This window comes from Notamacropus eugenii, chromosome 4 (assembly GCF_028372415.1).
Source record: "Notamacropus eugenii isolate mMacEug1 chromosome 4, mMacEug1.pri_v2, whole genome shotgun sequence".
NCBI lineage: Eukaryota > Metazoa > Chordata > Mammalia > Diprotodontia > Macropodidae > Notamacropus > Notamacropus eugenii.
In genome coordinates this window covers 2,232,890-2,293,837 of record NC_092875.1, presented here as the reverse complement: position 1 = coordinate 2,293,837, position 60,948 = coordinate 2,232,890, and the positions used below count along the sequence as shown (strand labels likewise).

At 40.1% G+C, this 60,948-nt stretch overlaps 1 protein-coding gene across 1 annotated transcript; it reads left to right on the top strand.

Moving 5' to 3' along the window:
* Window positions 1–1,265: 1,265 nt before the first annotated feature.
* On the top strand, window positions 1,266–46,446 carry LOC140502735 (uncharacterized). The gene is given in 6 exon segments (XM_072606681.1): window positions 1,266–1,589; window positions 2,813–2,951; window positions 25,712–25,838; window positions 27,190–27,285; window positions 43,306–45,177; window positions 45,180–46,446. Coding segments are annotated over 5 exon segments (2,250 nt in total). The 5' UTR covers window positions 1,266–1,589; window positions 2,813–2,918; the 3' UTR covers window positions 45,302–46,446.
* Window positions 46,447–60,948: the final 14,502 nt, after the last annotated feature.

Below are 60,948 nucleotides of genomic sequence, written 5' to 3'. Positions count from 1 at the left end.
GGCTAATAAATAGACAGAATCGTCTTTGCAGAAATTTTTGTACATTTTTTCTATGTTCTGACTGAAGGGTGGGATCCCTGCCTGCCATGGTAATCAGGACAGTGTCAGGTAAGCAGACAATTTTTAGGGGACCTTTTCTAACCCCTTCATCACACCAGGAAGGGAGGGGTGAGGTCCTCAAGGGTTACTCAAACACTCAGGGGCTGCCAAATCCCACTGCTGCTGCCAGTGAGAGATGACCTGATGTCCTGGGCCACCTGTGTGCAGGATTATGATTACAGCTCCCAGTGTATCCTGGCCTGCTGCTTGGTCACTTGATGGCACCACAGGACAGTGAGAAAAGCAAAAATGGTCAGATGGAATAGGTGACATCTTTTGGCTCCCTTCCAAATTGGATTTAGGTGAGACTGAGCTGCACGAAGTCCTCAGCCTCACTCTTCCATAGATGTCACAGCCTAGTGATAGGACAGAATCGAGGTGACTGGTGATGGATCAAGATGCAATGGATGACCTTGGCATGTTCTATGTCTCACTAAGCTCCAAGCCACCTTCTTGGCCTCTGGAACACAATGTTCTCACTTACCTATTCCACTGGTGAAGTCTTCACATGCTTGGGGCAGGCACACTGCCCTCCCCCACCCCACACTCAGTTTTCCTCCTCCTGGTTTCTCTGCTGTGAGGAAATGGTTTACAGGGATGTGGCCCCTGCACTTGCTACAGCTTCTGGGAACCACAGGTGAGGATTAGGTGGATCCAATATGGAGAGCAGCCCTGAAAGGGGTTCAGCAGTCCCCAAACAGTAGGGACTTCTCTTCTCTGAACACACCCTACACCCTGTTAAGATGGAGTCATTCTGATCCAGTAACCTTTTATTCTTGTACTTACAGTTCTAATGCCTTGATGGCCAATTAGGAGTCTCTGCTGCCTCAACATCTGGCCTCTTTGTAGAGGGTCAACGATCACAATTACAGTGGGAGAACTCAGTCCAATCTAATCTGGATTTGAGTTACAAATGGTATACAGGATCCCAACTTTCCCAAGAGCCATTTGCTGCCTGCTAGGTCTATCACTGAGTTAGGATGGTGCTGCAGTTTTACAAATGTCCTGTTTCTGCTCAGCAGAGGAGGGGGTGAGTGTGAAAGGAGGGAGGAGGGGAGGGGTTGGAGATACCACGAAGAGTAACTCTCAGGGGCGTGGATTGGTGGTGGCACAGATGCAGTTTGATCACAGTGGGGTGGGGGTGGCGCTTGGAGGCCTGGGAGGAGTTTAGAGCAGAGGAGGGATCATTGCCCTGGAGAAGGCACTGCATGGGATAGAAGGCAGGGCTTCGGGAGGGCAGGCAGCCAGGATCTCTGAGTCCTAGTGCTGGGTGTGATTGGAGGAAAGGGCCCAGCCATCCTGGCCTTGGGGACGGGAGCGGGTGGGGCTGTTGGGGTAGGAATACCCTCCCAGGGTGGGCTGGCCAGGAGCAGGAAGTGTTTCAGCCCAGAATGCTCTGCTCTCCCTGCACCTCAAATCTCTTTCCTTTCTTCCCTGGAGCCGAGGTCGCTGCGTCCTCTGGAGCCCAGCTCTGTGCTTGCGGGTCCCAGGTAGGACTGAGCCACAGCGCCCTTCACCCGCCCCCTCTTTCCTGGCTTCCCCTGCAATTCAATCCCCTCCTCCTCGTCCGACCTCATAGTGATTGCCCTCCAGGTCTGCCAAAGCACACCTTCCTCCCAATCCTGACTCCTGGATGAGCTCCCTGCCCCTACATCTTTCCCAGACTCCCCTTCACTTCCTAAATTCCTGCCTCACTTTCCCCAGATTTTCCACTGTATAACACTTTTCCATATTGCAGACTTTGCCCATAGGATTCTGGGAGTCCTGATTTCAGCCTTCTGTCAGGCCCCCCGTGTCCTGTCTCCCAGTCCCCTAATCTCTAACCTCTTGGTTAGGAATTCCCTTCTCTTGCCTTCAGATCCAGCCCCCTTTGGAGATCCAAGAATCCTTCCTTCCTATGTATCCAGACTTGAACACAGGTCCTAAATTTCCTTCCTAGCCCCCTTTCTCAGCACCCAAGACTCTGGTGTTGCTTCCCTGTCGGATCCCAGGCATGTGGCTCCCTCTCTCCAGTTTCCCTTCAGGGATTAAAAGCCTAAACTCTACCAGAGCATCCCGACATTCCTCCCCAGCTCCTAGTGAGACCTCAGGACACAGTCATCCTGGTTCCACAGCCTCACTGTCCAGCTGGATCCCTTCTGTCCTTCCAGTGTCCCTCACCTCCCTCTATTAGGTATGTTAGATGTTCTTGATTCCCAGACTGTACCCCTGCTCCCATTCCTCAGGGCTCCTGAGGCCCTATCTCAGGCCCCATGCCAGGGGGTGAATCCCAGACTGCATGTTGTCTCCCAGTCTTAGGCTTCCCCTGATCATTCAAGGCCCTTCCCCCACCTCAACCTTCCCTAGCTTCCCTCTCTCTTAGATCAGACAGTCAGCCTGTAGTCTAAATAATGTGTCTGTGAGTCAGGGAGGGGGGATGCAAGGACGGCAGAGGGCCATGTGAAGGGAGAACTCTGACTGAGGAGCCACTGAGGCTCTGCCTGGTCTCATCCCATCTGGGATCCCAAACCCCTCTGCTTCCTGGGTCTCTGTGGGAGAATGGAGGGGAGGGGTGGGCAGGAGGGGAGTAAGAGAGGGAGGGAAAGCATCTCCCTCTTCAGACTATCTCCATTTCCAAGCCTTACCCTTCCTCTGTAGGGTAGACTCTCTTCCTTGAGGGTGGTGCCAGGGTCTTTGTAACTGTTCTGGGCCTCACCCTTGTGAATCCCTGTAGGTCAGCCTGCTGTCCTGGAAGAGAACAGCAACACCCCTCCCCTTGCCCAGCTCAGTCTGCAGAGGAACCAGGCCTGGCCTGAGGTGGGAGCCTGGAGCCAGAGGGAATGGCCCCTGTGAGCTATAGCCACCCTCCCCAGGTGAGTGCAGTCTGTGTCTAGACATGAGCCATGAGGCCATTTCCATAGATGTAGAGCATTGTCTACGAAGCTGCCAACGTGGTCTTCATGGAGCATTTCTGCACAAAAATAGGCATGAAATTGAATGAGGTAGTAACAACACTGCCCTGCTCTGCTGCTCTGGCTTAAGCTGATTCCCTTTCTCTTTGGCATATGGAGCATGAACTCCCCCTCCTCACGTCTCTGCCCTCCCCTGTGTGTTTTCAAGCTCTCCCTCCTTACAGTAGCTCAGGCAGGTGTCCCCAGTCTCCCTTAGTCCCTCCCCTTAACCATTTATTGGGTCCATTCAGTAAATATTTGTTATTGTTATATAGCTGTTTTTTATTCCTGTCTGGCTCTTTGAGTCTTCTGGACCCATTGGGTTGTTCCTGGTAGGCAGCCTCAGTGGTTTGACATTTCCTTCTCCAACTTATTTGACAGAGGAGGAACCTGAAACAAGTAGGGTTAAGTCTGGCTTTCCTAGAATCCCGCAGCTAGTGTTTGAGGCAGGATTGGAGCTCAGGTCCTCCTGAGTCCAGAGCCAGCTCTCCATTCACAGGGCCATTTAGCACCTCACATGTCAGCAGATTTGTCCAAACTAGCTCTGCACAGTATCAGACGGAGTTAACTCTGAGAGGGAAGGTCTTAAGAGTTTTGGGGAAGAGGAAAATAATTGTTGTAGAAAGTGAAATTTTATCTGAGACATGAAGGAAACCCAGAGGCCAAGGTCAGAATGAGAACTTTCCTGTTATGGTAGATAGCTATTGGAAAGGCCAAAATCAGGAGGTGGGGAATTTGGTCAAGAGACAACCAGAAGACTTATGTCTGTGGGTCAGAGAAGAAGTGGAGGAGGTGAGTGAGGTGTAGAAAGACTGGAAAAGGGAGTTGGAGCTGGTCATATGGACCTACTATGTGCCACCTGATTCAGCTTACACATTTTCTCTCATTTGATCCTGTTGTAAGAAGTCTCAGGTTCCTTGCTAGTGACAGGCTGAATAAAGCAGCACAGGCTGCAGCCAGGTGGGTACGGTGCCCCTTTTGTGTCTTCTGAAAGGGCAACATGCCTGAGTAGTAGGGGATGGACACAGCTGTTCCAAGGATGTCATCTGTCTAGATCCTCATTGTGGTAGGATTTGGTTTGACATTTTTGAGGCCATGTTCACTAATGATATTGGCAATTCATTATAGGTTATACATGTTCAGTCTTCTGAAACATATTTCCAGGTCAGTCATTCAGTCATGCTGTGAATGAAATCAGACAGAAAACCCCAAGAGAAATTAAGCAAAAGTATCCATCCATCTGCATTCAGAGCCCACCAGTTCTTTCTCAGAGTATGAGTAGCATTTTCTTTCCTAAGCCCTTTGCAGTTGTCTTAGGGTGTTGTATTGCTGAGGAGAGCTAAGTCATTCACAGATCATTATTGTTACAATGTTGCTGTTCCTGTGTCCAGTGTTCTCCTGGTTCTGCTCATCTCACTTTCCATCAGCTCCTGTAAGTCTTCACAGGCTTTTCTGAGAGCATCCTGTGCATCATTTCATGTAATATGATGGTATTCAATTACAATCCTATACAACAACTTGTTCAGCCATTCCCCAGTGGATGAGCATCCCCTCAGTCTCTCATTCTTTGCCTCCTCTAACAGAGTTGGTATAAATATTTTTTTTACATATAGGTCATTTTTGTTTTTTCTCTCTTTGGGATACAGACCTAGTAATGGTATTGCTGGGTCAAAGAGGATGGATGGTTTTATAAGTCCTCTGGACAGAATTCACTTTACAATATCACCAACATCAATTTTTCACACAACCCTTCTAACATTTGTCTTTCTCATTTTTTGTCCTATTACCATCTAACAAATTTGAGTTTGTATTGCAGAATTAATTCAATTTGTATTTCTCTCCTCAGTGATTTAGAGCTTTTTATCATATGGCTATAGATAGCTTTGATTACTACATGTGAAAACTGACTTCATTTTTTTTTTCATTTATCAATTAAGCAATAATTCTTATTTTCATAAGTATCTTTCATTTCTCTATTTATTTGAGAATTGATGCCTTTTTCAGAGAAACTTGCTTTGAAAGTTTTTAGTAAAAATTATGTTTGCTAAATCCATTTCCCTCCATCCTACTTCCACATGTTTATTCTGTTTTCTCTCTCCATTCACCCTGACCCTTCTCAAAACTGTTTTGCTTCTGACAATTATCTTCCCCTCCCATTATGCCCTCCCTTCTAGGAGCACCCCCTCCCATTCTCTTACCCTATTCCTTTCCTACTTTCCTATAGGGTAAGATAAATCTCTATACCTAAGTGAGTTGTATATTATTCCCTTTTCAAGCCAGTGCTGTTGAGAATGAGGTCTTCCCTGGCACCTGTCCCATCTTCCCCTCCACTCTAACATGTCTTTCATGCCTCTTTATATGAGATAATTTACCTCATTCTACTTTTCCATTTCCCTTTCTTCCAGTACATTCCTTTTACTCAGCCCTTAATTTCATATTTTTAAGTATTGTCCCATCATATTCCACGTAAACCTGTGCCCTCTCTCTATACCTATCCCTTCTCAGTGCCCCCATAATCTGAAAGTTCTTAGGCGTTCCAGGTATCATCTTCCCATGTAAGAGTTTCAGCTTCAAAGTCAGTAGGACAGAGCAGACAACTCAACACAGTTTACAAGGAAGCAAAGGAATGATCACCAGCTCTCAGCCCAGACAAAGTCAAGTGCCAGTCATGTCATCATTGCTCTGGTGGCAACGAAGGGTGAACACACTATTTACTGAAATGGACATTTATTACTGCATATTTTTAATCCTCTCTCTCATTCTGGTGTGCACATGGCAAGGCTTTTTTTCTTTTCTTATTTTGTATTATTTTCATTTTAACATATTTAGGTTTCTTCATTTGTTCTTTTCTTATTTGTACTAATGTTTCATATTTTAAAAATTTCAATTAAACAATAGATAAATCTTATTGAATCTCTTTAGTGTTGATCTGTTTATGCTTCTCTTGAGTCTTGTATTTGAAAGTCAGATGTTCTCTTCAGCTCTAGTCTTTTCTTCAAGAATGCTTAGAAGTCCTCTCTTTCATTGCACATTTTGCTTTTTTCCCTCAAGGATCATACTCAGTTTTGCTGGGAAGGTGATTGGTACTTGCCTTCCTAACTCCTTTGCCCTCCACAATATCACATTCCAAGCCCTTTCTCCTGTATTATCTAGAAGTTGCCTCAGTCTTGTGTGATCCTGGCTGTGGCTCCACGCCTACTGGAATTGTTTCTTTCTGTGCCCTTACAATATTTTCTCGTTGACCTTGGAGCTCTGGAATTGGATATAACATTCCTATGAGTTTTCATTTGAGTATCTCTTTCAGGAGGTGATTAGTGGATTCACTCACTTTCAACTTTATCCTCAGTTTCTAGATTGTCAGCACACTTTTCCTTGATAATTTCTTCAAAGCTGATGTCTAGGCTCGTTTTGTTTTGTTTAGATTTTTCATAATTAATTAATTTATTTTTAGTTTTCAAAATTCCCTTCCTTAAGATTTTGAGTTTTGAATATTTTCCCCCTCCTTAAGACAGCATGCAATGTGATATAGGCTGTACTTATATATTCATATGAAACATGTTTTCGCATTGGTTTTTGTCCTTCATCTTTGAAGGAGACCAAAATGGCCTCACTATGATAAAGTGAAATTTCAGTGTGTCCAGCTGTGGCTGATCAGACCAACAGAAACTTGGAAGGCTCTACCAGAGGTTGGGCACAGAGAGTCCATGTAAATATTTGTGGTGGATATCCCAAATTTGCACATCCGGTGTTTCCTTTGTGCTGTCTCATTTCTGCTTTGTTCAAAGAGCACAGCACCTTTTCTGATGTGGGCTATTAAATATATTTTCACTGTAGTCATGCTGTGTTGAAGAATTAAAATGAGTGGAAGCAATCATCTAACAAACCAAAACACAATACACACAGAAACACACACACACAAATGATCTGCTATGGTTTATGAATTTATTCCATAGTTCTTTCTCTGGATGTGGAAGGCGTTGTGCCTTAGAAGATCATTGGGAATTTTTTTTTTAAGTCCTTGCATTCCAATGAAGTTCCAAGTCTCCCCCAAAAAACTCTTGCACACTGTGGTCATTGCTGTGCACAAAATTCTCCTGGTTCTGCTCCTTTTGTTCAGCATCAGATCATATAAGTCCTGCCAGGCCTCTCTGAAGTCTTCCTGTTCATCATTTCTTATAGCACAATAGTATTCCATCACATTCATATACCATAATTCATTCAGCCATTTTCCAGTTGATGGACATCCCCTTGATTTCTAGTTTTTGCCCACCACAAAAAGTGCTGCTATAAATATTTTTGTACATGTGGAAGCATTTCCCATTTTTAGGATCTCTTGGGGATACAGTCCTAGAGGCGCTATTGCTGGGTCACACGGTATGCACATTTTTGTAACCCTTTGGGCATAGTTCCAGAATGGTTGGATCAGCTCACAGCTCCACTAAAAGTGTATTAGTGTTCCAACTCTCCCCCATCCTTTCCAACATTTATCATCTTCATGTTCTGTCATGTTTGCCAATCTGATGGATGTGATGTGGTATCTCAGAGTTGTTTTGATTTGCATCTCTAATCAAAAGTGATTGAGAGCATTTTTTTCAGATGACTATAGATATCTTTAATTTCTTCCTCTGAAAATTGCCCGTTCATATCCTCTGACCATTTATCAGTTGGGGAATGACATGTATTTTTGTACAATTGACTTAGTTCTCTATATATTCTAGAAATGAGGCCTTTATCCCTGAGGTTAGCTGTAAAAATTCTTTCCCAGTTTTCTACATACCCTGAATTTTGGTTGCATTGGGTTTGGTTGTGCAAAAACTTTTCTTTTTAATGTAATCAAAATTATTCATCTTGCACTTCATAATGCTTTCTATCTCTTCTTTAGTCAAACATTCTTTCTTTCTCCATAAATCTGATAAATCCACTGTTCCTTGCTTCACTAATTTGTCTATAGTATCAATCTTTATTCCTAGATCATGTACCCATTTGGATTTTATTCTTGTGCATGGTGTCAGGCATTAGTCTATGCCTAGTTTTTGCCACACTTTTATCCAGTTTTCCTAGCAATTTTGTTGAAAAGTGAATTCATTCCCAGAAGCTGGGGTCCTTGGGTTTATCAAACAGTAGATAGCTATATTCCTTGTTTATTATGTCTTGAGTACCTAGCATATTCCACTTGTCTACTCTTCTGTTTCTTACCCAGTACAAAGTGGTTTTGATAATTGCTGCTTTATAATACAATTTGAGATCTGGTAGAGCTAGGCCACCTTCCCTAACATTTCTTTTCATTAGTCCCCTTAATATTCTGGATATTTTGTTCATCCAGATGAATTTTGATACTCCTTTTTCCAGTTCTAGAAAATAGTTATCTGATAGTTTAATTGGTATGGCACTAAATAAGTAAATTAATTTAGGTAAAATTGTCATTTTCATTATATTGGCTCGGCCTACCCATAAGAAGCTGATGTTTTTCCACTTACTTAGATCTGACTTTATTTCTTTGAAAAGTGTCTTGTAGTTGTGTTCATATGGTCCTTGGGTTTGATTTGGCAGGTAAACCCCCAAATATTTTACGGTGTCAACCCTGGCTTTAGATGGGATTTTTCTTTCTATCTCTTGCTGTTGGGCTTTGTTACTAATATTTAGAAAGGCAGAAGATTTGTGTGGGTTTATTTTGTAACCTGCAACTTGGCCAAAGTTGTTTATTATTTCAAGTGGTTTTTTACTTGAATCTCTGGGATTTTCTAAGTATATCATCATATCATCTACAGAGAGTGATAACTTTGTTTCTTCTTTGCCTATTCTAATTCCTTCAATTTCTTTATCTTGTCTAATTGCTACAGCTAACATTTCTAGTACCATATTGAATGATAGTGGTGATAATGGACATCCTTGTTTCATCCCTGATCTTATTGGAAATGTATCTATCTGATCTCCATTGCATATAATGCTTGAAGGTTTTAGGTAGATAGTGCTTATTATTTTTTATAAAGTTCCCTTTATTCCTATGCTCTCCAATGTTTTTAATAGAAATGGGAGTTGTATTTTGCTGAAAGCTTTTTCTGCATCTATTGAGATAATGATGTGGTTTCTGTTAGCTTTGTTGTTGATATGGTCGATAATGCTGATAGTTTTCCTAATATTGATCCAGCCCTGCATTCCTCATATCCTTGAAATCCTACTTGATCATAATGTATTATTTTCATGATAAGTTGCTGTATTCATTTTGCTAAAATCTTGTTTAAAATTTTTGCATCTATATTCATCAGAGAAATTGGTCTATAATTTTCTTTCTCTGTTTTGTCTCTTCCTAGTTTAGCTAGCAAAACCGTATTTGTATTATAAAAAAGAAATTTGGGAGGACTCCTTCCCCAGTTTTCAAAAATAGTCTATATAGTTTTGGAATTTATTGTTCTTTAAATGTTTGATAAAATTCACTTGTAAATCCATCTGGCCCTGGGGACTTTTTCCTGGGGATTTCATTGATGGCTTGTTCAATTTCTTTTTCTGAGATGGGATTGTTTAAGTATTCAACTTCCTCTTCTGTTAATCTGGGCAACTTGTATTTTTTTAAATACACATCCATCTCATTTAGATTGTCAAATTTATGGGCATAAAGTTGGGCAAAGTAATTTCTAATTCTTGTTTTTATTTCTTCCTCATTGGATGTGAGTTCCCCCCTTTCATTTTTAATTTTAGTCATTTGGTTTTCTTCTTTTTTAAAATCAGATTGACCAAAGGTTTTTCAATTTTATTAGTTTTTTTAAAAAGCAACTCTTGGTTTTATTTATTAATTCAATAGTTTTCTTAATTTCAATTTTATTAATCTCTCCTTTGGTTTTCAGTATTTCTAGTTTAGTATTTACTTGGGGATTTTCCATTCGTTCTTTTTCTAACTTTTTCACCTGCATGCCCAAGCCATTGATCTCCTTTCTCTATTTTATTCATGTAGGCATTCAAAGATATAAAACTTCCCCTAAGAACTGCTTTTGCAGTATCCCTTAAGTTTTGATAGGTTGTCTCATTATTGTCATTCTCTTGAATGAAGTTGTTGATTGTTTTTATGATTTCTTGTTTAATCCACTCCTTCTTTAGGATTAGATTATTTAGTTTCCAATTGATTTTTGGTTTATCTTTCCTTGGCCTTTTATTATATATAATTTTTATTGCATTATGACCTGAGAAGGATGCATTGACTATCTCTGCCTTTCTGCCCTGGATTGTGAGGTTTTTATGCCCTAGAACATGGTCAATTTTTGTATATGTGCCATGTACCTCTGAGAAAAAAGTATATTTCTTTTTATACCCATTCAGTTTTCTCCAGAGATCTATCATATCTACCTTATCCAGAGTTTTATTTACCTCCTTAACCTTTTTCTTGTTTATTTTGAAGTTAGATTTATCAAGTTCAGAGAGGGGGAGGTTGAGGTCCCCTCCCAATATAGTTTTGCTGTCTATTTCTTCCTTCAACTCCTCCAGCCTCTCCTCTAAGAATTTGGATGCTATCACACTTGGAGCATACATGTTTTGTAATGACATTGCTTCATTATCTATGGTGCCTTTTAGCGGGATATAGTTTCCTTCCTTATCTCTTTTGATTAGATGTATTTGTGCTTTTGCTTTGTCTGAGATTAGGATTGGTACCCCTGCTTTTCTTAGATCAGCTGAGGCACAATATATTCCAACCTTTTACCTTTACCTTGTGTGTATCCCCCCATTTCAAATGTGTTTCTTATAAAGAACATATTATTGGATAATGGCTTTTAATCCATTCTGCTGTCCACCTCTGTTTTATGGGTGAGTTCATTCCATTCACATTCACAGTTATGATTACAATCTCTGTCTTCCCCTCCATCCTCTTTCCCACCGTTTGTGCTTTTAGTTCTCCTGTCTCCCTTTCCCTCAGTAGAGTTTTTACTTTTCTCCACCACCTCCAGCAGTCTTCCCTTCCTACTTTCAGCTCCCCTCCCTTTTACTTCCCTTTATCCTTACTACTTCGTCCCTCCCATTTAGTTTCCCCTCCCCTTTCTTCCCCCTTCCCCTCCTCCTGCCTATAGAGCTAGTTGGATTTATATACTTAATTAAGTTTATTGCTCCCTCCTTGAACCAAATCAGATGAGAGTACCTCTCAAACAATGCTCATCTCTCTCCCCTCTTTCCCTCTACTATAATTTTGTACTTCTTCCTGTGATGTGATTTACCATTTTCTACTTCCTCCTTTTTTCATCTCCTGTTACAATCCCTTTGCACACTTAAATCATATTTTTCTCATCACATCATTTACTTTATACCCATTCCCTCTGTGTATATCCCTCTTTTATTTCATAATAGATGTACAATTCTCAAGATTAGCAAGCATCATTTTCCCTTATAGGGATGGAAGTAGTTTGCCCAAACTGAGTAATAAGTTTTTCTTTTCCCCTGTTTACCTTTTTATGCCTCTCTTCAGACCTGCATTTGAAGATCAAATTTTCTATTGATTTCTGGCCTTTTCATCAGGAAGGTCTGGAAATCCATTGTTTCACTGAATGTCCATCTCCCTGCCTGAAATGTTATGCTGAACTTTGCTGGGTAATTGATCCTTGGTTGTAGTCCTAGCTCCTTTGCCTTATGGAATATCAGATTCCAATTCCTTCAATCTTTTAATGTAGAAGCTGCAAGGCCCTGTGTGATCCTGACTGTAGCTCTTCGATATTTGAATGGTTTCTTTCTGGCTGCTTGTAATATTTTCTCCTTCACTTGATAGTTCTGGAATTTGGCAACAATATTTCTTGGTGTTTTTCGTTTGGGATCCCTTACATGAGGTGATTGGTAGATTCTTTAGACGAGTATTTTTCTCTCTGGATCTGGCACTTCTAGGCAGTTTTCCTTGACGATTTATTGGAAGACATTGCCCAGACTCTCTTTTTCATCGGGGCTTTCTGGCAGGCCAATAATTCTTAAATTTTCTCTCCTGGATCTATTTTCCAGGTCTATTGTTATTCCAGTTAGATATTTTACACTTGTCTTCTATCTTTTCATTCTTTTGATTTTGTTTGCCTGATTCTTGATGTCTCATAGAGTCATTAGTTTCTACTTGCCCAATTCTAAATTTTATCAAATTGTTTTCTCAGTTAACTTTTGCATCTCCTTTTCCCTTTGTCCAATTGTTCCTTTTAAAGAGTTATTTTCTCCAGTTAGTTTTTGTACTTCCTTTTCCATTTGTTCAGTTTTCCTTTTTATGGAGATGTTCTCATCGGTGAATTCTTTTTTCATACTTTTAAAATCATTGCCAGTTTCTCTTCTATTTCCTTCTTCAGCTGTTCCAGGAGAGCTCTTTGTGCATGTGAGCAGTTCATGGTGCTTTCTGAAGTTTCAGATGGAAGTATAGTCTCAGTACTGACCTCTTTTGTATTCTTCTTTTGGTTCCTGTCCCCATAGAAAGTTTCTATGATTTTTTCACCCTTGTTTTGCTTTTTCTTGCTTGTGATGATTATTTGTGTTGTGGGTTCTGGTTGTTTCAGTTAGAAGCTGCAGAATTTGGTGTTGAGCTGACTGGTGTAAAAAAGCTATCCATCCAGATGAATTTTAATACTCCTTTTTCCAGCTCTAGAAAATAGTTATCTGATAGTTTAATTGATATGGCACTAAATAAGTAAATTAATTTAGGTAAAACTGTCATTTTCATTATATTGGCTCGGCCTACCCATAAACAGCTGATGTTTTTCCAGTTACTTAGATCTGACTTTATTTGTTTGAAAAGTGTCTTGTAGTTGTGTTCATATGGTCCTTGGGTTTGATACCTTTTTATGTTTTTGTTTTGTGTTTCTCCTATCAGCCCTGGGCTAGCTTGTTAAGTGTGGGGGAGAGGTGGTCTGCTCCCAGGAGATCTCCTCAGCTGAGCTGAGGCAAAGGCAAGCTCAGGGGTTGGTAATCTTGGCTGCTCTATTTTCTCCCCATTTCCCCTGGAGTGCTGAGATACACCTGGGTCCTAAGGAGAGTTTCCACCCCTCCTGGAGCTCCTCTCCTAGCGCTGAGGCTCACCTAGGTTCTAGTGCGAGTTTCCACCTCTCCTGGAGCTCCTCATCTAGCGCTGAGGCTCACTTGGGTCTGAATGTGAGTTTCCACCTCCCCTGGAGCTCCTCTCCTTTTGCTGAGGCACACCTGAGTCCTAGTGAGAGTTTCTACCACCCTGGGGCCCCTCTCCTTCTGGTTAGCCTCTGCCATAGTAAGAGGAATCCCCCTTAGCTATTTTCCTAGCCTCTGGTGTTATGATACTGTTTGCCCCTTTGCTGTGCCCACTGATCTGGGACTTTTCTGGGGAAATATTTTATGGTTCTTTCAAGGTCAATAAAGGAGGAGGCAATCACTCTGCCATTTTAGCTCCTGGAAGTTCTAATAGGTGACTTACAGACATTTGATCTGCAGGCTCAAAGTCTCAGGAGCTGCTGCTGCGATATCTGGGGTTCAGCGGCTGTCACTTGCTTGGCTCCGCTGGTCTCTCACCCTGGGCTGCCGCCCCACTGTTCTGCCTGCTACTGCCTCAGGCCTTCCCAGGGCCCTCCTGCTCTCCTGTGCTGGACACGCTGTGCACTGTGGGCTTGCCTTCGTGGAACAGATCCTTCCCATCAACCTTCCAGTCTGGCCGGGGCTGTGAATCTGCCACAGTCTGTCTCGTATTGGATTCTGCACCTCCAAAATTTGGTCAAATTCTCTTTTCTGAGGTATCTGAAGGAGTTTGTCTAAATGCTTAGTTGAGTCCTTGCTCTCACTCCACCATCTTAGCTCCGCCCCCTGGCCTCATTGTTCAGATGCCCCAAATCCAAAGTTCTTCAGAGAAACTTTGAGAGTGCCCTTGTATTGTTTCTTCTGGCCACCATGTGATCGCCTGCCCCATGCAAGTTCTCCATAAAATAGTCTTTTTGGCAAGAGTACATTTTGCATCCGGACAACATGGCCAGCCCATGGTAGTGAAATGGTATGGGTGATGTCTTTTGATTCGTTCATAAATTGGATTTAAGTGAGGCAGAGTTGCACGAAGTCATCAACCTCACTTTCTGCTCCAGTGTCATCATAGTCCAGTGGCAGGACAGAGTCAAGATGACTGGCAATGGCCCAGGATGCAGTGGATGACATTGGTGTCCCTGGTGTCTAACCAAGCACTCTCTGAAGTATAGTTTGAATACTTGGCAGTTCACCTCGAGCAAGGACTTCAGTGTGTGGTACCTTATCCATCCAGGTGATCCTCAGAATTTTCCTAAGGAAGTTGAAATGGATGCTATTCAGTTTAATGGCATCGTACTGGTAGACTGTCCATGTTTCACAAGCATATAGCAATGAGGTCAGCACAATAGCTCTCTAGATCTTCAGTTTGGTAGTCAGTCTAATACCTCTTCTCTCCCAAACTTTTCTTTGAAGCCTCCCAAACACTGAGCTAGCTCTGGTAATGTGTGCATCAACCTCATTGTCAATGTGTACATCCTGGGAAAGAACAATACCAAGGTAAGTGAACTTATTCACAACATTCAAACCATCTCCATTTGTTGTAACTGATGGTTCCACATATGGATGGTGTGATGGCTGATGGAGCACCTGCTTGGTGTTAATTATTAGGGCAAACTTAGCACAGACAATAGAGAATTAATCCACACTTTATTGCATATCAGCTTTAGAGACTGCATTGAGTGCACAGTCATCTGGAAACAGAAAATCATGCACCAACACTCCCTCCACTTTGGTCTTGGCTTGTAGTCTTTTCAAATTGAAGAACTTGCCATCGGTACAGTAATTGACCTTGATGCCGTGTTCATCCTCATTGAAAACATTTGTCTACATGGCTGAAAATATCATGTTAAAAAGCATGGAAGGAAGCACATAGCCTTGTTTTCATTGGTGACTGGAAAGTCACGAGAGCATTGTCCACTATCCACAACCTGGGCAAACTTGCCATCATGAAACTGACGTATAATATTGATGAATTTCTCCGGGCAACCAAATTTTGACATAGTTTTCCATAAGCCCTCATGACTAACAGTGTCAAAGGCCTTGGTCACATCTACAAAGGTTGTGTACAGACCTCTGTTCTGCTCCTGGCACTTCTCCTGGAATTGGTGAACAGCATACGCCCTATCGACTGTTCATTGGCACTTTCTGAAGCAGCACTGGCTCTCAGGTAGATGACCATCTTCCAGGTGAAGGAGCAGCCTATTAAGGAGGACTCTAGCAAGAACTTTGCCAGCATTGACAAAGAGAGAGATCCTCCTGTGATTGTCACAGTCTATTTCTTTCAAATTGAAGAACTTACCATCAGTACATTAATTGACCTTGATGCCATGTTCATCCTCATTGAAAGCATTTGTCAACAATCTATTCCCTTTACCCTTACAGAGATGGACGATGGAGGCATCCTTGAACTCCTGGGGGATAATCTCCTTTGTCACTCTCACATCTTGTCTGTCTCTTCTCCTTACTATCACATAATCTATTAGATGCCAGTGTTTACTGCAAGGGTGCATCCATGAAGTTTTATTGTGTTTAGGTAAGCAGAAGATGGTGTTGGTGATGAGAAGGTCATGTGATACACAAGTCTTCAACACTAAATGACCACTGCTGTTGCTGTTTTCAACTCCATTCCTCCCAAGGATGCCCTGCCAAGTCTGGTAGTCTGAGCCTACTCTAGCATTAAAGTCACCCAGAATGATAAACTTGTCCTCTTTTGGCGCATTGATAATAAAGGCCTCTTGGTCTTCATAAAATTTTTCTTTCACTTCATCAGGGTTTGTCATGGTGGGAGCATAGGCATTGATGATGTTGGCATGGCATTTTCCTGCAAGTGGCAATCTCAATGTCATGAGCCTGTCATTTACTCCTTTTGGCAGTCATACCAGCTTGCTGATTAGATGAGTTTTGATTGGAAAACCCACACCAGCTTCCCAGCACTCCCCTTCACTGCACCCACTCTTGAAAAAGGTGTATCCATCTCCAACTTGAGCAAGATGGCCTTCATTTGCCAACCTTGTTTCTCTCAGGGCTGCTATTTGGATGTGATACATGTTGAGTTCTCTTGGAACAAGAGCAGTTCTTTTTTCTGGTCTACTGAATTTTGTGTTGACTATTAGTGTGTGCATGTTCCATGCACCAATGGTGAGTGGAATCACCTTTGCAGATGTTTTTGTACATTTTTTTATGTTTCAACCACATAGTGGGATTCCCTGCCTGCCACGGTAACCAGGTCAGGGTTGGGTAAGCAGACAATGGTTAGGGCACCTTTTCTAGCCTGCTTCCTCACACCAGGAGGTGAGCAGTGTGATCCTGAAAAGGCTGCTAAGACACCCAGGGGGCTCCCAAGTCCCACTGCTGGTTCCAGTGAGAAATGATCCTATGGCCTGGGCCACCTGTGTGCAGGGTTGTGATTACAGCTCCCAGTGTATGCACAGCTGCTGCTTCATCACTTGCTTCTCACCACAGGACTTTGAGTCATAATAGTGAAATGGTATGGGTGATGCCTTTTGATTCATGCATAAATTGGATTTAAGTGAGGCAGAATTGCACAAAGTCACCAGCCTCACTTTCTCCTCCAGTGTCATCACAGTCCAGTGGCAGGACACAGTCAAGATGACTGGCAATGGCTCAGGATGCAGTGGGTGACGTTGGTGTCTTCGGTGTTTAACCAAGCTCTAAGCGCTCCACTTTGCCTGCTTCAGCTGCCTTCATGGCTTTTGAAGCAAATTGTTCTCATCCACCCATTCCACCAGAGGAAGTCTTCACATGCTTGGGGTAGACACCCCCCCTAACTCACCAATGGGTTTGAGACCCCTTGGTTACCCTCAACCTGGTTTGGCCTGTCTGCTGAAATAGTTTCCCGGGGTGTGGCCACTGTGCATGCTGCAGCTTCTTAGAGCCACAGGTGAGAGTTAGGTAGAACAGGTAGACACCAAAGGTGGAAAGAGGCCAGAAAAGCACTCAGCAGCCATCACACCAAAGATATTGGTCTTCATGGAATACACACTACACCCACATTAGTCATACTCTAAAGAACTAAGGGGAGGAACCACAAGAAAGAAGAAACAAAAGAAAAGGAGAACAAATAGTCTGCTTCCATCTGCATTCAGACTCCTAACCTTCTTTCTGTGGATGTGGATGGCATTTTCTATTGTGAGTCTTTTGGAGTTGTGGTATTGCTGAGAAGAGCTAAGTCTGTCAAGGTCAGTCATCACACAATGTGGCTGTTACTGTGTGCAATGGTTTCCTGGTTCTGCTCATTCCACTTAGCATCTGTTCATATAAGCTTTTCCAGTTTTTTCTGAAGTCTACCTGCTCATCATTTCTTATACCACAATAGTATTCCATTTATATGTGACAGCTTGTTCAGCCATTACCCAGCTGATGGACATCCCCTCAATATCCAATTGTTTGCCATGAAAAAAAGAGCTACTATATATATTTTTGTATATATGGGTCCTTTTCCCATTTTTATGCTCTCATTGGGATACAGATCTAAATGTTATGTTGTTTGATCAAAGTCTATGCAATTCTATAGCCCTTTGAGCATAGTGCCAAATTACTCTCCAGAATGGTTGGATCAGTTCCCAACCTCAACAACAATGCATTAGTATTCCAACTTCTCCACATCATTTTCAATAGTTACCATTTTCTTGTTTTGTCATGTTAGCCAATCTGATAGGTGTGATGTGGTACCTCTGAGTCATTTGGATTTGCATTTCTCTAATCAGTATTTATTTAGAGCATTTTTCATGACTATAGATAGCTTTGTTTTCTTCCTCTGAAAACTGCCTGTTTTTATCCTTTGACCATTTATCATTTGGATAATAACTTGCATTCCTATAAATTTCACTCTGTTCTGTAAACAATTAGAAATGAGGCCTTTATCATAGACACTATCTATAAAAATTATTTCTTAGCTTTCTGCTTCCCTTCTAATCTTGGTTGCATTGGCTTTGTTTCTGTAAAGACTTTACAATTTAATGTAATCAAAACTGCCAATTTTGCATTTCATAATGTTCTCCATATCTTGGGTGGTCACAATTTCTTCCCTTCTCCATTGATCTGACAGGTAAACTATTCCTTGTTCTCAGTATCAGTCTTTATATCTAAATCATATACTTATTTTGACTTTATCTTGGTATAACATGTAAAATGTTGCTTTATGCCTAGTTTCTGATGCACTATTTTCCAGTTTTCCCAGCAGTTTTTGTTAAATAGTAAGTTCTTTTCCTAGAAGCTGGAGTTTTGGGGATTTTCAAATAGTAGATTACTATAGTCATTTACTATTGAGTCTTGTGTACCTAACCTATTCCACTTATTCACCACCATTTCTTAGTCAGTACCAATGCCCTTGTGCTTTCCCAGTCACCAATGGAGTGAAATAAGGCAGCATGCTTGCTCTCATGCTTTTTAGCATGGTGTTTTCAGCCATGTTGTCAAATGCTTTCCATGAGGATGAACATGGCATGAAGGTCAGCTACTGCACTGGTGACAGATGCTTCATTTTAAAAAGGCCACAAGCCAAGACCAAAGTGGAGTGAGTGTTTGGTGCATTCTTTTCTGTTTGCAGATGATTGTGCGCTCAGTGCAGCCTCTGAAGCTGAGATGCAACAAAGTAAGAATCAATTCTCTGCTGCCTGTGCTAATTTTGGCCTAAAAATTAATACCAAGAAAATACAAGTACTCCAACAGCCACCACTACACCATCCATATGTAGAAACATCAGTTACAGCAAATGGAGGAGTTTTCAGTGATGTGGATAAGTTTACTTACCTTGGTAGTGTACTTTCCAGGGATGTACACATTGACAGTGAGGTTGACACATGCAAGCCAGAGCTAACTCAGTATTTGGGAGGCTCCAAAGGAAACTATGGGAGAAAAGAGGTATTAGACTGCCTACCAAAGGGTCGGTCTACAGAGCCATTGAGCTGACCTCATCTTTATATGCTTGTGAAATGTGGACAGTCTACCAGCACCATGCCAGGAAACTGAATCTCTTCCATTTAAACTGTCTTAGGAAGATTCTGAGGATCATCTGGCAAGATAAGGTCCTGGACACTGATATGCAAAGTAGAGCTAAACTGCCACACATTCACTCTCTGCTCAGATAACAAAACTCCAGTGGGCTGACTGGTTTGTTCAGATGCAAAACATGTGCTTGCCAAAAGACTATTTTATGGAGAACTCACACAGGGCAAACATTCACCTGGTGGTCAGAAGAAGTGATACAAGGACTCTCTCAACACCTCTCTCAAGAACTTTGAGTTTGATTGTGCCCCATGGGAGATATTGGCACAGGACTGCTCACCATGGTGTGCCCACATCGGAGAAGGTGCTGTGCTCTATGAGCAAAGCAGAATTGAAACAGCTCAGAGGGAGTGCAGGATGCACAAATTTAGAATATCCACCCCCAATGTTCACAGACTATTTATGCTCAACCTGGGGTAGAGATTCTGAACTCATTTTGTTTGATCACCCTCAGTCAGACACATTGAAACTTGACTTTACCATAGTGATGTTATTTTGTTCCTCTTCAGAGAGAGAAAGACAGCAACCACCAAATAGTTTTGGCAATTGCTGCTTTAGAATACCATTTAAGATCTGGCAGGTCTAGGCCACTTTCCCTTGCATTTCTTTTCATTAATTCCCTTGATATTCTGGAGCTTTTGTTGCTCCAGTTGAATTTTGTTGTTGTTTTTTGCTAGCTGTATAAAATAATTTTTTGGTATTTTGATTGATATGGAAATGAATAAGTAAATTAATTTGGGTAGAATTGTCATTTTTATTACATTGTTGGCTCAGCCAAACCATGAGCAACTGCTATTTTTCAAATTATTTGGATCTGACTTCATTTGTGTGAAAGGTGTTTTGTAATTGGTTGCATATCGTTCCTGGGTTTGTTTTGTCAGGTAGATTCCCAAATTTTTTGTCTACAATGACTTTAAGTGGAATTTCTCTTTCTATCACTTATTGTTGGGCTTTGTTAGTTTTATATAAAAATATTGATGATTTCTATTGGTTTATTTTATATCCTGCAACTTTGCTAAAGTTGTTTATTTTTTGTTTTTTTTTTTATTTTTTTCCATAACACCAGCATCTAGTTTTATTTATTAGTTCCAAGTTTTCTTAATTTCAATGTTATTAACCTCTCTTTTGCTTTTCAGAATCATTATTTTGGTATTTAGTTGGGGATTTTAATTTGTTCTTTTTCTAACATTTTTAGTAGCATGCCCAATTCATTGATCTCTTCTTTCTCTATTTTATTCATATAAGCATTTAGAGATATAAAACTTCCCCTAAGAACTGCTTTTGTTGCATCCCATAAATTTTGGTATGTTGTCTCCTTGTTTTAATTTTCTTAGAAGTAGTTATTGATTGTTTCTATGATTTGTTATTTAACCATTCATTCTTTAGGATTAGGTTATTTATTTTCCAAATCATTTTTAGTCTTATGTTTCTGTGGCCCTTTATTACGTGTAATTTTTATGGCATCATGATCTGAAAAGTATGTATTTTCTTTCTGCCTTTCTTCATTGGATTGTGCAATTTTTATGCCCAAGGATGTGGTCAATTTTTGTGTAGGTGTCATGTACCACTGAGAAAAAGGTATATTCCTTTCTATCTGTATCCATTTTTTTCCAGAAATCAAACATACCTACCTTTTGTAACATTCTAGTCAGCTCTTTAGCTTCTTTCTTGTTTATTTTTGGTTAGATTTATCTAGTTCTGAGAGGGGGTAGGTTGAGGGTCCCCACTAGTATAGTTTTGTTATCTATCTCTTCCTGTAACTCCCTTAACTTTTCCTTTAAGATTTTGGATGCTTTAGCACTTGTGCATATATATTTAGTAATGTTATTACTCCATTACCTTTAGCAGAATGTGTTTTCCTTCCTTATCTATTTTTATTTCATCTATCTTGTCTTTTGCTTTTTCTGAGGTTAGGATTGCTCTCTCTGCTTATTTTTTTTTTTTTTACTGCAAATGAAGCATAATATATTTTGCTCCAGTATTTTACCTTTAGTCTTTGTGTATCCTTCTGCTTCAAATGTGTTTCTTGTAAACAACATATTGTAGGATTGTGGTTCTTAATCCACTCTGCTATTTTATCAGGAAGGACCCTGTCTTACACGGGAGGGTTTACTGCACAGGTTCCTTGATCTGCTTTTCTAAAAGGAAAGCAACTTTTGAGGGGGCAATAATCTACTTTAATCAAGCACATATATCATTCACTTTGTTTAGGGGGAAAAGTCAGCACCCCGAAATTTAGGGATAATAGAAACAGAAATTATAAGAAAAAATTGCAAACAGAAAGACCAACAGACAGGGATTCCTACTATCTGACCATACATACAGAGTTACCAGAGAGAGAAGCACCATCATCTGAAGTTTTAAAGCCGGGGTGGGGGGCTCCTTAACAACTACCCAGAATCTCATCTAGCCAAACAAACACTTTCAATGAGTAAATCCCAAAACAAAACCTCACCTCAGAGAGAGAGAGAGAGAGAGAGCGCGAGAGTGTGTGTGTGTGTGTGTGTGTGTGTGTGTGTGTGTGTGTGTGTGTGTGTGTGTGTGTGTATAGATGCACATTCCTATACTTTTCAGAGCCAGAGGGCATCACAACCCTTGAGAACCAGGACCTCATTAGAAATTAAGAAAAGATGTGGGCCTTCCTACTAAAAAAATCTCCCCCAATCAAACTTCCCTTAATGAGCAGGCCCATTAACAGGTAGGGAAGATTTTTAATTCCCATAATTAGCATTGCAGCTCTCTGCTTCTGTTTTATGGGACAGTTCATCTCATTTATTTTCACAGTTTCGATTACTCTCTGTGTTTTTCTCTCCATCCTTTTTCCCACATTTATGCTTTTCTCTCTCCTTTCTCCCTTTCCCTGCTCACTAGAGTTTTGCTTTAGATCAGCACCTCCCTCAGTCTTCTCTCCCTTTTATCGGCTGCCTTCCTTTTCTTCCCCTTTACCCTGACTACTTCTTCTCTCTCTTCTATCTACCCTCTCTCTTTTCTTTCCCCTTTCTCCTCTTACTTTCTGTAAGGGTAAGTTAGATTTCTGTATCTAACTGATTATATCATTCTGTCTTTGAGCCAAATCTGATGAGAGAAACGTTCAAATAATGCTCATCTCCCTCCCTTCTTTTTCTCTACAGTAGTAGACTTTTGTGCCCTTTCATGTGATGTAATTTACCCTTGTCTGCCTCCTCCTTCCCTCTCCTCCCAGGACAATGCCTTTACACCACTTCATTGGATTTGTTTTCATCACATAAAATCAACTTATACCCACAACCTCTGTCTTTGTATAACACTTTTAAATAGTGTAATAATACTGCAGTTCTCAAGGATTACAAATGTTATCTTCCCTTGTTGGAATGTAAATAGTTTGCCCTTATTAATAACATGTTGTTGGTTTTTTTCTTTCCCATTTACCTTTTTATGTCTTCAGTCTTGTATTTGAAGCTCAGATTTTCTATTGAGCCCTGATCTTTTCATCATGAATGTTTGGAAATCCCCTGTTTCATGGAATATCCATCTCCTCCCCTGAAAGATTATGCTCAGTTTCACTGAGTAGTTGATCCTTTGTTATAATCTAAACTCTTTTACCTAAGCAAATATGATATTCCATGCCCTCCAATGTTTTAATATAGAAACTGCAAGGTCCTATGTAAATCCTGACTGTGGTTCCATGATTTTTTAAATTGTTTCTTTCTGGCTGTTTGCAGTATTTTCTTTTTGACCCAGTAATTTTGAAATTTGGCTACAATAGTTCATGATGTTTTCAATTTGGGGGTCTCTTTCAGGAGGTGATGGGACAATTCTTTCAATGATTATTTTACCTGCTGGTTCTAGGACCTTGGAGCAGTTTTCCTTGATGACTTTGTGAGAGATGCTGTCCAGTCTTTTTTTGTCATCATGGTTTTTAGGTAGACCAATAATTTTAAATTGTCTCTCCTGGATCTGTTTTCCAGGTCAGTTGTTTTTACCAATGAGTTAGTTTACATTTTCTTCTATTTTTTCATTCTTTTGTTTCTGTTTGACTGATTCTTGCTATCTCATGGTGTCATTACCTTCCACTTGCCCAATTCTGGTTTTTAAAAAATTATTTTCTTCTAGATCTTTTACTTTCTTTTCCATTTGGCACATTTTACTTTTTAAGGAGTTCTCTTCAGTGAGTTTTTGTGCCTCTTTTTCCATTTGATCAATTCTGCTTTTTAAAGATTTGTTTTCTACAATTTTTGTCCTTCCTTTTCCACTCTCTTGACTCTCTTTTGTATACCTCTCATTTGTTTTGCCAATTTTTCTTCTTCCTCTCTTACTTGACTTTTCACATCTTTCTTGAGCTCTTCTTAGAAGGGTTTCTGGGCTTCAGACCAGTTCATATAACCCTTTGAGATTTTGAATGTGTGTGTATTGACAGTGTTGTCCTCTTCTGAATTTCAGCCTTCATCTTCCCTGTCCCCATAGTAAGAATTTATGGCTGTTTTCTACTTCAGTGTTTTCGTCATGGTGTTTACCTGATTCCTGGCTTTTAGAGTTGAGCTCTCCTGCTGGAAGGCAAGGAGCACTGACACAAGTTTCTTGTGCTCACATCCTGGAACCTGGCCACTGGCGTTGTGTGCCAGTGGGTCCTCAAGTATATATATCCCAGCTGGCAGCTGGAGGCTATAAGGGTCTGGTAGCTTACCTGGTGCAGACTTGGGATCAGCAACATTGGAGCTCTTGGGGTGGGGATGGGGAGTCTGGCCCTTGGGGGATGCCTGCTCACCCAGGTCTTGCACTTGAATGTTTGGTTGCTGGAGGATGTCTGCCAGCCTGGAGCTGTGCCTTCTGGAGTTATATTGAAGCATCAGGACATTTGGCTGCAGCACACATGTTGGGTTTTTGAGCTTGTGTCTACCAGTTCCCCTGCCTGTGCTGAGGTACTCAGAGAGGTCCTGGAGTTGGTGCTTATCTGCTCTACCACCCTAGGCTCAGGAATTCCCCCTGGTTTGCTGAGGTGGGGCTTGATGCTGGATTGCTGGGTCACCTCCTGTCCTGTACTGCTCCCCCTTCCCTAGAGCAAGAGGGGCTTTTTCCAATAATCTGTGAAGCTTTCTGGGCTACAAAACTGCTGAACCCCATCTCTCCACTGTCTCAGCTCTTCCAGGGATTTTTATGGGATGATATTGTCTGAGCTTTCAGAGGTCAATAAGAGAGGGTGAGAGTGACTTATTTCTTATTCTGCCATCTTGGCTCTGAGAAGCAGATGTCTAGGCTCTTCTTTTTTTATTGTGGCTTTTTAAAAGTTCACTAATTTTTAAACAATCCCTCCTGGATCTTTTTTCCAGATCAATTCTTTTTCCAAAGCAATTTTTCACATTGTGTTGTACTTTTTCTTTTTCATTTTGTTTGATTGTGTTTTGATGTCTCACGGAATCAGGAGCTTCCCTGTCATTTTGGGAAAGGCTGAATGGGTCATGATGTGTGGTTGTTATGGAATACTACTGTGTTATAAGAAATGATGAGCTCAGTGGTCTTAGAAATGCCTAGAAAGACTTTCACGAAGTGATGAAGATCAAAGTGCACATGTAGGGTAAGGGTTAGGGTTAGAGTTGGAAGTATTTATTATAAGGCTTGGGATTATTGTTTTCATAACCAATTTGAGTGAAGAAGTCAATTTGACTATTATAAATACACTAATTACAAATAAAGGACATATTAAAGAGAGATGCTTTCTGCAAGCAGAGAAACAAATGATGAATAGAATTATGTAGAGAACACTTTTACATACATATGCCTATTTGTGGCTAATGGTGGTCATCTCTAGGGCCAAACCAGGGAAGGGTGGAGCAAGGAGAAGAAGAAAGAAAGAAATTGACATGATAACTTTCTTGTATATTTTGAGAGCTGGAAGTTGTCCATGGTAGATTTCCACTTCCATGAGCATTCATCTTTTTTATTGTACTCCTGGAAATGTGTGTTTTGCTCCCTTATTGAAAGTAAAATAATTTGTTTTTAAAAAGGTATAACAGTTCCTAATCCTAAAGCATTCATAATGTAGTAGAGGAGATAACATGCAAATAATTTTGCACATATATGATATATGTGTAATTTATAGTATTGGCATATGTGCATCTACATATATGTGTATACACATATGTTTAGGCATGTATTGTATACATGTTATCTAGGGCTTCCTCTTCCTCTGGACTATAAAATCACTCCTTTGACCTCTATATGCTTTGGGTTTAAGTAAATCTTCCTATAACTCCATTCAACATGAAAGCAAATAAATTCTAGAATTTACCATACTTATGCACATAAGAGATTTGAAAAAATAAATTAATTTTTGGACAATAATATAACCATTATTTCTGCTAAGGAAGATGTTTCCTGTCACCACTTTTCCCTACAGATCCACCTTCCTCACACATGGAACACAAACTTTCTCTCTGATTCAACAGGAGACTCATTTTAGGAGACAATATTTCTCAGCTTTTATCATAGTGATCATATAAAAAGCTTTTCTCAAAATTCAACTGGGCTCTTCATGACCTTGATTTTAAGAGTTAACTCTGATTCTCTTGAAGGGCATGATGACTTTTCAGCAAATCCATTCTCTGCATTTCAGTTTTGTTCTGTAAATCACTGAGGGTAGGAGTATTAAAATCTGGAATTTCCTTCAACTCTCCATTCTATGACTTTTAATGATTTAGGGGCTGGTGACATTCAAGGACGTGGCTGTGGACTTCACCCAGGAGGAGTGGGGCCTGTTGGACCATGCTCAGAAGGAGCTGTACAGGGTGGTCATGCTGGAGAATGCCCAGAACCTGCTCTCCCTGGGTAAGGACACTTCTTTTGGTAACACAGAGTCAGCCATGAAAAAGATGTCTTCATTCCCTGATGTGCAGGGTTTGGAGCATTTATCAGTTATTAGAGAGAACAGTGTTGATCTCCTGTCCTGCTGCCTGGTGTTTCCTCTAGAAAAACTTTGCTTTCTAGGACAGGAACCTGAGGGTTCCTTGTTGCTCCTGAAGCTTCCCACCTCTAGCCAGCTTCAAATTAGTGTGGAAGGACCAGAGGCACAGAACTAATCTCAGGGTCATTCGGTCTCACTTCCACCTCGACAGGAATTGTGTCTGCCAGTTCTGTGAAAGCTACTCAGGTGACTTCTCCTTACAAGCCTATCCTCTCTGAGATGGGTCTAGGATCTGGAATATTCTCTTTTTAAACAGGCATCAGTTATGGCTACTAATTGTCCCCCCTTTAGCAAGTTTGTCCTGAATGCTCCTTCCTGTTGCTCTCAAATTCCAGCAGAGATGGTGGGAAAGGAAGGGAAGAAGCATTTATTTTCACTTACTGTATACAAGGTGCTGAGCCCAGGGCTTTCTTTACAATATCATGTCACTTCATTATGACAGCAACCTTCCAGGTGGGTGATATTATTCTCCCCATTTGACAGTTGAGGAAACTGTGGCAAATGGAAGTTAAGAGAGTTTTCCTGTGGTACACAGCTAGTAACTGTCTCAGGTAGATTTAGACTCTGGCACACCTCACTCTAGGCTCAGGGCTCTCTCCACTGCACCATCAGCTGCCTCTCATTTCTAGAGAAAGGAAAGTATGCCATGAGTTCATCCTTCCATGAAGAAGATTCACCAAGACCAAATTTTGTGATACCAACCTGGTTCCATGATCTTCTCCCTCACCTCTCTTCAAAGCTCAGAAAAGAAATGCTGAGACTGTCCTGGACCAAATAGGGTCTATCAAGTTTGCTAGCAGGAGAATCTCATCTGAAAAGGCAAAAACACTCCAAATGAAGAGTACACAACTTTTGTATAGGTCTCATGGAGTGAGGAATAGTTTATGGGGAGAATGTTTTTACACTTTTTACTGGTTGATGAAGGTCCCTGTTACTGGGGCTTGAGGCTGGTCTTGCACAATAAATCTTTTTAGCCAGTTTGGCAGTTAGGAGTTTCTGCCAGAATGAAACTCAGAACAGGCTGTACAACAGGATGATGTGGCACATTCTGCTTGGGATTTCTTGCATTGCAAGCACTAATGGGTGAGTACAGACTCATATGTGAACGTTATGGAGTGAATCACAAAATGTAGCAAATCTATGTCTGAATGCTTTTCCCTAAAGAGAACTGAATGCTGTTTCTCTCTATTCTCATCCCTGACTCCCCATGCCCAGGACTTCCAGTTCCCAGAGAAGATGTGATCTCTTATTTTGAGCAAAGGGAAGCACCATGGATGCTGGAGCAAGAAGGTCTGAGGAGCTGCTCTCCAGGTGAGTGAGGTGAAAGCAGGTATATGGGAGCTGGAGTTACAAGAGGCTGCTATGTGTCATGGTGAAGCAGGTGCTCAGTATGGAGGCAGGAAGACCTCACTTGGAATTTTTTTTTTCAGATGTTTCCTAGTAGTGGCTTTCTGAATCCATTACAGAATTAATGAGGTTCACTTTTCCCATGTGTGAAATGAGGGATTTGTTCTCCATGGCTTTTCATCTTCCTTCTAAGAATAAACCTATGATCCCCAAAAAAGTCATTCTTTGGTATTTGGGGGCATGAAATTCCCCTGAAAGTATAAAGAGGTTAGGGTCTTCTATCTGAGCTCTTCCCTAGACTTTTTTTTCAAGTCAACAAACCTCTAAGAGCCTACTCTGTTGCAGACCCTGTAGAAAGTGCCAAGCACATAAAGCAATGTCATGAATGTCTCCTGCTCCTATGGAACTTTAGGTCTGTGTTCCCAGTTGGATTTTATTCTTCTGTACAGTGTCAGGCATTGGTCTGTGCCTAGTTTCCACCACACTTTCATCCAGTTTGCCCAGCAAGTGAGTTCTTATCCCAGAAGCTAGGGTCCTTGGGTTTATCAAACAGTAGGCTACTATATTCATAGTCTACTTTCTCTTGAGTACCTAGCATATTCCACTTGTCTACCCTTGTGTTTCTTACCCAGTACCAAGCTGTTTGATAAATGCTGCTTTATACTACAATTTGAGATGTGGTAGTACTAGCCCACCTTCTCTAGCATTTCTTTTCATTAGTCTCCTTGATATTCTGGACCTTTTGTCCTTCCAGATGAATTTTGATAGTATTTTTTTCCAGTTCTAGAATATAATTATCTGGCAGTTTAATTAGTATGGCACTAAATAAGTAAATTAATTTATATAAAATTGTGATTTTTATTATATTGGCTCGGCCTACCCATAAGCAGCTGATGTCTTTCTACTTACTTAGATCTGACTTTATTTGTGTGAAAAGTGTCTTGTAGTTGTGTACATATGGTCCTTGGGTTTGATTTGGCAGATAAACTTCCAAATATTTTACAGTGTCTACCCTAGCTTTAAATGGGATTTCTCTTTCTATCTGTTGCTGTTGGGTTTTGTTACTAATATATAGAAAGGCAGAAGATTTGTGTGGGTTTATTTTGTAACCTGCAACTTGGCCAAAGTTGTTTATTGTTTCAAGTGGTTTTTTACTTGAATCTCTGGCATTTTCTAAGTATATCATCATATCATCTGCAAAGAGTGATAACTTCATTTCTTCTTTGCCTATTCTAATTCCTTCAATTTCTTTATCTTGTCTAATTGCTACAGCTAACATTTCTAGTACCATATTGAATAATAGCGGTGATAATGGGCACCCTTGTTTCACCCCTGATCTTATTGGAAATGCATGTAGCTTAGCCCCATTGCATATAATGCTTGCTGAAGGTTTTAGATAGATACTGCTTATTATTTTATCAAAAGTTCCCTTTATTCCTATGTCCTCCAGTGTTTTTAATAGGAATGGGTGTTGTATTTTGTCAAAAGCTTTTTCTGTATTTATTGAAATAATCATGTGATTTTTGTTAGTTTTGTTGTTGATATGATCAATAATGCTAATAGTTTTCCTAATATTGAACCAGCCCTGCATTCCTGGTATGAATCCTACCTGATCATAATGTATTAATCTCGTGATAAGATGCTGTATTCATTTTGGTAAAATCTTATTGAAAATATTTGCATCTATATTCATCAGGGAAATTGGTCTATAATCTTCTTTCTCTGTTTTGTCTCTTCCTGGTTTGGGTATCAAAACCATATTTGTATCATAGAAAGAATTTGGGAGGACTCCTTCTTCCCCAATTTTCAAAAATAGTCTATATAATATTGGAATTAACTGTTCTTTAAATGTTTGGTAGAATTCATTTGTGAATCCATCTAGCCCTGGAGATTTTTTCCTAGGGAGTTCATTGATGGCTTGTTCAATTTCTTTTTCTGAAATCGGGTTGTGCAAGTTTTCAACATCCTCTTCTGTTAATCTGGGCAATTTGTATTTTTGAAAATATTCATCCATCTCGTTTAGATTATCGAATTTGTGGGCATAAAGTTGGGCAAAGTAGTTTCTAATTATTATTTTAATTCTTCCTCATTGGAGGTGAGTTCACCCCTTTCATTTTTGATATTAGTAATTTGATTTTCTTCTTTTTTTTAATCAAATTGACCAAAGGTTTATCAATTTTTTCATAAAACCAACTATTTGTTTTATTTATTAATTCAGTTGTTTTCTTAATTTCAATTTTATTAATCTCTCCTTTGGTTTTCAGTATTTCTAATTTGGTATTTACCTGGGGATTTTCAATTTGTTCTTTTTCTAGCTTTTTCAACTGCAAGCCCAAGTCATTGATCTCCTCTTTCTCTATTTTATTTATGTAAGCATTCAAAGATATAAAACTTCCCGTAAGAACTGCTTTTGCAGTATCCCATAAGATTTGGTATGTTGTCTCAGTATTGTCATTCTCTTGAATGAAATTGTTGATTGTTTCTATGATTTCTTCTTTAACCCATTCCTTCTTTAGAATTAGATTATTTAATTTCCAATTGATTTTTGGTTTCTCTTTCCATGGCGTTTTATTACATGTAATTTTTATTGCATTATGATCTGAGAAGGATGCATTGATTATCTCTACCTTTCTGCACTGGATTGTGAGATTTTTATGTCCTAGTACATGGTCAGTTTTTGTAAATGTTCCATGTACTGCTGAGAAAAAGTTACATTCCTTTCTATTCCCATTCAATTTTCTCCAAAGATCTATCATATCTACCTTATCCAGAGTTTTATTTACCTCCTTAACCTCTTTCTTGTTTATTTTGAAGTTAGATTTATCAAGTTCAGCGAGGGGGAGGTTGAGGTCCCCCACTAGTATAGTTTTCCTGTCAATTTCTTCCTTCAACTCCCCCAACCTCTCCTCTAAAAATCTGGATGCTGTACCACTTGGAGCATACATGTTTAGTAATGATATTGCTTCATTGTCTATGGTGCCTTTTAGCGGGATATAGTTTCCTTCCTTATCTCTTTGATTAGATCTATTTCTGCTTTTGCTTTGTCTGAGATTAGGATTGGTTCCCCTGCTTTTCTTACATCAGCTGAGGCACAATATATTCCAACCTTTTACCTTTACCTTGTGTGTATCCCCCCATTTCAAATGTGTTTCTTATAAAGAACATATTATTGGATAATGGCTTTTAATCCATTCTGCTGTCCACCTCTGTTTTATGGGTGAGTTCATTCCATTCACATTCACAGTTATGATTACAATCTCTGTCTTCCCCTCCATCCTCTTTCCCACCATTTGTGCTTTTATTTCTCCTGTCTCCCTTTTCCTCAGTAGAGTTTTTACTTTTCTCCACCACCTCCAGCAGTCTTCCCTTCCTACTTTCAGCTCCCCTCCCTTTTGCTTCCCTTTATCCTTACTACTTCATCCCTCCCATTTAGCTTCCCCTCCCCTTTCTTCCCCCTTCCCCTCCTCCTGCCTATAGAGCTAGTTAGATTTATATACTTAATTAAGTTTATTGCTCCCTCCTTGAACCAAATCATATGAGAGTACCTCTCAAACAATGCTCATCTCTCTCCCCTCTTTCCTTCTACTATATTTTTGTACTTCTTCCTGTAATGTCATTTGTTATTTTGTGCTTCCTCCTTTCTCTCATCTCCTGTTCAAGTTCCTTCGCATGCTTGAATCACATTTTTATCATCACATCATTTACTTTATACTTGCTCTCTCTGCCTATATATATCCCTTTTGTACTTCAAAATAGATGTACAATTCTCAAGATTAACAAGCATCATTTTCCCTTATAGGGATGGAAGCAGTTTGCCCAAACTGAGTAATAAATTTTTCTTTTCCCCTGTTTACCTTTTTATACTTCTCTTCAGACCTGCATTTGAAGATCGAATTTTCTATTGAGTTCTGGCCGTTTCGTCAGGAAGGTCTGGAAATCCATTGTTTCACTGAATGTCCATCTCCTTGCCTGAAATGTTATGCTGAACTTTGCTGGGTAATTGATCCTTGGTTGTAGTCCTAGCTCCTTTGCCTTATGGAATATCAGATTCCAATTCCTTCGATCTTTTAATGTAGAAGCTGCAAGGTCCTGTGTGATCCTGACTGTAGCTCTTCGATATTTGAATGGTTTCTTTCTGTCTGCCTGTAGTATTTTCTCCTTCACTTGATAATTCTGGAATTTGGCAACAATATTTCTTGGTGTTTTTAGTTTCGGATCCCCTTCAGGAGGTGAATGGTAGATTCTTTTGAGGAGTATTTTCCTCTATGAATCTAGCACTTCTGGGCAGTTTTCTTTGATGATTTCTTGGAAGATGCTGTCCAGACTATCTTTTTCATCGTGGCTTTCTGGTAGGCCAATATTTCTCAAATTTTCTCTCCTGGATCTATTTTCCAGGTCTGTTGTTTTTTCAGTTAGATATTTTACTTTGTCTTTTATCTTTTTATTCTTTTGATTCTTGATGTCTCATAGAGTCATTAGCTTCTACTTGTCCATTTCTAATTTTCAACAAATTGTTTTCTTCTGTTAACTTTTGCATCTCCTTTTCCATCTGACCAATGGTTCCTTGCAAGGAATTATTTTCTCCAGTAAGTTTCTGTGCTTCCTTTTCAATTTGTTCAATTTTCCTTTTAAAAAAGCTGTTCTTTTCAGTGAATTCCTCTTTCATACTTTGAAAATCATTGGCCATTTTTTCTTCTGTTTCCTTCTTCAGCTGTTCCAAGCATGCTCTGCGTGCGTGTGAGCAGTTCATAGTCCCTTCGAAAGTTTCAGATGGGAGTACAGTCTCAATACTGACTTCTTTGGTAAATGTGTTTTGGTCCTTGTCCCCAGAGAAAAATTCTCTGGTCTTTTCCTGCTTGCCCTGCTTCTTCTTGCTCATGATGGTGAGGCTTTGTGTGTTGTGGCCTCAGGTTCTTTCAGTTAGAAGCTGGAGAATCTGTTGTTGAGCTGCTGGTGTGAGAAAGCTAAGGGCAGGTGCCTTTGTTTTTCCTTTTGTTTTGTATTTCCTGGCTTAGCCCTGGGGCTACCTTATTAAGTGGGGAAGGGTTGGTCTAATCATGGGAGAGCTCCTCAGTTAAGCTAGAGCAAAGGCAAACTCAGCTCATGCCCAGGGCCTAGTGCAAGTTTACACACACACCCCCCACCAGGGCTCCTCTCCTAGTGCTGAGGCTTGCCTGGTTCCTAGTGGTAGTTTCCACCCCCTCTGGGACTCCTCTCCTTCCGGTTACCCTCTGCCATAGTAAGAGGAATGCCCCTTAGCTATTTTCCAAGCCTCAGGTGCTACGAGACTGTTTTCCCCTTCAGCTTTTCCTGCTGATCCAGGATTTTTCTGGAGAAATATTTTATGGTTCTTTCAAGGTCACTAAGGGGAGAGGGAGAGAGCATTTACAGATCACTCTGCCATTTTGGCTCTGGGAAAATCAAGTAGGTGACTTATAGATGTTTAATCTGTGGGTTGAAAATCTCGGGAGCAGCTGCAGGTGATACCTGGGACTCAGCAAGGCAGTCACTCACTCTGCTCTGCTGGTCTGCTGCACTGGGCTGCCACTACATCTTTGTGCTGTGCTGCTGCTGCCTGAGGCCACCCTGAGGGTTTCCTGCTCGCCTGTGCCACTGCAGGACACGTTGTGCTCTGTGCTGAATACAAATTACCAGTCTGTCCTGGTCTGTGAATCTACCACTGTTAGTCTCCCATTAGATTCTGCACCTCCAAAATTTGGTCAGATTTACTTTTTAAAGGTATGTGAAGGAGTTTGTCTAAGAGCATAGGTTAGTAATTGCTCTCACTCTGCTCTCCCAAACTCAGAGTTCTTGAGAGAGACTTTGACAGTGTCCTTGTATCACTTCTTCTGATCACCCTGTGATTGCCTGCCCTATGTTAGTTCTCCATAAAATAGTCTTTTTGGCAAGCATACATTTTGCATTCAAACAACTTGGCCAGCCCTTTGGAGTTGCTGAAGGATAACTATGCTGAAGGACTTAAAAAAAAATTCCCAATGGTCTTCTAAGGCAAAGTGCCCTCCACATCCAGAGAAAGAACTATGGAAGTCAATCGCAAAATGTAGCAGATCATTTTTTTTCTGTGTATTATGTTTTGGTTTGTTATATGACTTCTCCCATTCATTTTAGCTCTTCTACACAGCATGACTGTAGTGAAAATGTATTTAATAGGAATGTATGTGTAGACCCTATATAGAATTGTATGCTGTATCAGGGAGGGAGTGGGGAGGTGTGGGGTAAGTAGGGGGAAAAAAATCTAAGTTTTATGGTAGTGATTGTAGAACACTAAAAATAAATAAACTTAAAAAATAAATAAATAAAATACTAATTTTGGCAATACATTTTACAATAGAACAATTGGCCAGCCCATTAGAGTTGCTGAAGCATAAGTGTGCTGAAACACAGTTTAACTGCTTGGCAATTCAACTTGAGCAAGGATTTCAGTGTCTGGTGCCTTATCCTACCAGGTGATCCTCAGAATCTTCCTAAGACAGTTCAAGTGGAAGCAATTCAGTTTCTCGCCCTGACGTTGGTAGACTGTCCATGTTTCACAGGCATAGAAAAATGAGATCAGCACAACCGCTCTGTAGACCTTCAGTCTGGTAGTCAGTCTAATACCTCTTCTCTCTCATACTTTTCTTTGGAGCCTCCCCAACACTGAGTTAGCTTTGGCAGTGTGTGCATCAACCTCGTTGTCAATGTGTACATCCCTGAAAAGTACACTACCAAGGTAACTGAACTTATCCACAGCATCCAAAACGTCTCCATTTCTTGTAACTGATGGTTTCACGTATAGATGAAAGGGTGGTAGCTGACAGAGCACCTGTTTTTTTGGTGCTTATTATTTGGTCAAAATTAGAAAAGGCAGCAGAAATGCACTTTGTTGCATCTCAGCTTCAGAGGCTGCATTGAGTGCACAGTCATCTGCAAACAGAAAATCATGCACCAACACTCCCTCCACTTTAGTCTTGGCTTGTAGCCTTTTCAAATTGAAGAACTTACCATCAGCATGGTAGTTGACCTTGATGGAGAGAGGACTTCATGTTATTGAAATTACCATTTATGAAGACAGAAGCATGAGCAGTGGAAGATAAACCATGGAGTCTAAGAGTCCATCTCAGAATGGGACTTTCTTCTGTCCCCCAGCCAACTGCAGAGTGTCCCCTACCTCCTCTCCAAACACCATTACTTTGTGTCACCTTCCAGAGCCACTCTGAAAGTTGTGTCATTCTACTCCAAGGACTAACTTTCTAAAATTCCACTGCTGGAGTGACATCTAGTCACTCAGCATCCACTTTGTGTCTTTAAACTCTGTAGGACTCTGTAAACTTTGTAATTATTTCTGAGAAAATATAATGAAGCATTTCACTTTTTTAATTCAAAACAATTTAATAAAATGAGCTGAGTAAATCAGGCCAATCCCAAATCCATTTGTTATCTGCCACCAGGACTTTGAGTTTTGATCGGTATTTATGCTGTCATCTCTACCAGGTTTTTTTTTTTTAATTTCAACAAGTCATATCCAGGTTTGGTTTCATTTCTGAATTGAAGAATGTTTTCTCTTCTGTGCATGGTTTTTGATGAGGGATAATCTATGCCTATGGCCTGTTTCCACATCTCCCAGACTTCACAGAACTCACAGGATTGCCAGAAGATCTGTTTCTACCATTAGTTTCTCGTACTGAAGCTCATTGGCAAGATAATGTATAATGCTATTTGTTTTTAATGTAACTGAGTGAACCAGTATTTCATGTGGTTTCCAGTTACCTTGATTTTCCTTGGAGAATTTTATGTCCTTACTGCATTGCCATGAACGTTGGGAAGATGTAGTATGTGTTGCTTGTTTTATTAAATCATCAGACCTATAGACATCCTTGCTCTGTCCCTTAATGTGTAATTAGCAGGTGTAATGGACATTTTCCTTTTGGCTTTATTGTAAATATCACTTATGGGAAAAATAATTTGATAGGAATAATACCGCATGTGCTTATTTTCAACTATCTCCGCTGGTAAAACTTATGAATCATAAACTTTTCTTGAATTCAGTATTCAGGATGCACATAAATCTTGTTCATGGTCCAATAGTAAAATGGGTCAATAAGACTTGAACCCAAGTCTTTCCAATTCTAAGGCTGGTTCTATGTCCACTGTGCTTTGCTGTTTCTCTGTTTTTTTTTTTTATCATGGGGCAGCTAGGTGGTGCAGTGAATAGAGCACCAGTGCAGGAGTCAGGAGGACCTGAGTTCAAATCTCATCTCAGACATTTGACACTCACTAGCTGTGTGACCTTGGACAAGTCACTCAACCCCAATTGCCTCATCCTGGGTCATCTCTAGTCATCCTGATGAATATCTGGTCACTGAATTCAGATGGCTCTGGAGGAGAAGTGAGGCTGGTGACCTGCACAGCCCTCCCTCACTCAAAACAAAGTCAAGTGCAAGTCATGTCATCATTTCTCTGATGGCATGGTCTTCTTCAGCAATGAAGGATGAACACAAATCTTGTAATTAGTTCAGGTAAAATAATATGAATGTTTCCTGAGTAAAACTCCCCAAAATCTAATTTAATATTTTTCTTCTACCTACATTCTTCATGACAGTGTTTTCTAAGTCTTTCAAATTAAGTTGATCATTATGGTTTGAGAGCATTGTTCTTTACTAACAGCGAAAGGATTTACTAGAAAAGAATGAAAGAATTAAAGTTCTACTGCCAGTGATATTGGAGGTGCTAATACTGGATCTAATCTTCCATATTTATTTTCTGGTATGGATTTGTGAGGCATTCACCTAAATCCTGGAAACATGTTTAATATTTTAATTGTTTTAAACTTTTTTTTCTATAGCCTGTAACAGTTTTTCTTCCTTTCACATCAACTGCAATAATTTTACCCAAATATTAATGCGTTAGTAAAACTTTTCTTAAATAAAAAAAGAACCTAATGACTCTCCAAACCTCTTCTTCAGTTGGAAGTTCAGCTAAGGACGGATTGACTTCAACCTGAGATAAATGGTCAGTGGCCTCAGCATTGATTGATGATGGTCTGTTGAGAGCACTATGGAACTGTTCAGCCCATCTCTCTAGGAGCATGTCCTTATCACTAATCAGTGTGGCTCCATCAGCACTGAGTAGTTGTGATGCACCATAGGTTTTTGGTCCATAAATAGCCTTCAGGGAATCATAAAAGTGCTTTGGACTGTTACCATCAACATAAAACTAAATTTCATCTGCCTTCTTACTGAGCCAGGAATCCTGCTTCTCTTTAGTCTTTGCTTGTACTTTACTTTTGATGGAATTCAATGCTGCTTTCTTAAAGGTGGATGAACTATCCTGCTGGTATATCCTATGGAGTTCTCATTTTTGGTTATCAGATTCTGAATTTCCTCATCATTTTCTTTTCTTTTTTTTTTTTTTAAAGTCATTACAATGAACTGATTTTTTTTTATTAATTTTTTTATTTCTTTAATGTTTAACAATCATTGCTATACAATTGCGATTTTATCCCTCCCCACCCACCCCCCACTACCTCCCTCCCTCCCCACGACTGCATACAATTCTGTATAGATTCTACATATACTTTCCTATTGAGTATATTTTCACTATAGTCATGCTATGTAGTCAGACTAAGATAAATGAAAGAATCCGTATAACAAATCAGAACATGATACACAAACAGATACACATACACAAACATGATCTGCTACATTATGTGAGTGACTTCCATATTTCTCTCTCTGAGTGTGGAAGGCATTTTGCCTTGAGGTCCACCATTGGGATTTTTTTTTTTTTTCAGAAGTTCTTGTGTTATTACAAAAATCTAAGTCTACCAGAAAAAACTCTCACACACTGTGGTTGTTGCTGTGCATAAAGTTCTCCTGGTTCTGCTCCTTTCACTCAGCATCAGGTCATATAAGTCCTTCCAGGCCTCTCTGAAGTCTTCTTGTTCATCATTTCTTATGGCACAATAGTACTCCATTACATTCATATACCATAATTTATTCAGCCATTCCCCAATTGATGGACATCCCCTTGACTTCCAGTTTTTTGCAACTACATAGAGTGCTGCTATAAATATTTTTGTACATGTGGGACCCTTTCCCATTTTTATGATCTCTTGGGGATATAGTCCTAGTAGCGATATTGCTGGGTCAAAGGGTATGCACATTTTTGTAGCCCTTTGGGCATAGTTCCAAATTGCTCTCCAGAATGGTTGGATGCGCTCACAGCTCCACCAACAATGAATTAGTGTTCCAACTCTCCCACATCCTCTCCAGCATTTATCATTTTCTTGTTCTGTCATGTTTGCCAATCTTATAGGTGTGATGTGGTACCTCAGAGTTGTTTTGATTTGCATCTCTCTAACCAATAGTGATTTAGAGCATTTTTTCATATGATTATAGATAGCTTTAATTTCTTCCTCTGAAAATTGCCTGTTCATATCCTTTGACCATTTATCAATTGGGGAATGACTTGTATGATTATACATTTGGGTCAGTTCTCTATATATTCTAGAAATGAGGCCTTTATCCCCAAGCTTAGCTGTAAAAATTTTTTCCCAATTTACTACATCCCTCCGGATTTTGGTTGCATTGGGTTTGGTTGTGCAAAAACTTCTCAGTTTAATGTACTCAAAGTTATCCATTTTGCATTTCATAATGCATTCTATCTCTCCTTTAGTAAAGAATTCTTCCCTTCTCCATAGATCTGATAAATACACTATTCCTTGCTTCTCCAGTTTATTCATGGTATCAATCTTTATACCTAAATCATGTACCCATTTGGACTTTATTCTTGTGTACGGTGTCAGGTATGGGTCTATGCCTAATTTCCGCCACACTGTTATCCAGTTTTCCCAGCAATTTTTGTCAAACAATGAGTTCTTATCCCAGAAGCTGGGGTCCTTGGGTTTATCAAACAGAAGGTTGCTATATTCCTTGCCTACTGCATCTTGAGTGCCAAGTCTATTCCACTTGTCTACCTCTCTGTTTCTTAGCCAATACCAAGTGGTTTTGATAATTGCTGCTTTATAGTACAGTTTAAGGTCTGGTAGCGCTAGGCCACCTTCCCAAGCATTTCTTTTCATTAGTCCCTTTGATATTCTGGACCTTTTGTTTTTCCAAATGAATTTTGATATTATTTTATCCAGCTCTAGAAAGTAATTGTCTGATAGTTTAATTGGTATGGCACTAAATAAGTATATTAATTTGGGTAGAATTGTCATTTTTATGATATTAGCACGGCCTACCCATGAGCAACTAATGTTTTTCCACTTACTTAAATCTGACTTTATTTGTGCAAAAAGTGTCTTGTAATTGTGTTCATATAGTCCCTGGGTTTGTTTTGGCAGGTAGACTCCTAAGTATTTTATACTGTCTACCCTAACTTTAAATGGGATTTCTCTTTCTATCTCTTGCTGTTGAACTTTGTTGCTAATATATAGGAATGCAGAGGATTTGTGTGGGTTTATTTTGTACCCTGCAACTTTGCCAAAGTTGTTTATTAATTCAAGTAATTTTTTACTTGAATCTCTGGGATTCTCTAGGTAAATCATCATATCATCTGCAAAGAGTGATAACTTAGTTTCTTCTTTGGCTATTCTAATTCCTTGAATATCTTTATCTTGTCTAATTGCTACAGCTAACATTTCTAGTACCATATTGAATAATAGTGGTGATAATGGACAACCTTGTTTCACCCCTGATCTTATTGGGAATGCATCTAGCTTATCCCCATTGCATATAATGCTTGCTGAAGGTTTTAGATAGATACTGCTTATTATTTTATGGAAAGTTCCCTTTATTCCTACGTTCTCCAATGTTTTTAGTAGGAATGGATGTTGTATTTTCTCAAAAGCTTTTTCTGCATCTATTGAGATAATCATGTGGTTTTTGTTAGCTTTGTTGTTGATGTGGTCGATAATGCTAATAGTTTTCCTAATATTGAACCAGCCCTGTAGTCCTGGTATGAATCCTACCTGATCATAATGTATTAATCTCGTGATAAGATGCTGTATTCGTTTTGCTAAAATCTTATTTAAAATTTTTGCATCTATATTCATTAGGGAAATTGGTCTATAATTTTCTTTCTCTGTTTTGTCTCTTCCTGGTTTGGGTATCAAAACCATATTTGTATCATAGAAAGAATTTGGGAGGACTCCTTCTTCCCCAATTTTCAAGAATAGTGTATGTAGTATTGGAATTAACTGTTCTTTAAATGTTTGATAGAATTCACTTGTGAATCCATCTGGCCCTGGAGATTTTTTCCTAGGGAGTTCATTGATGGCTTGTTCAATTTCTTTTTCTGAGATGGGGTTGTTTAAGTATTCAACTTCCTCTTCTGTTAATCTGGGCAATTTGTATTTTTTAAAATATTCATCCATCTCGTTTAGATTATCGAATTTGTGGGCATAAAGTTGGGCAAAGTAGTTTCTAATTATTGTTTTAATTTCCTCCTCATTGGAGGTGAGTTCACCCCTTTCATTTTTAATGTTAGTAATTTGGTTTTCTTCTTTCTTTTTTTTGATCAGATTAACCAAAGGTTTATCAATTTTATTAGTTTTTTCATAAAACCAACTATTGGTTTTATTTATTAATTCAATAGTTTTCTTTATTTCAATTTTATTAATCTCTCCTTTGGTTTTCAGTATTTCTAATTTGGTATTTACTTGGGGATTTTCAATTTGTTCTTTTTCTAGCTTTTTCAACTGCAAGCCTAAGTCATTGATCTCCTCTTTCTCTATTTTATTTATGTAAGCATTCAGAGATATAAAACTTCCCCTAATAACTGCTTTTGCAGTGTCCCATAAGTTTTGGTACGTTGTCTCACTATTGTCATTCTCTTGAATGAAGTTGTTGATTGTTTCTATGATTTCTTCTTTAACCCAATCCTTCTTTAGAATTAGATTATTTAGTTTCCAATTGATTTTTGGTTTCTCTTTCCATGGCCTTTTATTACATGTAATTTTTAATGCATTATGATCTGAAAAGGATGCATTGATTATCTCTACCTTTCTGCACTGGATTGTGAGATTTTTATGTCCTAGTACATGGTCAATTTTTGTAAATGTTCCATGTACCGCTGAGAAAAAGGTATATTCCTTTCTATTCCCATTTAATTTTCTCCAAAGATCTATCATATCTACCTTATCCAGAGTTTTATTTACCTCCTTAACCTCTTTCTTGTTTATTTTAAGGTTGGATTTATCTAGTTCAGAGAGGGGGAGGTTGAGGTCCCCCACTAGTATAGTTTTGCTATCAATTTCTTCCTTCAACTCCCCCAACCTCTCCTCTAAGAATCTGGATGCTATACCACTTGGAGCATACATGTTTAGTAATGATATTGCTTCATTGTCTATGGTGCCTTTTAGTAGGATATAGTGTCCATCCTTATCCCTTTTGATTAGATCTATTTCTGCTTTTGCTTTGTCTGAGATTAGGATTGCTACTCCTGCCTTTCTTACATGAGCTGAAGCACAATATATTCTGCTCCATCCTTTGACCTTTATCCTATGTGTATCCCCCCATTTCAAATGTGTTTCTTGTAAACAGCATATTGTTGGATTATGGCTTTTAATCCATTCTGCTATCCGTCTCCGTTTTATGGGAGAGTTCATCCCATTCACATTCACAGTTATGATTACAATCTGTGTATTTCCCTCCACCCTCTTTCCCACCATTTGTGCTTTTAACTCTCCCGTCTCCCTTCCCCTCCTCAATAGTATTCACTTTTCTCCCCCTCCTCCTGCAGCCTTCCCCTCCTTCTTTTAGCCCCCCTCCCTTTTACTCCCCTTTACTCTTATTGCTTCTTTCCTCCCTTTTAGCCACCCTCCCCTTTCTTCCCCCTTCCCCTCCTACTACCTATAGAGCTAGTTAGGATTATCTGCTTAAGGTTATTGTTCCCTCCTTTGAACAAATCAGATGAGAGTACCTCTCAAACAATGCTCATCTCCCTCCCCTCTCCTCATCATTTTCATCAAACTAGTCTTGGTGTTTGTGAGTATTCTGACCCAGATAAGCAAATGCAGTGCTGTACACCAAATATTTGAAAGCTGCCCACTCCTTTTCTGCTCTACTGTTGCCAATTATGTGTTGGCTCAACTTTCCCTCCAGATTAAAAACAAGCTGTTCATACTCAGAGAAGTGCTGTAATTTGTACACATTGATTCTTCTAGTAGTCATTTTCCTTGGGGGGCAGGACTTTTGATGAATGCAAATATTGAGCTTGGAAAGGATAAGTCTATGATCAGTCCAGCACTCTGCACCACACATTGCCTTTGTCACTCTCACATCTAGTCTGTCTCTTCTCCTTACAATCACATTATCTATGAGATGCCAGTGTTTGCTGTGAGGGTGCATCCATGAAGTTTTATTGCATTTAGGCGAACAGAAAACAGTGTTGGTGATGAGGTCATGCAATGCACAAGTTTTCAGCAGTACATGACCATTGCTGTTGCTTTTTCCAACTCCATTCCTCCCTAAGACTCCCTGCCAAGCCTAGTAGTCTGAGCCTCCTCTAGCATTGAAGTCACCCAGAATAATGAGCTTGTCCTCTTTTGGCACATTGATGATAAGGGTCTCTAGGTCTTCACAAAATTTTTCTTTGATCTCATTTTAGTTAATCATGGTGGGAGCATAGGCACTGATGATGGTGGTATGGCATTTTCTTGGGAGTGCCAACCTCATTATTATGAGCCTGTCATTCACTTCTTTTAGCAGGCATACCAGCTTGCTAACTAGATTTCTTTTGATTGCAAAACCGATGCCAGCTTCACAGGACTCCCCTTCACTGTAGCCAGTCCAGAAAAATGTGTATCCAGCTCCAAATTCAGTAAGCTGGCCTTCATTTACCAATCTTATTTCACTCAGGGCTTCTATTTGAATGTGATACTAGTTGAATTCTCTTGCAACAAGAGCAGTTCATCTTTCAAGTCTACTCGATTTTGTGTTGTCTTTTACTGTGCACACATTCCATGTGCCAATGGTGCATGGAATCATCTTTGCAGATGTTTTTGTAGATTTTGTACATTTTTTTGTGTTTTGACCACAGAGAGGGCTTCCCCACCTGCCATGGTAGTCAGGCTAGGGTTGGGTAAGCAGACAATGGTTAGGGCACCTTTTCTAGACCCCTTCCTCACACCAGGATGTGAGCACTGTGATCCTGAAAAGGCTGCTCAGACAGCCAGGGGCCTGCCAAGTCCCACTGCTGCTTCCAGTGAGAAATGACCCTATGTCCTGGACTGCTGATGTGCAGGGTTGTGATTACAGCTCCCATTGTATCCACACCTGCTCCTTCATCATTTGCCTATCACCACAACACTTTCAGACATAACACTACAATGCTATGGGTGACATCTTTTGAGTTCTGCATAAATTGGATTTAAGAGAGGCAGAGCTGCATGACATCGTCAATGTCACTCTCTCCTCCAGAGTCATCATAGTCCAGTGACAGGGCACAGTCAAGATGGCTGGTGATGGCTCAGGATGCAGTGGATGACGTTGATGTCTTCTGTGTTTAACCAAGCTCTAAGCACTCCACATCACCTGCTTCATCTGCCTTCATGGCCGTTGGAATAAATTGTTCTCATCCACCCATTCCACCAGATGAAGTCTTCACATTCTTGGGGTAGACACCCCTGCCAACTCACCAATGAGTTTCAGACCCCTTGGTTACCCTCAACCTGGTTTGGCTCATCTGCCAAAATGGTTTACGGGGATGTGGCCACTGCACATGCTGCAGCTTCTTGGAGACACAGGTGAGAGTTGGGTGGAACAGATGGACACCAAAGGTGGAAAGTACCCTGAAAAGGGCTTGGCAGACATCACACCAAAGGTACTGGTCCTCCCTGAACAAACCCTACACCCCTTTAATCCTATTAAACACTCTTGATTGATAAAGGCAAGATTCATTCAGAGGCACTTGATTATGCCAAAGAAAAACAGTAAAAGATCCTATTTTACTTGCCATTACAGTGTTGTTATTGTTTTTCAGATGGGGAGATCAGACTGGAAATGAAGCAAATTACTGAAGAGCTAAGCCTTTCTGTGGAAGAAACTCACAAGCAAAGATTCTTGAGTGATGATCCTTCTGACTTCAGTTGGAGAGAAGTCTGCACAACACCTGGGAGTATCCACACTGTAGAGAAACATGACTATAAACAATGTGGAAAGAGTTTTTCCAAGAGGAGATATCTTACTGAACCTCAGAAAATACACAGTGGAGAGAAACCATGTGCGTGTAAACAATGTGAAAATGCTTTTAAAAAGAGGCCTCATCTTATTGTACATCAGAAAACCCACACTGCTGAGAAACCTTATAAATGTAATCAATGTGGAAAGACTTTTACCTGGAAGAATGGTCTTAGTCAACATCTGAGGATCCACACTGGGGAGAAACCTTATGAATGTAATCAATGTGGAAAGTCTTTTACAAAGAGGGCTCAACTTACAGTACATCAGAGAACCCACACTGGAGAGAAACCTTATGAATGTAATCAATGTGAAAAGGCATTTAAACAGAAGGGTCATCTTACTGTTCATCAGAAAGCCCACACTGGAGAGAAACCTTATGAATGTAATCAGTGTGGAAAGACTTTTACATGGAAGAAAGGTCTTGTTGACCATCAGAGGATACATACTAGAGAGAAACCTTATAAATGTAGCCAGTGTGGAAAGACTTTCACATGGAAGGATAGTTTTGTTAAACATGAGAGAATCCACACTGGAGAGAAACCTTATGAATGCAATCATTGTGGAAAGACTTTTACATGGAAGGCCAATCTTGTTAAACATGAGAGAATCCACACTGGAGAGAAACCTTATAAATGCAATCATTGTGGAAAGACTTTTACATGGAAGGGCAGTCTTGTTAAACATGAAAGAATCCACACTGGAGAGAAACCTTATGACTGTAATCAATGTGGAAAGACCTTTAGAGCAAGGACAACTCTTACTCTACATCAGAGAATCCATGCTAGAGAGAAACGTTATGACTATAGTCAATGTGGAAAGGCTTTCACATGTCAAAAGAATACTGGTGAAAATCAGAGCACCCACACTGGAGAGAAACCATATAAATGCAGCCAATGCGGAAAGACTTTTGCTTGGAAGAATGGTCTTATTCAACATCAGAGGATCCATACTGGAGAGAAACCTTATGAATGTCATCAGTGTGGAAAGGCTTTTAATCAGAAGGGTCATCTTATTGTTCATCAGAGAACCCACACTGGAGAGAAACCTTATGAATGTAATCAGTGTGGAAAGACTTTTACATGGAAGAGCAATCTTGTTAGCCACAAAAGAATCCATACTGGAGAGAAACCTTATAAATGTAATCAATGTGGAAAGACTTTCAGAGGTAGCAGGTCTGTTCGTGAACATCAGAGAATCCACACTGGAGAGAAACCTTATGACTGTGATCAATGTGGAAAGGCTTTTACAAAGATGGCTTATCTTATTGTACATCAGAGAACCCACACTGGAGAGAAACCTTATGACTGTAATCAATGTGGAAAGGCTTTTAGAGCAAGGACAACTCTTACTCTACATCAGAGAATCCATACTAGAGAGAAGCTTTATGACTATAATCAATGTGGAAGGGGTATCACATGTCAAAAAAATGCTGGTGAAAATCAGAGTATCCACACTGGAGAGAAGCCTTATAAATGTAGCCAATGTGGAAAGACTTTTACTTGGAAGAATGGTCTTATTCAACATCAGAAGATACATACTAGAGAGAAACCTTATAAATGTAGCCAATGTGGAAAGACTTTCACATGGAAGTACAGTCTTGTTAAACATGAGAGAATTCACACTGGAGAAAAACCTTAAGAATGTAATCATTGTGGAAAGACTTTTACATCAAGGCCAATGAGAGAATCCACACTGGAGAGAAACCTGAAGAATGTAATCTTTGCAGTAAAGCCTTCAGGCTAACGTGTCTCCTCTTTAGCATCAGAGAATTCACGGGAGATAAAGGAATCTTCTAACTGACCTAAATAAGGAAAAGCTTTGAATTGGAATACAGAGCTTCTTAGCAGCACATTCACTGTGGGTACAAGCCATCTATAGACTCCTTGTGGGAAGGTTTTTAGCCAGAGATCATCTCTTTTCCTCTCATACAGGATTTATAGTGAAAAGAAACCTTATGAATGTGCTCAGTGGATACTTGCCTCTCTCTAGAACATGGAGGTTTGGGTTTCATGTCTGACTAGAACACAAAGGTGAGAGAAGGAAAATAATGTATGCCAACCCTCCAGGTTGCAAAACCAGAGCAGGAGGCAGTAAGCTGATAATCTATGGAACTATCGGAGACGACATATCTGGATGTTCTCAGTAATAGAATGTCTTCAGAATAAGGAAAAGATTCTGTGTCAATATTATGTCAAGTGGGGAACAATCTTTGGTGAAGGGAGGAAATCAGATTTGTTTGATCAAGGACATTAAAATTGGGGCATTTTAGGGGAATGTTGTGTTCTCCCAGATTCCACCTCCATGTATGTATTCAGCCTACATAGAGGCCACTGTATATGATGGTCAAGAAACTTCTCATTAGTTGAGATCTTTTCTGCCTTCTGACCCAACAATCATGATGATGAGGCAGAGATTCCTCTGATGGACTTGCGGCAGAGCAGAACCATTGTGTCAACAATGCAGCCCCTTCTAGGCAGGTAAAAGGCCTTGCAATCTCTACCTACCAAGTTTCCCATAGTTACCCTTGCTCTGCCAGCCTGCAAGGGAAAGCTAAAAGAAAGCAGTTCCATGTCAGTGGCATCTGGACTGCTTGTCACCTGCTCTGTACAGATCAATGAAGGGCTCAGGTCCTGATGTCAGCACCCTCATCAGAGTGATGGTTTCCAGTTCAGAGACCAACAGGTTGGACATGAGGGAGCAATTCAAGAGGCATTATGGGAAGTGTCTATATTTTCTTACCAAGGAAAGTCAGAAGAATCTTGCTTTGCCAGAAAAGGAAACCACTGACCATAAGAAATGTTTCTAATGAAACTCATTTGAATGCTAATGAGGACCCAAGCCCACTTCTTGTTCCTTGTGACTGTATTGATCAAAAAATCTTGAATTGGTTCCACCTCCAGAGAAAGAGCTGTGATATTCAATTATAGAATGTAGTAGTTCATTTTTGTGTGTGTGTATTACGTTTTGGTTTGTTGTATGATTTCTCCCATTCAATTTAATTCTTCTGCACAGCATGACTGTAGTGAAAATGTATGTAATAGGAATGTTTGTGTAGAACCTATATAAAATTGTATGCCGGTTTGGGGAGGGAGGGGGGGAGGAGGGAAAAATAATAATCTAAGTTATATGGTAATGATTGTAGAACACTGAAAATAAATAAAATTAATTTTTTAAAAAAAGCAGTGGAAAGGAAAAAAAAAGAAAATCTTGAGTTGGAAGGGCGTTCAGAGGCCACCTGGTCCAGACTCATTCCTGCAGAGGCATCTCTGAAAATATTTCTGCTTGAAGGCCAGCCAAGAAAGCAGCCCTTCATTAGGACACTGTTCATCATATCAGGCTGAAATCTGCCTCTTGTTGCTTTTGCTCATTCTTCTTTGAATGTAAACACATTAAAACAAAAAGGAAAAATAATTAGGAAGAGAACATGTGTTGGTGCTGATATCATCCATAATTAGCCTGTTCTAGATATAACTTCATGGGAACAGAAAGTAAGGAAGAATCAAAGATTGCTTATATAATTGATAGCTTCTTCGGTATACTGGATCCTTCCTTTCCACCTAGTTACCTACATGAAAGGCATTATGGTGGAGTGGAGAGAGCACTAGATTTGAAGTCAGGGGCCATGGGGTGAAATTCTTCTGGTTCTGTACTTCTGTGGCTTTGGAAAAGTAATTTAGCTTAACTGGGTCTTGGTTCCCTGTTCTGAAAAACTGAGGATACTGGACCGGGTAATCGCTGAAGTCTCTTCCACTTCTAGATCATTTGATCCTGTGGATCTGAGAAGCCAAAGGGAAGCTTAAAGATGAATCTGATACTTCACTGCTGCTTACTGCTGGAACCTGACCTTCAGGTGAGGGCTAATGCATTACATGATTTCACTAAGCCTTCTGGGCATGACTGCTATTTGGAGAGAGAGCAACCTGGAGAGTCTTAAACATTACAAAGTTGCATGTCATTCCGCACCAAGCAGTTCTTTCTGTGCAACCAGTCAAGTAAATTTCTTGTCATATCTATTCAGGTACAAAGTATCTTTCATTATGATGCTTTTAAAAATGAAAAGTTTTAACTCTGAGGTTCAACCTTACATCCATCAAATTGGCAGAGATGACAAAAGATGAACATAGTGTTAGGGGACTGTAAAATTAGAAGCACAGTAACACAAGGTATATACTTGCAAACTGGTGCAACTGTTCTGTAAAGTCATTTGGAACTATCATTTATTATAAGGTGATCAAATGCCCATACTGCATAACAGAGATCCGCCTGCAGGAAGTCAAAGAAAGGTTCTATCTACACTGAGGTCTTCATTGCAGTGCTTGTATTGATTGCAAAAAAATGAAGTAGATGCAAAAGAGAAACAAAATATGTACTAATCCATTGGAGAATGTCTCAACTAGTTGTGGTACATGAATGTATTGAAATATTATTTTGTCATAAGAAACAGTGGAGAGTAAGAATTCAGAGAAAGGGGAATATGTAAATGAAATGACACAGATTGAAGTAAGCACAACCAAGAAAATCACTATAAACAGCGACTCACTCAAATATTCCAATGGCCAGATGTGTGATCTCTTTAGTGTGGAAGCTCCTTCCAGCAATGTAGATCTCAAATCATCCATGTCTGTCTCTCCATCCTGTGTGATGTGCCTCTTGCCCATGTCCTCACATAGGTTCACCACAGAGGATCCATCCAATATGATGGAGTCCTTCCTGACTTTCTCCTGACATTTCAAGGGGACTTGTGGAGTGTTCTGGCTTTTCACCTAGTAGCCCTCATCCTTACCATGTGGCCAGTTCAGTTTCTCATCTTATTATACCATTTCTTAGTGAGAAGCATCAGCAGTGGACATTATCCCAAGAGAGGAGAGCTAGAGTTCAGAAAGTGGGTTGATCAGCAAAACATCTGACTTCCTTGACACATGAGAGAGGGAGCTGGCAAACTGGATGATAATTTGCTTTCTAAAATGTTCTAATTTTGTAATCAGTATTTGCTAACAATGGTGGAACAACAGCTTTGGGACCCTAAAATCTTCTAGCTGTGGATACATTTACAGATCAGGTAGAAATGGGGGGCCATTACCAGTTGTCTTGTCCTAACTCTTGCCCCTGGAGGAGAAAGAGAGGCTCATGACTGTGCACAGCTCTGGTTCACTTAAATCCAACTCATTTGCAATTCAGAAATCACCCCCTGAAGTCTTCCTTCCTCTTTCAGAACTAGAACAGCCACAATCTGGGTGAAGAAGATAAGGAGGTCCAAAATTCAATATTCCCTCTCTCAGTTAAATGCAAAAGTGCAGTTTTCCTATCCATCCCTTTTAATTGCAGAAAAACTCTGAGCTAAGTTTAAAAATGCAGGGCTCTCTTAAGACACTTTACTTCAAAAGGAATCATTATCTCAGCACCAGCTCTTTGTGTCAGGGAAATGTGTTATCTTCTATAGTGGCAAGTTTCCTAATTCAATTCCAGACCATCTTTTGTTATTTCTCCCAGGCAGGATGACACTATTCCTGGAAATATTGTCTCGAGGTATTTTCGTATAGTTAGAGGAAATTTGTTATCTGCCACTAGTTATTTTTGCAAAATCCAGGTGGAAAGGGTCACCTTTTTCAGATTGACCTGAAACTGAGGGGCTGTTTCCAGCCCACATATCAGACTTTCAGCCCATCCTATTCTTCCTGCTCCCATGATGCTTTAACCATTTATCCTGTTTTTCCCACCTGCCAACTTCTATCCCTTGTTCTTTTCTTTAGAATGGGAGACTGCTTCTCCTCCAGGACTTGGAGCTCCATACAGAAGCTATTGGCCCTCTTTTTTTTTTTTTTTTTACTAAATCGTGTTAACTACTAAACTGCTAGTGCTCAGAGCTTTGTACTTCCGTTCACTTGATTTTCCTTGTGATAATTAGTCCTTACACACACACACACACACACACACACACACACACACACACACACATATACTACACATTCTATACATTCAGTCGTATCTGATTCTTTGTGACCCCATTTTGGGATGGGGTGATATTTTTGGCAAAGATGCTGGAGTGGTTTGTCATTTCCTTGTGCAGTTCGTTTTAATGATGAGGAAACTGAGGTAAACAGGGTCAAGGGTCATATACCTAGTAAGTGGCTGAGGCTGGATTTGAACTCATGATGTTCAGTCTTTCTGATTTCAAGGACACTGTGCTATGCACTATGGCACCCATCTAGCTACTTCTGTATCACCTTAAAGGGGCTTGAAGTGTGTAGAACATATGTTATTGTGGAGTCATTCTGTCATATCTAATTCTTTATGACCCCGTGGACTACAGCAGGCCACCTAGCCTCCACTATCTCTCAGTCTGTCCAACGTCTCTAGATGTTTCCATGACATTATCCATCTCATCCTCTGCTTTCCCCTTCTCCTTTTTCTTTCTGTCTTTCCCAACATCTGGGTCTTTCCTTATGAATCCCCCTTCTCATCACATGACCAAAGTATTTCAGCTTCAGTGTTTGACCCTCCACTGAATAGCCTGAATGAATATCTTTCAGTATTGCCTGGTATCACCTTTCTTCTATCCAAGGGACTCTTCCAAATCTTCTCTAGCACCACAATTTAATTTGATTCTGTGGTGCTCAGCTTTCCTTATACTACAACTCAGACAGTCATACTACTGGAAGGTCCATAGCTTTTACTCTATGGACTTTTGTTGGCAAGGTGATGTCCCGGCTTTTTAGCATGCTGTCCAGATTTGCCGTTGCTTTCATTTGAAAGAGAAGACATCTTTCAGTTTCATGACTCCAGTCACCATCTTCAGGGATCTTGGAGCCCAAGGACATAAAATCTTAGCTGCTTCCATTTCTTCTCTCTCTGTTTGCCAGGAAGTGATGGGACCAGTTGCCAGGATCTTACATGCATACGTACATACATACATATGTGTGTACACACATATAAAAAAGCACCAAGTCAGCTTTTTAAATTTTTATTTTATTTTATTTTAATTTTTTAGGAATAAAATCAGCATTTCCATAACATAATTAACATACAATAAAAAATTATATATAAAACTTCAAACCTACTGTGGCCAAGTTGCTATTCCTTTCAACAACAAAATTGTCATACAATTGTTTTCTTTGTTACTTACCTCACTCCCTGCCTTAGAAATCACTACTCTTAGGCACAAATAGTTATATATACATACGTGTGTGTATACTTATATATATCTGTATATATGTAATTATTCTATCTATTTCTCTTTATCACTTCTTTCTCTAGATGAAGAGAATATTTCTTCGTATGTGCTTTTTCACTAATTTACATATTTATGGTAGACAAAATAACTTCTTCACTCAAAACCATTTTTAAAACAATGTTGCTCTTACTATATACAATGTTCTCTAGGTTCTGCTCATTTCACTCTTTGGTATTTCACCCAGATCTTTCCATGGTTTTCTAAAATCTTGAGCTGATCATTTCTTACGGTGCAATCGTGTTCCATCACAATCATATACAACGATTTTTTCAACCATTCCCCAACTGATGGACACCCCTACCATTTCCTGTTTTTTGTCAGCACAAAGAGAGCTGTCATAAACATCTTCGAACATGTAGGCTCTTTTCCTTTTTCTGCTAATCTTGTTTGCACATAGTCCAAGTACTGGCATGGCCAGAGGGCAAAATTGCAAATTTCTGTCTAAAATGTTTGGATCATTTTGCAATTCCACCAATAATGAATTAGTGGCCCCATTTTTCCACTTTTTCGTCAACATTTATCAATTTCCCTTTCTATCATTTTAGCAAATCTGGTGGATGCATGAGGACATCTCACGGTTGTTCTAATCTGCATTTCTTTAATCAAAAATGATTTAGAACATTTTTATGTGACTTTAAATTGCTTTTAATTCTTCATTGGAAAACTCCCTGTTCTTATCATTTATTGATTTATCAATTGGGGAATGATTCTTAGAGATTTAAGAAAATTCTAATTGCTATTTGTGAATTTCCCTTTAGCTTATTTTTACTCACTATTTTCCTTCTCAGCCTCTTTTTTTACCCTGTCCTTCCTACAATGTCTTCTGCTTTTACCCTCTTCTTGCTTATTTTACTTACCCTTCTAATATCTCCTCCCTTATCTTCTCTGCCCACTCTCTTAATTTTATTTTATACACCCAAAATTCCTTCTCCAACACTATCCTCTAGTTTTATCACCCTTCTCAAAGTTCAGTAGACTTCTAAACCTCTTTGTTGTTTCCTCTTTAATCCAGATGAGACTAAGTTTCCGCCATTACCAACCTTCCATCCCCACCTGTCTCCTTTGTATTAGTTCTTCGTTTCATGGCCTACTTTTATGACATAATTGCTTCTTTTTACATTTTCATAACCAATTTTGCTTTTTAGAATCACCCCATTGTAAAATAAGCAACAAGTTTTCTTTCAGATTACCTTAGTAATGACAAGAGTTTTGAGAATACTATTAGTAATAAATATTGTAAGTAAACAATTTGGTCATAGTTACTGCTTTGAATTAGTCTTTCCTTATTTCCTTATGTTTCAAGCCAGCTGTTACACTCTCCTCTTTCACCCTCATCAAGAAGTTTCTTAATTCCTCTTCACTTTCTGCCATCAGAGTGGCAGCATCTGCACATCTGAGATTGTTGATATTTCTCCCAACAAACTCAATTCCAGCTTTTGATTCCTCCAACCTGACATTTCACATGATGTTCTTTGCATGCAAGTTAAATAAAATGCCTGACAACATACAACTTCATTGTATTCTTTTCTCATCTGAAACCAGTCAGTTGTTCCATGTTCAGTTCTACCTGTTGCCTCTTGGCCCTTACACAGGTTCCTCAGGTGACATGTGGCATGATTTGGTACTCACATTTCTTTGAGGACTTGCTACATATTGTTGTGATCAATAAAGTCATAGGCTTTAGGTGGGTTTTTTTTCTGAAATTCTTTTTATTTCATTATAATCCAAAGAATGTAGGGTTAGCGTTATGAATTTGTGTCTACTTCCTCTGCTTCTTTGAAAACCAACTTATTCTTCTTTTATTTCTCAGGTTCCCATATTGTTGAAGTCTAGCTTAGAGAATCTAAAGCATAACTTTCCTGCCATGTGAAATGGTCTCTCTGATTTTCTTGAAGAGATTTCATTTTATCCATTCTGTTATTTTCTTTTCTTGGCATTTCTCATTTCAGTAACCGTTATCTCTCCTTGTTGTTCTCTGGAATTCTGCACTCACTTGGGTAGATCTTTCCCTTTCCTTCTTTCCTCAGCTATTTCTAGAACCTCATCATATATCCTTTGGTTTCTTGCTCTTCATTTTCTTTGCAACATTTTTTTATTGTTGTTGCCTCTTATCTGCTGTTGTGAACTTCTGTCCATGCTTCTTCAGACACTGTCTACCTGATCTGATCCCTTAAATCTATTCATTGCCTCCATATGCTTATTCATAAGGGATGTTATGTAGATCATACCTATATGGTCCATCCTCTTGAATACTGAGAAGTCTTAGTTACCTAGTCAGAATTAGACAACCTTCTTTTATCAACTTCCTCCCCAGGGCTGATAAGATTTTATGACATTTACCAATGAGAAGGCCTGAAGATACCTGTTAATTCCCCAAAGGATATCCCAGAAAAGGAGAATTTCCAAGATCTTTTTATTTTTCTGAAACAAATTATCATTATTTGTTTAAAGAGTTCTCAGGGATGACCAGGTTGGGGGGTTGTCACCCGGGTATGATTGAGCCAGGGTCCTACAAATGTCCTGTCCTCTGCTGGCTGCCTTTGTGAGTGGGTCTCATCCTCCTATCTCGCCTTTGGAAGGTGTTCACCAGGGCCACACCTCTCTCCTGGCCTGGCTTCTATTGGATATCCCTGCCTCCAACTCTTTTCCAGACTTCAGATGACTCCCAAATGTCCAGCTAACAGTCCCCAACTTAACTATTGGGCTACACTTTCCCATACTTTAGTCTTGCTGATAGGAATCCAGAAGTCTTATTTTCCTCTTTCCTATCAGGACCCACATTTTCTGTCTCCCTGTCTCTAGCTCTTGCCTTCAGACAGCCCCATGTAAGGATCTACCAGTTCTACCCTAATGACCCCACCTTGGTCTGTTGTTGTCCTTCCTCTTCAAAAAGGACCAAAATTACATCACCATTTTAAACTGAAATTTCAGTGTGTCTGACTGTGACTGATCAGACCAATACCAGCTCAGAATGCTCTACCACAGGTTGAGCACAGATAGTCCTTTTGAATATTTGGGGTGGATATCCCAAATCTGAGCATCCTGCGTGTACTTTGTGCTGTCTCAATTCTGCTTTGCTCAAAGAGCATTGCGCTTTTTCTTATGTGGGCACACCATGCTGAGCAGTCCTGTGCCAGTGTCTCTCATGCTGCACAGTCAAATCCAAAGTTCTTGAGAGAGACCTTGAGAATATCCTTGTAGCATTTCTTTTGGCCACCATATGATTGCCTGCCCCGTGGAAGTTCTCATAAAAGAGTCTTTTTGGCAAGTGTACATTTTGCATTTGAACAATATGTGCAGCACATTGGACTTGCGCTCTCTGAAGCATAGTTTGAAAAATTGGCATTTCAGCTTAAGCAAGCACTTCTGTACCTTATTCTGCCAGGTGATCCTCAGAATCTTGCTAAGACAGTTCAAATGGAAGCGATTCACTTTGCTGGCATGACACTGGTAGATTGTCCATGTTTCCCAAGCATATAACAATGAGATCAGCACAACAACTCTGTAGATTTCAGTGTAGTAGTCAGACTAAGAACTCTTCTGTCCCAAACCTTTCTTCAGAGCCTCCCAAACATCGAGCTAGCTCTGGCAATGCGTGCATCAACCTCATTGTCAATGTGTATATCCCTGGAAAGTACACTACCAAGGTAAGTGAACTTATCCACAGCATTCAAAACTTCTCCATTTGTTGTAGCTGATGGTTCCACATATGTATGGTGTGGTGGTGTCTGATGGAGCACCTGTGTTTTTTTAATGTTAATTATTAGGCCAAAATTAGCACAGGCAGCAGAAAATTGATCTGTACTTTGTTATATCTCAGCTTCAGAGGCTACATTGAGTGCATAACCACCTGAAAATGGAAAATCATGCACCAATACTCCCTCCACTTTTGTCTTGGCTTGCAACTTTGTCAAATTGAAGAACTTACCATCAGTATGGTAGTTGACCTTGATGCCATGTTCATCCTCATTGAAAGCATTTGTCAACATGGCTGAAAACATCATACTAAAAAGCATGGGAGCAAACATGCAGCCCTGTTCCACTCCGTTGGTGACTGGGAAGGACAAAGCTCCATTATCCAGAACTCAAGCAAACATATCATCATGAAATTGATGTACGATATTGATGAATTTCTCTGGACAACTAAATTTTGACATAATTTTCCATAAACCCTCATGACTAACAGTGTCAAAGGCCTTGGTCAGATCCACAAACTTTGTGTATATACCTCTGTTCTACTCCTGGCACTTCTCCTGGCGTTATTGGGCACCAAACACCATATTGATTGTTCCTCGGCCCTTTCTGAAGCCACACTGGCTCTCAGGAATATGCCTATCTTCCAGGTGAAGGATCAGCCTATAAAGGAGGACTTTAGCAAGAATTTTGCCAGCAATGACTGAGAGAGAGATCCCCCTGTGAGTGTCACAGGACAGTCTATTTCCTTAACCTTATAGAGATGGACAGTGGAGGCATCCTTGAACTCTTGGGGGATAACCTCCTCTTGCCATATAACCTGGAAAATTTCATTCAGCTTTTGTATGAGCAGTGGTCCCCCTACCTTGTAAATCTCAGCTGCAATAGAATCAGCACCAGGTGCTTTGCCACATGAAAGGAGCCTAATGACCCTCAAAACCTCTTCTTCAGTTGGAAGTTCAGCTAAGGAGGGACTGACTTCAACCTGGGGTAAACAGTCAATGGCCTCAGCATTGATTGATGATGGTCTGTTGAGAGCACTATGGAAGTGTTCAGCCCATCTCTCTAGGAGCATGTCCTTATCACTAATCAATGTGACTCCATAAGGACTGAGTAGTTGTGATGCACCATAAGTTTTTGGTCCATAAATAGCCTTCAGGGAATCATAAAAGTGCTTTGGATTGTTACTGTCAGCATAAAACTGAATTTCATCTACCTTCTTACTGAGCCAGGAATCCTGCATCTCTCTAACCTTTGCTTGTACTATATTTTTAATGGAATTAAATGCTGCCTTCTTAGAGGTGGATGAACTATCCTGCTGGTAAATCCTGTGGTGTTCTCATTTTTCATTGAGCAGCTTTTGAATTTTCCCAGCATTTTCAGCAAACAAGTCTAGGTGTTTGGGAGTGTTCTGACCCGGATGAGAAAATGCAGTGCTGTACACCAAACGTCTGAAAGCTGCGCACTCCTTTTCTGCTCCACTGTTGCCAACTGTATGTTGGCTCAACTTTCCCTCCAAGTCAGCAGCAAACTGCTCACCCTCAGAGAAGACTCTAATTTCTTGACATTAATTCTTCTGGTAGTCATTTTGCCTTGCGGGTGTCTCTTTTGATGAATGCGAGTATTTAGCTTGGAAAGGATGAGTCTATGATCAGTCCAGCACTCTGCACCACGCATTGCCTTTGTCACTCTCACATCTTGTCTGTCCCTTCTCCTTACAGTCACATAATCTATTAGATGCCAGTGTTTGCTGTGAGGGTGCATCCATGAAATTTTATTGCGTTTAGGTAAACAGAAAACAGTGTTGGTGATGAGGTCATGCGATGCACAAGTCTTCAGCAGTAAATGACCATTGCTGTTGCTGTTTCCAACTCCATTCCTCCCTAGGATTCCCTACCAAGTCTGATAGTCTGAGCCTACTCTAGGATTAAAGTCACCCAAAATTATAAGCTTGTCCTCTTTTGGCACATTGATGATAAGGGTCTCTAGGTCTTCATCAATTTTTTCTTTGACTTCATCTGGGTTTGTCATGGTGGAAGCATAGGCACTGATAATGATGCATGACATTTTCCAGCGAGTGGAAATCTCATTGTCATGAGCCTATCATTCATTCCTTTTGGCAGGCATACCAGCTTACTGGTTAGAGTAGTTTTGATTGCAAAACCCCCCACCAGCTTCAAGGTCCTCCCCTTTACTGTGCCCACTCCAGAGACAGTTGCCAAAGTTCTTTCCTAGCCCCCTTTCTCTGCAACCTTGGCTCTGATACTCTCCATATCAGATCCCAGGAATGTGGCTCTCTCTCTCCAGTTTTTCTTTAGGGCTTCCAAGCCTAAGCTCTACCACAGCATCCCAATAGTCCTCCCCACCTCACACTGAAACCTCAGAACACAATCATCCTTCTTCCCCAGGCTCTCTGTCCTCTTGGATCGCTTCCGTAGCTCCAGTGTCACTGACATCCCTCCATGAGCTGTTAGGTGGTCTTGCCTCCCAGACCATACCTCTACTTTCCTTCTCCAGGCCTCTTGTTGCCCTGCCTCAGGTCTCATGCCACGGGGCCAAATCCCAGACTGAATTTTGTCTCCCACTTTCAGCATTCCCCTGATCATTCCATAGTGCACTCATTTAAGGGCCCTCCACCTCCTCAACCTTCTCTAGATTCCCTCCTACATCATTCAGGCAGTCTGTACTCTAGATAATGTATCTGTGAGTCAGGAAGAAGTGATGCAGGTAGGGAAGAGGGCCATGTGGAGGGAGAGCTCTGACTGAGGAGCCATTGAGGCTATGACTGATCTAATCCCATGTGGGATGCCAAGCCCCTCTGCCTCCTGGGTCTGCATTGTTGTTCATTTGTCTTTCCCTTAGAGGACCAATGTCATGAGGAGGCTGATGTCATGACTTGAGTGAGGCAAAAGTGTCCAAAGTCATCAGCTTCTCTCTCTTTCCCAAATTCATTCAGAATCCAGGGGCAAGACATAGGTCAGGACAACTGCTGATGACCCTGAAGGCAGTGGGCAGCCTTTATCTTTTTAAGTTACACTCTTTCCTAGCCTCAGTTTGTCTGAGGCTATACCCATTCAGAGACTGAAGGCTAGGCAAGAAATGAGGCTAAATATTTTCCTTCTCAAAAGAATCATACTGGAAGGAGAAGATCCTCAGGGTTTTTGATTAAAACAGGAAAAAAATTCTATTTGCACTCACTATGAAACATCAACACCCAAAAATGAGTAAGTGAAACTTGGGGTGAGACTTATTCTTGGCCAGTCAGTAAGAGCCAGAGTGATTTGGGTATAATGGCATCACCAAGTAGCTCCATGTGAATCCCAACTGGCTTTAACAAAGTCTGGCCTGTCAGAGCTTGATTATAAGAAGTCATAATTGAAGACAACATGAGATGAGAGTTAATTGTCCCAGTTTTTAAAAACTCATAGAATAAATAAATGGGAAAGAAAAAATCTAGCCCCCAAAACTAAGATATCCTGAAAGGTTTAAGAAATCAAAATTTCTATTCCTTTGGACAGAACTCCCACATGTAATGGTATAACTTCCCATGATGGAAGAAGGGAGGAACAGAGTGAGAGAGGAACAAAGGAAAGCAGGAAGAAGGGATAGAAGAAAGAAGGAAGAGAGCAGGGAGAAAGAAGAGGGGATTGAGAAAGATTGATGGGAGGGAAGCAAGGAAGGAGGGAAGCAAGCAAGGAAAAAGGAAGGAAGGAAAGGAGGAAAGAAGTGTTAGAAGCATCCTTGACACTAATAAGGTATCAAGGAAAATTTATTACAGCAGAGTTTAGAGGAATTGAACACTTTGGCCCAAGTGGGCCCCCACCCCTCTTTTCAGGAGGAGGGAGTACTGAGTACAGAAACCAGATTGGGTTTATACTGTTAACTCAGGACAGATACTCCCACCAGGGGATGGATTGGTCCATTCTCCATTAGGTGCCCATCTTCTCTACATACCCATTACGTAATCACTCTTGGTGTGATCCCCTCTACCAAACATGCTTTAACATAGGACTCATGATCAAAATATGGAGTGATAATTTTATGCGGGGTATGTCTGCTTATATGCATGAGGTTCATTAAGCAAGCACACTGAAGAAAAAGCCTTCTCCAGGGAACTCTAGGTCACTTTCCCTGGCTAGTTCCAGCTAGCTATAGATTTGGTCCCTCTTTCAAGAACTTTGTACCTTTCTGAAGGTCACTGTCTGTCTCCTGATTGGTTAAGCCCACCTGCAGTCTGCTGTCCTTCCTGTTATCTGACTTACTCTCAGTGACTTCATCAACTAATAGCAACTTCTGTGGAACCTTCACCTTTGCTGTCTCTCACAATTCCTCCTTTTCTTTCAATGTGAGTTATGTTTCCACACTTTTTCCCTAATACTTTCTTCAAACCTTTTTAGCATCAGTTCACATTCCTCATCTGATAGACAATTTCCTGTGGTTCTTTCCATAGATCTTAACATTTCCCTCCTTAAAATTTTGTTTCCACATTTTTAATACTCCATCTCTCATGTGAATTCTTCCCTTCATCTCTCTCCCCTTCAAATAGAAAGTCAGAGAGGCTGATGGACACATTGACAAATTACAAGGAAGCAGTCCCCTTCATAAATACAGAAACAGACCCAAAAGAAAAAGGTGAATCAATGAATTGTCCATTTAGAAGTTTCATCTCATACAGCAGTGGGGAGGGGGGCAGAGAGAAATCATCATCTGTTGCAGCTTTCTGGTCTGGATGTTCAATCAAGCCGCCTTCAGCAGAGTATCTTCTTGCCATATTTTGGAGAAGTCCTTTTTCCAGTGTCCATTCTCCTACAAAATTGGTTCTAACACAATTTGTGAATTACCATTCTTAAGGCTTATACCTTGTATCACTTTTACACAATTAAAATTGGAACTTTGGCCAATTCTCCGTTATTTAGTCCCCCATCAAAAGGATGAGATTTCAGTAAGAAATTAATAACAGCCTCTAATACCTACATAAATACAGTAAGTGATCAATTTATAACACAGTACATATCAAGTCATAAACATTTCCAACTTCTGGTCATGCCATACTTCTTTCAGACATTTACAAGTTAGACTACAAACCATTTTTTTTTCAACATTAACCAAATGAGACAAGAATAATATTACCTAGACATGCTAACTTCACAAGGCCTCTACCTGATTGTCTCCATGCTATACTAAGCATTAAAGAACCCTAACTTATTTTGGTTGATCTAAAATCCTAAGCCTAATAGCTTAATCTTGGAGTTACATCTTAACCTCAGACGTACCCCTACCATCCTATTATTTAATAGATCTGGTATTATGCTTACAAAACTTTAGATTATAGGAGTTTGCCATTAACAGTGGGGACATAGCTGGAGCAAGGGAATATTTCCTTAACTTCACATCAATTTCAGGGAGATGTTGTGTAGATTGTCAACTGGCACTTAGCCAGGCTTCAAGTTTGCCAGGTGTCAGTGGGAAATTGAGTCAGGAGAATCCTACCTCAGCTCAGGCAGAAAATTCATTCTCCCAACCTTTCCATGAGATCACCTTTTTGCAGTTCATGCCAGCATCTCACAGGCTCCTTGGCATCATTGATCAGTGGCTCAGAGGCACTTTCTTACTATCCACACCTGGAGTTAGACTCAGAAGAGCAGTCAATTAATAATCCCATAAAACCTTAAAAGAGCAAGCTCCAATAATCAGTCTCAGATATGACTATAATCTCACATTGGTTGAGGAACATCTTAAAGCAAGCCTTAAGGAGCTTGCATACTTTTTCATACTTGTTCTAGTTCCTGAATAAATACAATCGCAATCCAATTTATATCTACTGCTTGTTTTAATTTCAGAAATATCCCACAGAAAGGAAAAGCAAGGACATGACTAGATAATCAGACTCAGGAATAACATTTCACCTACTCTCTCTGAGAAGCTAATGGCATTCCCCAGATATTGATTTAATGCAGACTACTTTACCCACATTCAAACTCAAAACAAGATCAATGATGGTCCCAGGAACTCAGACAGCAAGTTTCACTAATCACAGCTTAGAGACAAATAAAGTTATTTTATTCTCATGGAGTTGTAATAAGTAATAAAGATTTACCAGGACTTACAAACATAAGGGATTCCATTTAACATCTTTCCTTCTCAAATTTACATTTGTCCTTGTATGAAAGCCACTTGTTAAAAATCCTTTCCTTGTTCAAGAACTACATAACCCAAACAAGTTCTGTTCCTTGGGTTAATGACCTTGCCCACACAGATAGTTTCCAAGGGCCTTGGCAATTTTACAAGGTAAGGGGAATTGGCAGAGACCCAGGGAGAGGGTCTCATGCTAGTGCCCCTGTCCACTGACTCTCCATACCTAGAGGAGGACTATTCTGAATGGGCAGAGGCAATCCAAATACAGTTTTCACCCAATCCCCTCCTTTCCATACACAGTAATCAATTAACAATTTTAGGTTTTGGGATTAAAACAGTAACTCCAAATAACTTACTTAACCATCTTACCAATGTCATAAATGA